We start from the raw sequence: 59,969 nt of genomic DNA on the forward strand, positions 1-59,969 counted from the left end.
GGGCTCTGGAGCTCAGGTTCTGGGGTGCACGGCTGTGGCAGGATCGTTCCCGGGCTCCAGAGCACAGGCTCGGTAGTCATGGTGCACAGTCTTAGTTACTCTGACATACGTGGTATCTTCCTGGACCAGGGATCGAACCCTGGCCCGAAAATGCTAAAGATGATCTTATTTGCAAAGCAGAAATAGAGACACAGAGAACAAATGTATGGATACCAAGGGGGGAAAATGGGGGTGGATGAATTGGGAGGTTGTGACGACATCTATACAATACTATGTATGGAACAGATGACTAGTGAGAACCTACTGTATTTAGCACATAGAACTCTACTCAGTGCTCGCTGGGGACCTAAATGGGAAGGAATTCCAAAAAAGGACACTCCAAAAATGTCTCATGTGTTGTTGTGTTCTTCAGTCGCCAAGTTGTGTCCAACTCTTCCGTGACCCCAAGGACTGCAACACGCCAGGCTTCCCTGTCCCTCACCATCTCCCAGAGTTTGCCCAAGTTCATGTCCATTGAATTGGTGATGCCATCCAACCATCTCATTCTCTCTTGCATTGGGAGGCGGATTCTTTACCAATGAGCCACTAGGGAAGCCCTAGATTGCTTCTTAATACACAATACAGGCTTGTTTCTTGTCTTTGTTCTTATATTTTATACTTTTTAGCTTAAAAAGCCTCCTCTCATTTCCCATAGGCTTCTCACCAGGGACCAATTGTAGGTGAACTGTTTGAAACATCTATTTTCCCCAAGCAGCTGCCGGAGAACTGAGACCCAAATACTAGCGCATCCTGGGCTCAGCAGAACCTCAGCCTCCCCCTGACTTAGTCTGGACTTCAGGCTCCACTCCACAGCACACAGCCACCTCTGGGCAGGTGCCGCCTCTGGGGCCTCAGTCCCACTGGTGAATGGGGCCCCCAGGGCAGGGCTGGAACAGTGAAGCCCCAGAACCCCACAGCTCCAGGTCCTCAGATCTGTGATGCGGGCTACCCAATTCCTTCACAGAACCCCTGGTGCCTTACCCTCTCATCAGATGGTGTCAGGGGTCAGCAGGAATACATTTTGAACAGACATCAGCCCTGTAGTCGTGAAGAATATCTTTCCATTCTGGGGAGGTGGAGGGGTGAGGTGGGGAATGGGCTTTGACCTGGCAGAGCTGGCTGCTAGAAAGCTTCCTTCTTAAGGGCCCAGCTTTGGACATTATGGGAAAGTCTGCTCCTGTTGAAGGTTCTGCCTGTGTGACTCTGGGGTGTACTCTTCCAGTGTGGCCCCGACACGGGAGACCCACCATCTGTATCTTCCCTTGCTGTGTCTACAAGGGCAAAATGGGGCCAGTGTGACTTCCTTGGCAGGAACTATGGATCAGCACTGTAGCCACTTAAAGTAACAAGCAACAATGAAATTAATTTTTATAATATACTTTGGTTAACTCAATTTACCTAACTGATTGCATTTGAACTTGCAATCAACCTAAAACATCATTGTGTGTGTGTGTATGTACCAAGTCACTTCAGTTGTGTCCGAATTTTTGCGACCCTATGAACTAACTGTAGCCCTCCAGGCTCCTCTGTCCATGGGATTCTCCAGGCAAGAATACTGGAGTTGGGTTGCCATGCCCTCCTCCAGGGGATCTTCCCCACTCAGGGATAGAACCTGTGCCTCGTATGTCTCCTATATTGGCAAGCAGGTTCTTTACCACTAGTACCACCCGGGACGCCCAAGATATCCTGTGACAATTTATTTTTTAATTTTTAAAAATATTTATTTATTTATTTATGGCTGCACGAAATCTTCAATGCGGAGAGCGCTTTTCTCCAGTTGCAGCAAGCACGGGCAACTCTGTAGTTGCAGTGTGAGGGCTTCTCATTGCAGCGGCTTCGGTGTTGCAGAGCGCCAGCTCCAGGACATGCAGCCTTCAGTAGTTGCGGCAGGTGGCCTCAGTAGCTGTGGCTCCCGGGCTCTGGAGCACAGGCTCAGTAGCCGTGGCACATGGGCTTAGTTGCTCTGCGGCATGTGGGATCTTCCCAGACCAGGCATCAAAGCCATGTCTCCTGCATTGGCAGGCGGATTCTTTGCCCTGAGACACCAGGGAAGCCCCATTAGTGACTATTTTACAGTCTTTCCTTTGTCTGCCATGTCTTCAGCATGTGTGAGTTAGGAGTGACATTTTTCAGCTCCATAGCCACAAGTGGCCAGCAGCTACTATGCTGGCCGGGGATGGGGGAAGGAGTCACACCGGCCTGGTTCTGCCCTTCTGGACGCACCAGGAGAAGAAGCAGAGTGTCTAACCTGGGGAAGGGGATAGCACAATGAGAAAATCAAGGCCGAAGCCTCAACCAAGCAGGGCTTCCTGGAATGTCCAAAGTTGGGCCCTTTGGCAGGGTGCTTTCTAGCAGCCAGTTCTGCCAGTTCAAAGCCCATTCCCCATCTCCCCCACCCCCAGGAATGGAAAGAGATTCTTCGTGATCACAAGGCAGTCAGCCGTTCAAAATGTATGTCTGCTGATCCCTGACATCGTTACGATGGGGCGGCGGGAGGTGGGGCGGTGGTGGTTAGGCATAACGGGATCCCACGAGGGAAGTCTAGAGACTTCCAGACCCACGGACCTTCTCATCCCTCATGGGAAAAACGTGCTTGGTCCCACTCGCCCTTCTCTAAGGGTCGTTGGCTCGCTGCCTCCTGGCTTCCTCAGGGGCCCCGGCGGACTTGACCTTGTCTCTGCTGCCGCGGCGGGCGTCGGGCACCGCCAGCCTCGGGGCCCCTCCTCGCTGCCCGGCCGGGCCACGTCGGCGGCAGGCCTCCTCTGCGACCCCGCGCCGGGCAGGGCGGGGGCTGCGGGGCGGGGCGGCCGGGGCCCCGCCTCCCTCGCTGCGCCTCCGGGTCGCCGCCTGCGCCCGGGAGCTGCTCCGCCGCCGCCCCGGAACCGGGAACCGGGAACCGGGAACCGGGCCGCAGTCATGCTGAGCCGGCTCGGGGCGCTGCTGCAAGAGGCCGTGGGGGCGGTGAGGCCGGAGGGGGGCCGGAAGGGCGGGCGCGGGGCCGGGAGAGGAGCCGGCGGGCGCGCGGGCGGGCGGAGGGCGCAGGCCGCCTCGGGGAAGGGACCCCTACACGGGCCGCGCGGAGCCCTGTCCCGGGCCTCTTCGCTCCCCCGCCGCGCCCCCTCCCGGAGCCCTCTTCCCGTTTCCTGTGGCTTCTTTCTTGATCGTCCCTCTTCCCAGCTTTTCTCCAGGTCGCTCCAGCCCCTAACCCTTCTGCCCGAATTGCTTCCTGTTTATTTTCCCTGCTCCCGGAGTCTCCAGTTCCCAAACTCCTCCGTGCCGAGTGCTCCCCTGTCACCCAGTCATTTCTTCCCCAGATTCCCCCCAAGTCCCCTCCCCCAGCCTGTGGGCCTTGCTCCTCCCCCGCGCTCCTCCCTTCCTGGTCACCTGGCCTTAAAAAATAGCCGCGGCTTCCTCTGGTTCCTTGCCCTCGGACGCCTCCAAGACCTCACTCGCGCGGTCGGCCCTCTCACCTTCGACTTGGGAAGTGCAGGCCCCAACTGCCCAAGTCCCCAGGAAGGGTACAGATACAGTCCAAGTGTGTGTGGGGGGGGACGCCTAGCCCAGGAAACAGTCTTATCCTGGGTACAAGTGCCGTTTCCAGAAGTTATCTCAATCCCAGGCTACCCCAAGCCCCGTTGACCTTGAGTCCCAAGAGGCCAACTCTGGTGGCGCCTGGGGTGGTCAGGGGGCCAAGGAGTTTGTGTTTCTGCCATTTTCTGTTGGGTTTGAAGGCTGGTCAGAGGCGCCCACAGTTCACTCAGCAAGATAAAGGTGCTGGTTTAGATAGGGTAGGCAGGATGCCTTCCAGTTAAAGTAACCCTGCCAAGAATCTGCCTGTGAAGTTAACAATTCTTTTGTCCATAGTCTAAACTCTCCTAATCCATCAGTTGAGTGTATCAAATGTTCTCGGGAGAAATAGCCTTGGGTTCTGTCCCTTTCCTCCTCAATGCGTGCCTGGGCGCTCAAGCTCCCGGCCCAGTCGTGTCTGACTCTCTGTGACCCCATGGACTGTAGCCTGCCAGGCTCCTCTGTCCATGGCATTTCCCAGGCAAGAATACTGGAGTGGGTTGCCATTTCCTTCTCCAGGGGATCTTCCCGGACCAGGGATCGAACCCACATCTCCTGCATTGGCAGGGGGTTTCTTTACTGATGAGCCGCCAGGGAAGCCCCACCTCCCCAACACACAGCCCAGATCAGGGCTTATGAATGAGAACAGTCTCAGCCTTAAGCAAGCTTGTGAAGAAAGTGAAAAGTTCCTGCTCTCTCAACTCTTTCACCTGCCCCAGCCCTGCCCTTGCAGGCACCTCGGGCTGTCCTGTCTCTGGAGGGGGTTCCAGAATGATCTCTCCTCCCCTCCTCTCTGTCCCCAGGCAAAATAGCTGTCATCTTAGAACATAATCTGACACTCCATACCTGTCTGGGAGAGCTCCAGACACAAGGTGGGTGGACAGGACAGGCAGGACCCTAGCCCTGAGGAGTGAATTTCTAATGCTTCCTCTGTAGAAATGTCAGTGTCTGGCTGAAGGTGAGTTGGTGGTCAAGGGAGATATTTTTAGGCAAGGTGTCCTTAGGCCTCTCAGTATACAACATATAGTTGATGCCCTAGAAATTTGACTGGTCCCATGTGACCACCAGGGGAGATGGGGGTCCCCTCCCCCTCCTCAACTCCAAGCTTGAGCACAGATCTTCCCAGAGCTGGGTCACCAGGTTAAAACCCCCAGCAAGTTGCTTGACTCAACTTGACCCAGCAAGTGTTAAGGAGAAAGAGTGCTCTTTTCTGCCCCCTTCTGACAAAACAGAATAGCAATCTTTACAGTTATTTGTAAAAAAAAAAATATATATATATATTATCTTTAAAAAGAAATTTGGTGCAGTTTCTTTATTCTGGAGTTACAGTAGCTAACAATATATTCAGGTAAAAATTATCTGATGGGTTTTTTTTAGCTCTAATGGTTGTTTTGGCTAACTTTTGTTCTGTTTCTCCTTTTTTTTTTTTTTTCTGGGTTGTTCTTTTTTGGTTTAAGTCCAGCTTAAGGCTTTAGGAGACTATAAGTGAATTTTCAGGTTAGATGAGACCCCATCACAGGCTTGTGAGACGATCACAGTGTGGTTAAGGGTCAGAGGGTTTTCCCAGAAGAAGGAACTGTGGGAAAGGCTTAAGGAGTTGTTTGTTTTTTTTTAATGTATTTCCATGTTATTTATTTATTTTTATTTTGGGCTGCACTGTGTCTTCGTTGCTGCTTGTGGCTTTCTCTAGCTTCGGCATGTGGGCCTGCTCTCTGCTGCGGTGCTCGGGCTCCTCATTGCCGGGGCTTCTCTTGTCATGGAGCACTGGCCCAGGCGCACATGCTTCAGTAGCTGCAGCGCTGGGCTCAGGAGTTGCGGCTTTCAGACTCAAGGTGCATGGGCTCAGTAGTTGTGACGCTGTGGGTTTAGTTGCTTCATGGTATGTGATCTTCTTGGAGTAGGGGGTCGAACCCGTGTCCCCTGCATTGGCAGGCAAATTCTTAACCACTAGGCCACCAGGGAAGTCCAGGTTTAAGGAGTTTGCTGAGATATTTTAGTAAGTATCAATGAGTAGCACTCTGTGCGGAGCCCTTTAGGAACTCTCAAGAGATAGAAACACAGAACCCTGGCCTTCAGGGAGCTCACAGTCTCCTACAGAGATGATTATTCACCCAACAATAATAGCATCATGTAGACCGTGATAGGATTCAGTCACTCCATGTGGTCCGTGTGTTTGGAATGACTGTGGGAGGTGCCACTCCTATAAAGTTCGTGGCCCCCACAGCTAACTCTGAAAGAAGACTGCCCAGGCCGCCAGGGCAAGGGGCAGTATCTCTGATTCAGTGTCATTTCTTCCTCCTCTTGTCATAATGGCCTGCTAAACCTTCGTTCTGCATTTATCTCCTACACACCCACCAGATGACTCTTCCTCAGGAGCTCAGAAGATGTCACTGACCTGCACCCAACTGTCTGCAAAGGAAAAAAAATGGACTTCTTGGTTTTGCCAAGAAGTTCAATGCCCCACACATCCATCCTTGTGCTGGACACACTTTGCAAAGGTCCTTCTGCAGGAAACGTCTCTCCTGTGTCTCTTATTGTTGAAATCAGACCCAGCTCTTCAGGTTTTAGTTCCCGCATGACCTCAGCATAGCCTCTTCATTTCACTTGTTGGAACTGACCCGTCCTCGCCCAAAGGTCACTGTCCACCTCTCCTGTGTTCTCACACTACTACGACTACTTCTTTTCTTTTATTTGACTGCCCTGGGTCTTAGCTGCCACATGCAGGATCTTTGATTTTCATTGTTGCATGTGGTATCTTCTATTTGTGACATGGGGCATCTAGTTCTGGACCAGGGATCAAACCCAGGTCCCATGCATTAGGAACATGGAGTCTTAGCCACTGCACCAGCCACGGCCTCACACTATTTCCTGTAGTTGAGTCATTCAGTGAATTTTATATTCTCTTCTCCTCCATGGCACGTTCCTGGAGGACTGGCTCTTAGACATCCTGGTGTGGCTCATAACATCAGGCGTGGTGTTTCGTGCATGGTAGGCATCAGCAGATACCTGCTGAGGGAGTTATGGAAGGAGGAGACATCCTGTCCTGTGGTGCAGTGAAGCATGAAGTTAGAGAGAGGTGTGTCCAGGGACCCTGGAGACCGCTTTGTGGAGGTGGTAGCTTTGAGTTGGACCTCACTGGGGACCTCTAGGACCTAGACGGGTGTAGGGAGATACACAGGGCAGAGGAGCAGCTGGAGGAAAGATCATAAGGTAGGGATGTGGGTAGGGACTACTGGAATATGCATTTTTCCCCTGGGAACATTTGCTCTGCCAGAAAAGAGAAGAAATGCCCTTTTTGGAGAAGTTTTCAGAGGTAGTGGTTGTTACCAGTTCAAGATTAGTTCCAGCTGGGGCATGGGAATGGAGAGGTTGCTTTAGGAGAAGGGGGAGATTTGAGGGCTGCTCATGGAAGATCAGAATTCGCTGGGGTGACTGAAGGAGCCGGAGGAGGTGTGGACAGGAGTAGAACTGAGAGAAGATAGGGGTGCGAAGCCTGCACTGTGAACCAAAGATGCAACACGTCATAAGTAAGGTGGGCCTCCCACGTGGCACAGTGGTAAAAACCTGCCTGCCAGTGCGGGAGACCCGGGTTCAATCCTGGGTCAGGAAGATCCCCTGGAGAAGGAAATGGCAACCCACTCCAGTATGCTTGCCTGGGAAATACCATGGACAGAGGAGCCTGTCGGGCTATGGTCCATGGGGTCACCAGAGTTGGACATGACTTAGTAACTAAACCACCACTTTTGGTGGGTGCAAGCCACATGGCACGTGGGATCCTAGTTCCGGATCAGGGATCTGACTGGCGCCCCCTGCATTGGAAGCACAGAGTCCTAACCACTGGACCCCCAAGGAAATCCCACTTGCTTCATGTTCTAACATTACCCATCTGGCTGAACTGAGTTGTGGCGGCCTTCAACCCAAATTTTCAGACTCTCAGAGTGACATGGACCTGGATGCTTTGTCTCTGCCACATTTTCCATTTGGATTTTGTTGTTTTGGGGGTGCTCTCCTGTTTCCCTCCGCGCACCTCTGTTGTAGTAGAACCACGTTGTACAGAAATGATCTGTTTCTATGTCTGTTTGCCCCACCAACAATCTTAGCCACTCTGGGACGGGGGACAATCATGACATGTTTCAGGACCACAACATCTCAAGGAGGGAGGGGGTGTCTGGGGAGAAGACACGAGATGATTGGCAGATATGAAGACAATGTGGAGATGTCTTGGAGAAAATGTGTTACTAATTCATTTTGAGAACCCAGGATCCCAAGAGCCTCCTCCAGGGCCCAGCAGCCGTCCAGCAGATGGGGGGATGTCCTAGTGGAAGCACTTAGGTTGTGTCTGCTCTCTCCACAGCGGGAGCCCAGCATTGACCTGCTGGAGGCCTTCGTGGAACACTGGAAGGGCATCACGAACTACTACATCGAAAGCACAGGTGGGGCCTGGACTCCTTCCATGCAGGGATCCCTGGAGGGTGTGGGGAGCGAGGGTGGGTGGGGGTCACCCCACGGCTCAGAGATGCAGGCATCCTGGGGAAGGTGACATCCACTGCCCACTTCAGAGTGGGGGCTGCCCCACCCTGACCTTCCAGGTAGGGACCCGTGTGAGTAGGAGCAGGGACAAGGAGGTGGGGTCTCACCGGCCTGACTCTGCGTCCCAGAGGTTGAACTCCATTCGCCCTTAGCTGGGCAGAGCGTCCAGGCCTTCAGTCCCCAGGTGCCTGTGCCCAGGGCTTACTGACTAAAGAAAAGAAGTGGGATAAATTCCTCTTTTCCTTGAGCCAACTTCGAGGGCATTTCCCTTGTAGAGACCTGGCATAGGATGAGAAGAAACCAAGGCATGTAGCGTGCCTGGTCCTTCTCCCCCAGCTGACACTCTAGCTCTGGTTCATCTGGGCCCATCAGGATCCCTCACTGAGGGGTCAGCGTCTCATTGGCTGCTTGGTAATCGGTATGCTGGGCTTGATTGAGATGCACTGGTTGCTAGGTAACCTTCCCTGCATTCCTAACCTTCTGAACTCCTAGAGTTCAGACTAGGGGTTGACTCCAGTTTTGTTGTTTGTTGTTCAGTCGCTCAGTCCTGTCCTGTCTGACTCAGTCCTGTCTGACTCAGTCCTGTCTGACTTTTTGTGACCCCATGGACTGTAGCCCGCCAGGCTCCTGTAGAGTTTGCTCAAATTCATGTCCACTGAGTTAGTGATGCTGTCCAACCATCTCATCTACTATTGCACCTGCCATCTGCCTACACCTTTCCTAAAGGCTTTACTTCCATCCTGAGTCAGCCCCAAAATTAAAAGTGGCCTTAGGACACTCTGAGGGACCCTCTGAGTGTTCTGTTAGACCCAGGTCCTCAGTCTTGGCACTGGTGACATCTGGACGGGCTTGGTCTTTGTTGTAGGGGGGTGGGGGGGTACGCCGTATATTCAGCAGCAACTCTGACCTCTCCCCGCTAGGTGCCAGTGGCACCCCCTCCATTGTGATGAACATAAATGTCTCTCCAGACACCGCCAGATATCCAGGGGAGCAGGGGCAACACTGCCCCCAGTTAAGAATGATTGCTTTAGGTGGTGCAGTGGTTAAGAGTCCTTGCTTCCATAGCAGGGGGCACAGGTTCAACCCCTGGTCAGGGAGATAAGATCCTTATGCTGCATAGCAGCAAAAAAAAAAATCCTGATCCATACCAATAGGTCATTTTATGGGATTAATATAAATGTAAAATATATAATATTTTATATATTAATATATAATATTTTATATAATCTAAAATAACAAGCAATGTTTTTAAAAAAGAATGCTTTAGACTGACGATCTCTTTTTTTAAATTGAGATATAACTGACATATAACATTATGTTAGTTTCAGGTGTACGACATACTGATTCAATACATGGATATGTTGTGAATTGATCATCACAATAGGTCTAGTTAACATCTGTCACCACCCATAGCTACAATTTTTTTTTTCCTGTGATGAGAAATTTTAAGATCTTCTCTGTTAGCAACTTTCAAATATACAATATTATTAACTGTAGTCTTCATGCTGTACATTACATCCCCAGGACTTATTTTACCTCTTAAATTTTGCACCTTTTAGACTGAAGATCTCTTGTCATGGAGTCACAAGCAGAAAACTAGGAAAAGTTCTAGAACTGCCTCAGGTCCACCTGGGGCTTCACCTGGCCCAGTCCATTAATTGCCAGATGGTCCCTGGACCAGAGGTGCAGGGCTGGGTGAGGTGAGCTGCCTTGCTCAAGAGCCTATGCTTTCAAGAAAAGCTAGGGGGTGCTGCAAGGCCAGTCCCAAAGTACCAGAACTTACTTTATAAAAATCCTCCACCCTCTGAGACTGACTAAGAAAACTCCACTAACCAGCAGGACGTGGGCATCAGGCAGTGAGTTCGAGTCTGAACCCATGGTCATAAATGGATTTTTTTCAGCTTCTTAAAAATAAGAGAAAATACAGTATTGTCTTCCGTGAGTATAAAAGAGACATAAATAGGGCCCTGGAGGTTATCTGTTAGGAAGCTGAAGACAGCTTCTAAGTTATATAACAGAGACCCCTGAGCCCATAACCTCTGACTCAGGCCCAGAGCTGGCCGGCAGCCCACCAACTGTCTTTCCCCAGGATTCAGAGAAAAAACTGCTGCTTGCTTTTCTCTAATAAACTGCTTGGACCTGCGCACATGCCCTGTCAGATAGCTATATCCTGAGCTTCATCTAGAAGGTCTTTAGTCTTTTTAGCTAGTGCGTGCTAAGTCAGTTCAGTCATGTCTGACTCTTGCAACCCCATGGACTGTAACCCACCAGGCTCCTCTGCCCATGGGATTTTTCAGGCAAGAATACTGGAGTGGGTTGCCATGCCCTCCTCCCAGGGATCTTCCCCACCCAGGGATCCAACCCATGTCTCTTAGTCTCCTGCATTGGCAGGCAGGTTCTTTACCACTAGCGCCACCTGGGAAGCCCTTTTTAGGGTTAGCTAGAGAGGCATCCCCCACTCCAGTACTCTTGCCTGGAAAATCCCATGGACGGAGGAGCCTGGTAGGCTGCAGTCCCTGGGGTCGCGAAGAGTCGGGCATGACTGAGCGACTTCACTTTCACTTTTCACTTTCATGCATTGGAGAAGGAAATGGCAACCCACTCCAGTATTCTTGCCTAGAGAATCCCAGGGACAGGGGAGCCTCGTGGGCTGCCGTCTAGGGGGTCGCAGAGTCGGACACGACTGAAGTGACTTAGCAGCAGCAGCAGCGAGGCATCAACTATAAACTTCCCTTTGCTCTGGTCTTTGAAGAAAACTGCTAACCTGGCCCTCTCCAGGTTGTTCGCTGTCTACCGCCCCCCACCCCACCTCCCCTAGACCCTGTGGGTTGACCCTTTAAGCCACAGTATCCCTGGACTTCACCCCATTCACCTTGTTTCCTGGATCTCTGTTAGATGAAAACACCCCGGCCAAGAAGACAGATATTCCCTGGCGGCTGAAGCAGATGCTGGATATCCTGGTCTACGAGGAGAAGCAGCAGGCGGCGGCTGGCGAGGCGGGGCCGTGCCTGGAGTACCTGCTGCAGCACAAGATCCTAGAGACCCTATGCACGCTGGGCAAGGCCGAGGTGGGCCGGCCCTCGGGCGCCTCTGGAACCTTCCGCCCGAGCCGGGGCCCCGGGGATCCAGGTCTTTCTACCTGTGCGCCTCGAGTCCACCCTGGGGCGGGGGGTGGGGGTGGGGCGGGGTGCGGCGTGAGCTCGGCGGGGACCGGGTCACTGGGGATGGCTTAGAACAGCCGCCCCGCTCCCAGGCTTCAGGCCCTCGCTGCTTTGCTGCGGTGGCGCGTTCTCGCTGTCACTGGCTTGAGGACATGCTCCCTTTTGTTCGGTCCCCGTTCGTTCATCAATGATGTACTGAGGACCAACCATGTACCGGCCATGGCCCAGGTGCTGGGGACCCGACAGTGATTGAAACAGGCGAAAATTCTAGTCAGGCGCATCAAAGGAGCCCACGGATAGTATGTTCAATAACGATAAGGTTAGGGACAAAAATTAAGCGAGAAAGGGGCTGGGCAGCAGCAGGAGGCCAGTTTCCTAGGGTGAGAGGAGGCGGCGCTGGTAGAGAAGGCACCAGCCCTCCCGCGCAGTGAGGGGTGGAGCGGTCCAGGGGGGGCGTTGCCTCGCCGCCTGACTGACAGGCGCTCTGTCCCCGCCCCGCAGTACCCACCCGGCATGCGGCAGCAAGTGCTGCAGTTCTTTAGCAAGGTTCTGGCCCAAGTGCAACACCCGCTCCTGCATTATCTCAACGTCCACAGACCCGTGCAGGTGAGGGGCCCGGAAGCTGAGGGGTGTCCGGGGGTGAGGGCTGTGCTTTCAAGCAAAGCTGGTGGGGGTGGGGGTGCTCCAAGACCAGGCTAAAGCACCAAGACTTCCCTGACAAAACACTCCTTTCTGAGACTCGAAAAGAGCGCCCCCCCTCCACCCCAGCTTCTCCATCAGGCCTTGGGCACCGTGCCACAGGACTTGAGTCTGAACCCATGGTCGTGCACAGATTCTGTTCCCTGCTGCCCCATCCCCCTCTTCTCTCTGCTCTGCTCCCCTTCCAGAAACTTCTCCGACTTGGTGGGACAGTTCCTGGATCCCTCACAGAAAAGGAGGAGGTGCAGTTCACCACCGTCCTCTGCTCCAAGATCCAGCAGGACCCAGCCCTGCTCACCTACATCCTAGAAGTGAGCGCCTCTGGGGAGCAAGAGGGGGAGGGCCCAGACCCCGGGGCAAGCCCCCTGTGGCCCTGCTGAGGGGGCAGAAGGATGGAGCAGGTACTGGGGAGGCACTTGGCAGGTTCCCCTCCACCTCTACACTGAGGCGCCCTTTGGACTCCCAAGGGGCTGTCATGGAGAATGGTCTGCACCACGGCCTGGCCTTACCCATCCTCCCTTGCAGGGTAAAAAGACTATTGGTAGGAAGAAGGCATCCAGAGAAGCCACTGCCCCGCTGAGAGAGGCAGCCAGTGTCAGGGACAAGGACCGCCCGCCGAGCAAGGCTCCCGACAGTGGTACCTGCGGGGCCTGGGCCTCAAGCGCCCAACTGCCTGCGGAGACCGAGGAGCCAGATGGACCGATCGGGGAGAGCAGCCTCATTACCTCCCTGATTGGCTTGTGCAAGAGCAAGGTGCCGGCAGCCCCCAAAACGCAGGGGGTGGGGACGGGGTGGGTGGGTTGCTGGGAGGGCACTTGTGGGGATCAGCCACAGGGCCCTGAAGTCCTGCCCTTGCCCCCTAGAAAGGTCGGGTGGCCCTGAAGGCCCAGGAGAACCTGCTGCTCCTGGTACGCGTGGCGTCCCAGGCGGCCGCCACCTGCCTAGTGCAGAGCAGCGCTTGTCCTGCCGTCGTCGAGCGCCTCTGCCAGCTCCACCAGTCCCTGCCCAGCTCCCTGGACCCTGCAGACATCGCCGCTGTAGAGGGCATCAGCTGGAGGTAGGCGTGTAGCCGGGGAGGCCAGGTCTACACTCTCAGCAGCTGGAAGCCCTACCTGCCATCTTCCTGGTAGCCTCTCTTGTTTTCCAAGGGGGATGGGGACCCCTACTGGCCACCCTCCTCCTGAGGTTATAGCCCATGCCAGGGGCCTTCTCACCCTCCAGGAAAGCATCACTCTGGTTTCTGCCCTCAGGGAAAGTGAAAGTGTTAAGTCAATTTAGTTGTGTCCAACTCTTTGCTACCCCATGGACTATAGCCTGCCAGGCTTCTCTGTCCATGGGATTCTCCAGGCAAGAATACTGGAGTGGGTTGCCATTTCCTTCTCCAGGAGGGCTTTCCCACCCAGGGATTGAACCCAGGTGTTCTGCACTGCAGGCAGATTCTTTACCTGCTGGTTTGAGCCACCGGTCTGCCCTCAGGGCCCCCAGTAGAATGGCCCTCCGGCAATGGAGGTTCCAAGGCAAAGGGCAAAAGAGCCCACTTCCTGGCTGTACCTGAAGCAGGCCTCACACACCTCCCTCGCTCCCGCGCAGGTTACCCAGCGCCCCGTCTGATGAGGCTTCCTTCCCGGGCAAGGAGGCCTTGGCTGCCTTTTTGGGCTGGTTCGACTACTGTGACCACCTCATCACAGAGGCACACTCGGTGAGCAGAGCCGGCGCTCCTCCCCACCTCCAGCTTCACGCTGCTCCGTTCTGTCTCTACCTGGAGGACCAGGGTTGGGGGGGGTCTCTTGGGAGCTGGATGGGGCCCAGGATCAGCAGACCCCCTCTGCTTGTTATGTAAGGCTCTGTGCAAGGACACAGCTGTTTCTCTGGAAAATGGTCGGTGGTCGGTAAAACGCGTTTTAAGACGTGCTCTTTGGCACCCAGGTGGTTTCGGATGCCTTGGCAAAGGCTGTGGCTGAGAAGTTATTTGTGGAAATTCTGCAGCCCCAGCTCCTACATGTGTAAGTTCTATCTTCCTACATGCTTCCTACATGCTTCCCCAGCTCCTACATGTGTAAGTTCTACCCTCCAGGTGTGGCTATGCTCCGGGCGAAACGCCTACCCCACCAAACCCCTTCCTGTGCTAGAGGCCAGGGACCTCCTTGGCCAGAGTCATGCAATCATGGGCCGATGATGCCCCTCACACACCTATGGCCCAGAGCCATGTGGGCTAACCATGGCCTCCCACCCTTGGACTCCAGGACCTCCAGTGGAGCAGGGAATGAGCAGAGCAGATGCCAGCGAAGCAGGAAGGGCTCTGTGCCTCCACCCGGCCCTCCCCGGCCTCCTCTGCCGGCCTCTGCCTGTGTGGCTCAGTGGGCTCTCCCCGTAGGTCCGAACAGAGCGTCCTGACATCCACTGCCCTGCTCACGGTCATGCTGCGCCAGCTCCGCGCCCCGGCGCTGCTGCGGGAGGTGGTGGCCTTCCTCCTGGGCATGGACCAGCAGCCTGCAGCCCCCGAGGACAGCCCCCGCACCCTGTGTGCCCACCTCATCAGGCACTGTGACCACCTCTCTGATGAGGTGAGGCAGGCGGCCCTCCTCTCTATTCACCTGCACCCCACCTTGCCCACGGGATTTCCAGAAGCTTCTTCCCATTTTCATTAGCTTTCAAGGCGGTTCTACCCTTGAGGCATTGAAACCCAGCTCCCTCTCCCCTCCAAGCAAAGAAAAAGACAGTGACCCAGTGATTAGTAGCCAAACTCTTTTGTCCCGCAGTATTTTTCTCTGATTACATACTTATGATGACACTTTTTATTTTTACAAAGTACTTTTTTTTTTTTTTCATGAAAATTATAGTAGCTTTATTCATAACCACCCAAATTAGAAGCATTCACGATAGGCTTCAATAAGTGAATGGCTAAAAAGACTGTGGCATGTACATACGACAGAACATTATTCAGCCACAAAATGATATAAGCTAATCAAGCCACAAAACAACACAGAAAGTGAAAGCGAAGTCACTCAGCTGTGTCTGACTCTTTGCAACCCCATGGACTATAGCTGACCAGGCTTCTCCGTCCATGAGATTTTTCCAGGCAAGAATACTGGAGTGGGTTGCCATTTCCTTCTCCAACAAAGTACTTTTTTTATATTCACCTGGCTTGTTGGAGGCTGACAGCCACTCTGTGAGGTAGGCGAGGCCGGTATTCCATTTTTCAGACATGGAAACTTAAGGTGCAGAGGAGCCAATTGGCTTGCCTGATACCACACCTCAAATTAGTTAATAGAACTGAGACCAGCCAGACTTCTGGTTCTCGGGCCCACACCCATTTGCTCCCCTGGAAACCTGCCACCTGAGCCCCTGGCCAGGGGAGGCAAACCCCCCCCCCCCATCCTAGGGGACCTCTTCTCACCCGGGTGAGCAGTTTCCAGGCACCCCCGGAGGCCCGCATGGGGAAGGGGTCTTGCGCTGATTCCTTCTTGCCCCAGATCAGCATCGCCACACTGCGGCTATTTGAGGAGCTACTGCAGAAGCCCCATGAGCAGATTGTCCGGAGCCTGATCCTGTGCCACCTGGAGGGCCGCGCTTACGTGGCCCGTGGCTCGCCCGAGCCCGAGAGCTATGAGGACACCCTGTAAGTGAAACCTGGTGCCTTGGGGAGGCCTTGGGCCACGCGGAACCCCCTCTCCTGGCCCCCTGCTGGTTCCTATGTTCACTGGTCCTGCGCTTTTCTGCCCGGCGCAGAGATCTAGAGGAGGATCCCTACTTCACAGACAGCTTCCTCGACTCTGGCTTTCAGCCCTCCGCGAAGCCTCCCCCGGCCCCTGCCACCAACCCCGACGGCAGGACAGCGGTGACCGAGATTGTCAACAGGTAGGGGCCCATCAGGAAGTCCAAGCCACCTGAGCCCTGATGGGGCGCAGGCTGGGACGGAGTGCTCCCGGGGGCTGGGAATGGAGCAGGGCAGCCCAGGCTGGGCCTCCTCCCCACATCTAGGCTCCTGTCTCTCAGTTTCCTCTGCCTCGTTCCTGAGGAAGCCAAGACGTCGGCCTTCCTGGAGGAGACGGGGTACGACACGTACGTCCACGACGCTTACGGACTGGTGAGTGTGGAGGCCTTTGCCAGTGCCGGGTCCTCGCCACTCAGAGTGTGGGGCCGACACACTCTGCCCCTGTCATCTCCAGCCCAGCGCGCCCAGCTCTGGCCACACGCCCGGCCCCGTCTGCCTGCGTGGCTCTCCCAGTCTGCCGCACCCCTGACCCTGGCGTGTGTTAGTCACTCACTTGTGTCTGACTCTTTCTGACCCCATGGACTGTAGCCTGCCAGGCTCCTCTGTCCATGGGATTCTCCGGGCAAAAATACTGGAGTGTGTTGCCATTTCCTCCTCAGCCCATGTCCTTAACTCTCCTGCCTCTTTTAGTTCCAGGAGTGCAGCTCCCGAGTGACACCCTGGGGCTGGCCACTGGCTCCCCCACCCCTGGACCCCCATGAACCCGAACGGCCTTTCTTTGAGGGTCCCTTCCTCCAAATGCTGTTTGACCGCATGTCCCGGATTTTAGAACAGGTAGACAGCAGGGCTGGGCCCTAGCCATGGGGTGAGGTCTCTGGAGTCCTTCGGGAGAGCAGGGCCCAGCCCTGGGGGTCCAGTCATCTTCCTTTTTCGGGCTCCACGACCCCCCTCAATCCCCACCTCTCTCCAGCCGGGAAGCCCCGTCTCGCCTCTGCTTCACACGCCCTAACACGTCCTGGCCCTCAGCCCCAGGGAACCCATGACACACACATCACGTGCATCTCCAACCCCCGCACACGTTCACACTGGCCAGGCACAGTGCTGGGGTGGAGGGGGCAGGGGGAGAAACGCTCAGCACCCCTGCCAACCCTCGCTCGTCCACTGCGCCCCCCGCAGCCATACAGCCTGAACCTGCAGGTGACCTCAGTGCTGTCCCGGCTCGCGCTTTTCCCCCACCCCCTCATCCACGAGTACCTCCTGGATCCCTACACCAGCCTGGCCCCTGGCTGCCGCAGCCTGTTCTCTGTGCTCGTCAGGGTAAGGGTGCCCGGGCCGGGCCAGAGGAAGCATGCCAGTGCTGGGGGCAGGAAGGGAGGGCAGTGGGACGGGGGCGGGCTGGGGGCTGCAGGTGTGGGCACCCTTGCCAGCGCCAAGGGAGAACACAGGTACCGCCCACCCTCCCATGGTTTGACCAGGCCAGGGACCCCATGGCAGGGTCTCTGGTCTCCTCGTCAGTCCCCTCTTGTTCCCGCTCCAGGTGATCGGGGACTTGATGCAGAGAATTCAGAGGGTGCCCCAGTTCCCAGGCAAACTGCTCCTGGTGCGCAGGCAGCTGATGGGCCAAGTCCCTGGGGAGCAGTAAGTACCCGAGGGAAGCGGGTGCCCAAGGAAAAGCCCTGGGGTGGCATGGCATGGGCTTCCGGACGGGGAGGGCACCAGGGCGGGGGCAGAGGAGGGCCCGTTGCTGAGACCTTTGGTCCCTCACGGATGCTCAGAGGTGGCCATCCCTGGGTAGTGCCTCACAGACACTGGGATGTCCCGCTGGGCACACTCCTCACACTTCCCAGCTCTGACCCCTGTGCTGTCTCCCTCAGGCTGGACCACCAGACCTTCCTCCAGGGCGTGGTCGTCCTGGAGGAGTTCTGCAAGGAACTGGCTGCCATTGCTTTCGTCAAGTTCCCCCCACATGGTCCTCACCTGCACCTCTCCAAACCCCCGGAAGGGCATGTCTGAGTCAGGAGGGGAGACTCCCGTGCACGCCTCTGCCCAGGAGCTGCCCCTGCCTGGCACTGGTGCCGCCACGGCTCCTGGAGGAGGAGGTCCAGGGGCTGCCTTGGCTCCGTCTCTTCATATCCCAGGGGCTTCTACCTGTGGGAGTCTGGCCTTCTGCTCTTGGGTTGACTCAAGACCACCTTGGCCTGTTGGCTGCACCAGACTGGATTTCAAGGAGTGGGTCTCAGGTACCAGGAACCAAGGAGCCAAGGAGGTGGCTTCCTGGGCAGCATGGTGTCCTTGGGGCCCTCTCTGGGGAGCTGGGTGACAGCCAGGTGAGCCCCCAGACCCACATCCTCGTGTATCTGCCTGTCAGCTGCGTCCACGGGTCTTCTGTGGCCGGAGCCAAGACCTGAGACTCAGTGAGGAGTGAGTCAGTGGCTCTGAGGCTGGTCAGGCCCCTGGGCCAGAGAGATGGGGACACGGCCCTGCCTCTGTCCCACTCAGTACCACAGATGCCGCTGACACTTGATGCGTTTTCTCCCGCCTTCTCGGTTTAACCCTTGGGGAAGGGGCTGTGGATGGCAGGGGAAGCCCCTCTTCCAGCTCGCCCTCCTAGAGACTGTTGCAAAATTCCCAACAGCCTCGTGGCAAATGCCCAAAGCATGTTCCGCGCCCAGGCGGGGGCAGCTGCTAATGAGAAGCTTGATGCAACTGCAGCCAGGGCAGGAGAGGGCCTGGGGAGCCGGGGGGCTGGATGCCAGGCTCCGGCTCCAGCTGGTTTCTCGCTGGCGCCTTCTGAACCCGTCTCGGCAGGTCCACAGCACCTGGGCAGAGGGGCTCAGAGACCCGGGGAGGCCAGGCCTCGCCCCAAGCATTCGGCTGGGCTTCTCCACAGAATACTGTTCCCAGCAGAGCCAGAAGGTCCAGGTCCAGGTGAGGCCAGGGTGCCCACCGGACCACGGCCCCTCCCCTGCCCCCCCCGCCCTGACCCCAAGGCCTGGCAGGGTGGGGCTGGGGCACAGGCAGCCCTTTGCGGTGCTGTTCTCCCAGCGTGCCCTCTGCGGCTGGGGCTGCCACCCCACCCGGCCCAAATCTGTCTCGACCTGCAGGAACACACAGGCGGCGCCAGGCATTACCTCACAGCAAACTGCAGTTGCTGGCTTGACTCCTGGGCAAGGAGGAGCAGGCCAGAGCCCCTTTCGCTTCCTTTTCCTGCCCATGCCGCTTCTAGAAGCCGGCCACAGGTTGCCAGGAGGTGACATGAAAGCAGAGGAAACTCAGTGACCTCTACCTCTCCTGCATTCCTCCAAGCTGGGGAGGATTTAACTGCTGTTCCTGAGGGCACCATGCAAGTGCCTGCATGTGTGTGTGCCCACGCATGGATGTCAGCGTGGGACAAGGGGGTGAACTGGGTCTGGACTCTTCGATTCAGAAAGAACGTTAGAGCATCTGGGAGTCAGACCCTCCCCTCCTCGATGCACTTGGGCATTTGCACGGCGTCTCCCCAGACAGCATGGCAATAAATGGTGTGGTTGCGTGGTCACAGCTGCCCCATTCTTCTCTGCCCTCCCCGTGTCTTTCTGCCCAGGGCTCCACTGCTCATCCAGGCACATCTTCCTCCTAAAGAAGATGAATTCAAGTCCTCTCCCAGCACAGGAGCAGAGGGGGGGCAGTGGGTGTGTGGTGGGGGCGAGTGGTAAACAGGGATGGGCTCTGGCAGCACAAATGTGATGCTCCCCCAGCGCCTGCCAGGAACCAGGAAATCAGCCTCTCTTGGGCAGGGAGCTCTATTTCTGCTCGGCCTGACTACAGTTGAGAGCCGCAGCTCCAGAGATACTCTAGGGAATCGGCCACCTGGGGCATCTGTGCACAAGTCTCCCTTGCAGGGTTTGTGTTGCGAAAGGTATGACTGCTTTAGTGGTGAACGGTGGGCCTGATTTTTATTTTCTGCAGCACTGTGCAGTGTGTGGGATCTAGTTTCCTGACCAGGGATGAAACCCATGCCCCCTGCATTGGGAGTGTGGACTGCCAGGGAAGTCCTGGGCCTCATATTTAAAAGAATCTAGTCCCTGAGTGCGTGGAGATCCTCTGGGGAGGAGGGTCACCAAGAGTCCTCCAGGGAAGGCAAGAGGGAGGGCTGATCAGTGGCTTTCACCTCCTGGCATGTTCCACTCACGTGGGTTGCTTTTAAAAATCCCGATGCCCCAGTCCCACCCTCCACCAGTTAATCAGATCTCTGAGGGCGCACCCACAATTGTTCTTTTAAGGCTCTCCAGGTGATTCTAGTGGGCACCCGGGGTTGAAAGTGCAAGAGTTAGGTGCTTAGTCGTGTCTGACTCTTTCTGACCCCATGGACTGTAGCCTGCCAGGCTCCTCTGTCCATGGGATTCTCTGGGCAAGAATACCAGAGTGGGTTGCCATTCCCTTCTCCAAGAGATCTTCCCGACCCAGGGATCAAATCCAGGTTTCCTGCATTGCTGGTGGATTCTGTACTGTCTGAGTCACCAGGGAAGGGTTGAAAACTACTATTGATAATAGGCTAAATAATGGAAGTAAAGGTCACTGTCCAGTGTGCTTACAGAGCAGTGGGTCCCTCAGACACTAAGAGAAGGGATCCAAAATAAAAGGGTTTGACTCCATCTGGAAGATAGTCTTCAGAGGGAACAAGAGGATTCCAAGCACAGCTCCAGAGGTCAGGAAAACAAGATGGCGGCCCAGAGAGGCAGGGCAGGGGCCTCTAGGTTTTCCTGGTCCTTGGGCATCAGAGTGGAGTTACGTCAGAAGGGAAATCCAGCCAAGTATCTTCCCTGCTCAGAACCAAAACTGTACATCAGTGATGCGTGTATAGCAGTCAGTACATATTTCTTCATTTCCTTTGGTTTTCCCTTAAACTTCAGTAAAGTTCTTTTTTAAAAAAAAATAATTCCTACCATGATTCAGCTGAGCTAAGGGGAATGAAGAGAGGGTTTTGGTCTGGCTTTGGGCTGGAGCTGTACCAGGGCAGAGGAAGGAATGAGCCTGGGGGTGGAGCGATGCTGATCCCTCAGAGAAGCTCAAAGAGAAAAGGGAGGGGCAGCTCTCACAGCTCCTCGCCCACCTGAAGCTCCTGGGAGTCTCGCTGCACAGACCTTGGAGGGGACGTGCCCACACCCACCCTGAGGAGGCCTGAGCCAAGCTGTGGCGGACAAAGGAAGCCTGCCAGCCGGTCACTTGCTGTCTGGGAAGGCCTGCGTGGTTTCCATGGGATGAGTGGAGGAGCTTCTCTTGGTAGCAGCTCCCCCTTCCAGCTCACGTCCGACCCACAGAAACACTTAGGTGGGAATGCAAAGTTAGTAACACCTATTTACTCAGCCAGGGACCCCACTCCCTTGGAATGACCTCCCCCACAGCTGTTCCCTGTTCTAAGTGCCTAGCATCTGGCAAGGGCACAGAAAATGAGGAGGAGATGCCACCTCAGGTTCCAAAGGTCCTCACGTCCCCTTAGGGAGTACTGCCCTCATTGTAACTTCAGGGCAACTGGGTCCCCGAGCTCTGGACTCCTTGTTCAGTTAAAGGCATTGTCCCTTTGGGTACTGTGCAGGGACCTGCTCCGTGGTGACAAGAGAGGGCGCAGTCCCCCCGGGAACCAGGAGAACTGCCCAGGTCCCCATGCAAGAAGATCTCTGACTACCACACCCCTGCCCCACTCCGGCCCACTGACGGCCACCTCCTATCTGTTGATTGGGACGACAGACGAGTCCCGAAGCCGCTGTAAAAGCTGGTTTTGCAGGTCTTCCTCCACCACCTTCCACCAAAAGAAGTTCTCACCCCGAACCTTTGGGGGCTCGTTTTGGAGGCCCGGATTCCGAAAAGCCACAGTGACCAGCACATTCATGCAGATGCCATCCGTTAGGTCTTTGCCCAGGTGTTGCAGTCCAAGCAACCCCTTGGTCTCTACTGCCAAGTGGTGCAGGGTCAGACACTCCTGCAGCAACCGCAAGACGGCCATCTTGATGCCGCCCCTCTGCTCCATGGGAGCGAAGCCACAGGCAGTGACGGGCAAGTGAGGCGTCCCCACTGTGCCCGCCAACACCCACACTGTCTGGACGCTGGTGAAGATGGCCACGAGCCGCTGGCAGACTAGACTGCAGGGAAGCTCTTGGGGAAGGAGGAGAGGGTGCCTGGCTCGCTGGCGATACTGGGCAGCGAGGTCGACCAGATGAAGAATGTCCTGGGCCCGCAGTGGGGTAGGCAGTGAGGTTCGTGGGTACCAGCCAGCCTGTAGGGACTCTGCATCTGCTTCCCTGGGAGTCTTGAGAATTCCACCTGGGGGAGATGCAGGGGATGTGCTCAGTTGTGTCTTAACTCTGCAACCCCACCGACTCTAGCCCACCAGGCTCCTCTGTCCATGGGATTTCCCAAACAAGAATACTGGAGTGGGTTGCCATTTCCTTCTCCAGGGGACAGGGAGGGAGAAAAGGTCTATGTTGAATAAAGTGCTGGACCTGGTAGAATACAGGGCCACCCAGGGTTCTGGCTGTGACCTGGGGGGAGGCCTGGGGTCAGGTGTTCAGTCTGGAATCTGGAGATGCCAGGGTTATACTAGCTAGAACAGGGGCTCATCTCTCCTGAGGACCAGCCGGGGGACCGGTGTCTACTGCCCTCAGCCCACAATGCCACCTGCTGGGCCATACCTGTGGGGCAGGTGAGGAACGCGAAGCGGATCCAGGAGGGGCCCCGTTCCTCCACAGACAGCAACGTCAGAGGCTCACACTGCAGCCCGGCCTCCTCCTTCACCTCCCGCTGAAGCGCCTCCACAATGGTCTCCCCAGGTTCCATCCGCCCCGCAGGAAGGTACCACGACCCACGGCACTCCTTCTTGGCCTCCTGGACCAGTAGCACCTCATCCTGAGGGGGAGAGAGAAGGTCCTCGCCCACCACAGCTGGGATGGGAGCTCCAGGGGGGCAGCAGAGCCAGCAGCCTTCACTTGCTCTGGGTCCAGCTCCAATCTCAGATATAGTCGCTCAATACCCACATCCCAGGGACCACCCTGAAATTGCTGAGCTCTCCAGGGGACTGGCCCTGGGTGTGGGGACTGCAGCGGTCTCTACAGTTCATCTTTCTCTGCATTCAGGTTTCCATTTCAGAAAGGGGGTAAGACTCCTGGGAGCTGCTTCGGGGGCTGGAGATTAGGCCTCCAGGGAGGGTTGCCATGCGTCCTGCACTGATTCGTGTCTGTACAAGTCACAACATATCTCTCACCTCCCCTCATGGTTTATAAACTCCTGTGGCCTGTCTAGGCTTTGAAACACACCCCAAACCCGCACCCCAAACAACTCCTACCTATGGCTCTGACCCTTCTATCTGTTGTTACCGCTCCGTGTACAGGGATCGACACCAAACAGAGCGTCAGACAGGGGCTCAGAGGCCTGGGTGTTCGCAAAAGTTGTGCACTCACTGCCCATGGGGCCCAGGGGAGGCCTCTGAAGCACTGAACAGGTTTTTAAGCCCGCTCCGTGGCGAGGACCGCGCTAGCTTCTGGGGAGAATGGAAGAGGAGTAAGGCAGCCTCCCCTCAAGGAACTGAGGCCTGGTGGGATGAAACAGGCTTGTGAGCCTCCGTTCCCTCCCTCGTACGTTGGGAGGATCGCAGGGCGGCACTGCGCAAGGCTCAGATCTAAGTGTGAAAGTGCTTTGCAAAACTGGGAAGAGCCACACACCAGCAGGCTGCGGCTGTTGCCGGTACGTCCTCTGTTCCCTACCGGGGCTGGCTGCGAGCCCCGGAGACCTGGGCGGTGGGCCCGCCGGGCGGACGCTCACCTGCTCGTTGAGGAACACCGCCAGGACCACGTAGCAGACATTCTTCCGCAGCCGCACCGGCGCCGGCGGCTCCCCAGCCGGCCCCGAATCATAGTTCTGCACGAGCAGCCCCCGGCCCCCCAGCACGGCCGTCAGCGCCCCTCTCAGGCCGTCCGAAGCCATAAGGTCCCCCGAGAGGCGGCGGGCCGGGAACCGCAGGTCGGCCGAGCCGGGTGGGATGGACGTGGGTGACGGTGGGGCCCGTCGGCCTCGCCCCCTCCCCCGAGGACTCGGGTCGGGTGCACTGGCGAACACGGAAGCGCCCGGGTGTTCTGGACGCTGATAGGCTGCGCGTCACGACGGCCGGCTCGGATTGGCTGGGCGCAAAGGTCACGGCGGGGGCGGAGCCAGTCCGTAAGGGGTGCTGACGCCCTGACCGTGCGGACGCCACACCGCATCTGCAGTTGCGTCGGTTCCTCCTCTTTCCCGGCAACTCAGGCCGCCAGCGTTGCTAATCCCTCCAGCGCGCACTTGTCTGCCCAGGTTCCGACGGTGACGTCACCTGCCCGCAGGCTGCGGAGCGGCGCGGCAGCCAGCGACGGTGACAACACAAACCCGATGACGTCACCGGGCTAGCGGCGTGGACCCAGTGTCCAGCACTTGTAAACAAACCGCGGCATTGCCCTAAATGACACTTCCCAAATAACCTTATTTCTCTACCGAGAGTGTACTGGCTGTCACGTGGCAGGGAGGACAAGAGCTCCTGCCTTGGAGGAGATTCTGATCTAGTTGGAAAGGTGGACATAGACAGATAATGGAAAGCCAGCTGACTTTTAAGGCGAGTGCTACACGATTGGTTAAAAAAAAAATCGGTTCGGGCAGGAGATGCTGCAGGCGCTCAGAGGAGGGAGGTTGCAGAGCTGGGATGGCAAGGTGTGCCTGGCCATAGGAGGCAGAACTTGGGGCAGAGATCAGTGCGTGTAGCCGTCATCAACCTTGTCCCGGCCCCCGGTCCGCCGCATTTCCCACGCAGGGTCAGGGCCTCTCCACTTCAGGGGATGGGTACTACTCCTTCAACTTTGTTGTTACCGCACCGCCCCCACCCCCACTACCACGTTGGTGGGGTTCTGCTCTATTGAGATCCGGGTGTGCGTTGATTTCAGGAGCTCCTCCTTCTCCCCCAGCCTGACCTTTCCTCCTTCCTTTAACCTCTTCTCAGGACAGGAAGTCAAAATAGAAACCAGAGGAATCTGAGCTTCTCAGTCCCAGTGAGGGCTCCCTTTTCCCTCCTCCTGGCTTTGGTCATGTCCCTTTTGGGGGGACAGTAACTTGGTGGAGCTAAGCTTTGGACTTGGATCTGGATGCCCAGCCATTGCTCCCTGGCTGACTCTGTGCCCTAATAGAGTCAAGGGCTTGTTTGGGGGTCTGTTTTGTGGGCCTGTTTCCTTATCTTTCTTGTTGTCATTCAGTTGCTAAGTCATGTCCAACTCTTTATGAGACACGGTCTGCAGCATGCCAGGCTTCCCTGTCCTTCACCATCTCCCAGAGTTCACTCAAACTCATGTCCATTGAGTTGGTGATGCCATCCAACCATCTCATCCTGTCGTCCCCTCCTTCTGCCCTCAATCTTTCCTAGAATCAGGGTCTTTTCCAGTGAGTTGTCTCTTCACATCGGGTGGCCAAAGTATTGGAGGTTCAGCTTCAGCATCAGTCCTTCCAATAAATGTTCAGGGCTGATTTTCTTTAGGATTGACTGGTTTGATCTCCCTTGCTGTCCAAGGAACTTTCAGAAGTCCTCCAACACCACAATTTGAAAGCATCAGTTCTTTGACGTTCAGCTTTCTTTATGGTCTAACTCTCACATCCACATATGACTACTGGAAAAACCATAGACTGCTGGACCTTTGCTGGCAAAGTGATGTCTCTGCTTTTTTCTACAGTAAGCTGCTAACAGCTCTTCCTTCCCAGGACTGCTGGGAAGCTGAGCCATCATAGAGGAACTCTGGACTGTCCAGCGTGGGTCACCACCATCAAGCGGCCCAGCAACGCTCCAGGCTGGGCTCTCCTGGCTACCGCATTTGTGGTGACCAAACAAAGGCTCACTTTTTTGAAATGTGCTTACAGGGCCACCATGAACTAGACCTTAGTCTAGGGAATTCCAGACACACCAGGTAAGCCTCCTTAGGCCCTTTTCAAATACTAAACTGACTGCAAGGTCCCTGGAGGTAGGGCACTGGATTAAGCTGCGGGTTATCACTGGGAGAGTCGCAATCTTGTGAGGCACTTGTGAACACTGCTGCCCCCACCCCATCCAAGACCTCGAATGTTCCAAACAACTGAATTCACAGGGCCGAAATCAGGCCCCCAGGACTGCAAAGCAACTTTTCCACGTATTTGCCGGGAACACATGCATGTATATATGTGTGTTTAGACCTTTATTTTCACATCTGTGAAATGGGGACAGCATTCATCCCAGACTCCCTTCTGCCTCCCAGGGATGATTTGAGAGAGAGTGAGATCATGTCTGGGCAGGGCTCTGAAAGCCTCAGAGGCGGCCTAAGATAAACACCAGACAGCCTAACTGCCTGGAAGAGCAAAGGCTGTGGCAAACCGCGGCTCCACTCTCCCCATTATCAACTGGGCAAAGCGTTCCTCGCCAGTTGAGTGGACCTAATCACCCCTGTGATGGGAAGCACATAAGAGAAACTTGAAAACCAGCTGTAAACAGTGAAGGGCCCCATGGGTGGAAGGCCCTGGAGGGGGTTGTGCTGTGCCGTGCTAAGCCTCTTTAGTCATGTCTGACTCTTTTTGCGACCCCGTGGACTGTAGCCCGCCAGGCTCCTCTGTCCATGGGATTCTCCAGGCAAGATCACTGGAGTGGGTTGCCATGTCCTCCAGCAGGGGATCTTCCTGACCCAGGGATAGAACCTGCCTCTCTTATGTCTCCTGCATTGGCAGGAGGGTTCTTTACCAGGCCTTCACAGATGCTGAGAAGGACAACAGAAAGCGACTGTCTCCAGGTGTCAGAGGACACACGCCAGATGGAGACAGGAGACAGGAGAGGCCCCAAGGCAGAACTGGAAAAGCTGAGGGAGGGAGAGGGGCTGAGATAGAAACTTCTAGAACCTGAAACCAAGGTAGGGCTCCATCAAGTGTGCTCTGCGTCCTCCATTCCCACAGAGGCTAGAGCACTGGCTCGTGTGGGTGGCCACATGCAGCCCAGTGGACAGAGTGGCTGAACTGGTTGGCCCTGTGGTGCAGCGCTTCTAGCGCCCACAGGAGCCAGGCTTGGGCCAGCCATCTCAGGGCCTGTGGACACGCATGTGCATGTGAGCACATGTGCAGAAAGACAGTGTAGGCAACCTCAAAATTGGGCCAGGCAAGCAAGGTGGGGTAAGGGTGTCGGTGAAGCTAGAGTTCTTTTAAGGAGCAGCAGCCCTGGCCCTGGACAAAGCAGGAAGGGTGAGGAGGGCAGCAGGCCAGGGCACTGGGAGGAGGAGGCCTGACTTCAACCTGTGCCCTGCCACTAGCTTCCCGAGTGACCTCGAGGGAGCCACATCTATCCTCCAGGCCACCTGTAGGGAAGATGGGTGGATCCTCAAACAGAAAATTAGTGAAAGCCCAATAAAGTCTGTTGCTTAGTTAATAGAGTTGTATCAATATCAACTTCTTACATTCTGATCACTGTACCCTGGCTATATGGGCTTCCCAGGTGGCGCTAGTGGTAAAGAACCCACCTGCCAGTGTAGGAGATGTTAAGAGACAAGGGTTCGATCCCCGGGTCGGGAAGATACCCTGGAGGAGGACATGGCAACCCACTCCAGTATCGTGCCTGGAGAGAGGAGGCTGGCGGGCTACCATTCGTAGGGTTGCAAAGAGATGGACACGACTGAAGCGATTTAATACTGCCACGACCATGATTATTTAAGATGTTACCATGAGAGGAAGTTAATGAAGGCTAACTGGGAACTTTCTGTAGTATCTCTGTGACTCAACTGGAAACCTCAAATCATTCCAAAATTAAACATCTAAAAGAAAAAAAAAGAAGAGACTTATCACCTTCACTGCCCAGGGCTTGGCTTTAGTCCTTATTGGGGATCTAAGATCCCACAAGCCACAGAGTACACCCCCCCAAAAGAAAAGCCTAAAAAATGAATCTGATAAGAAAAAAGAAAAAGGCGGAGTTGGATATGTACATTCTGGCATCACTTCCAGCTCTGAGGTTGTGAAATCTGGGCCGGTGAGCAGGACTGGAGCAGGTAGACCATGGGATGCGGGGAGAAACAAAGGCCCAAAGGACAGGGCTGGACTGGGGGTGGCCCATTGAGCCTCCTTGAGGAAGAGGGCCACCAAGGGCCCTAAGTTGTTTCAGGGTCAGTCCCCACCTGAATTGGCTTCACCCCCAGGTGAGTCCTGGAACATTTGGTCCACCTGCTGTTCACTAGGAGCCCGACCCAATATGCCTCAAGGATGTTACAACCCGCCACGAAAAGGGAGGTGGCAGAGAGGTTTGGAGTGGGGAGAGGCCCTGTCACGAGGCCATCCCCGTCTTCCCACAGGAAGGACCCCGTGTAGGGGGTTCTGGGGTGGCATCAGGACACGGCATTACAAGGTGAGATACAGGTAAGGACAGCTCACTCTGTGCCACTTGGAACATGATCAGCTGTGAAGTGCCTGTCTGTACCGGAAGGAAGAGCACAGAGGAGACGGCAGCAAGGCCATCTGCAAAGTCCATTAAGCGTGAAGACTGTAATACAAATGAGGTGGCTCGAGTCAGGAAACTTGGCTCCGGTCCCAATGCTGCCACTAAAATTGCTGTGACCTTGGGTGATGCTGTGTGACCTTGGGTGTGACTTAACTCTTCTCTAAAATAAAATTAAATAATATCGATCCCAAAGTTATGATAAAGGGATTCAATGAGATCAGTTAAAACACTGACACATCAAAGGCAGTAGTTCCTTAATTTTCTCTTTTTTTCCTATTCCAGGAAAAAAAAAAAAAATAGCCTAGCTTTGCATACAAGGAAGAAATCTAATTTTTAAAAAAATGGGCGATGTTTATGTAAATCACTGCCAAGCCTAAGACAATATAAGCGACCATTTAAAATACATTGGCTTCCCCGGTGGCTCAGATGATAAAGAATCTGGAAGCAATGCAGGAGACTGGGGTTCGATCCCTGGGTCAGAAAGATCTGCTGGAGAAGGGAATGGCAACTCAGTCCAGTATTCTTGCCTGGAGAATCCTATGGACAGAGGAGCCCGTGGGCTACAGTCCATAGGGTCTCAAAGAGTCAGACACGACTGGGCGACTAACACTTTCTTAAAATAACGTTTAGAGAGCAACTCAGAAAATGATGATCAGTGTTAAAGAAAGAAACCTAATACAAAACACCCCCAGTTCAACCATGTGTAAAACAGATCCCTGGAGAAAAAAAAAAAACTAAAGGAAATACACCAACATTATAAGAGTGGTTAGATTGAAGGTGAGTGGAGGTAAATAGTATACAGGTTTCTTATTTTCTCAAAGTTCTGAAAGTATTTTAAATTTATAATAAAAAATTTTATTTCATAAAAAAAAATAACATTCCCAGAACCACCGCATGAACAATTATAACAAGAGTCAGAGCGTGTTGGGGGTGAGAAATACACGGAAGGGGGGAGGGGTGGAGCCACACCAGAGGGCCCTGGGGGTGGGGAGGGGCTGCCAACCGTCTCCAGGACCAGCCAGTGGGCATAGGGCTAGCCATGGGCACTGATGGCAAAAGGCTGGTCGAGGGCTCTCTGGGGCCAGGCTCCCAGAGCTCCAGTTCCGACAGGAGAGACGGGGTGGCCTGAAGTTTGCAAGGAGAGTTAGGGCTTCTGGGTCTCTAGTATCACACAGGGAGATGCCATGCTGCTATGGCTGAGACCCCCGCCTTGCCTGCTGTCAGGAGCATCCTCAAGGTCAGCCCCCCTTTGCTCCTCTGTGGGAGGGAGGAACACAGCGTCCCCCCACCCTAAGAGGAGCAGGCAGGGGTGTCTGAGGTCCCGGTCACCACTGCTTCAGCCCCCTCCCACCCTGCTCCAAGTCCAGGTGTCCCCCTCCCTCCCCATCCATGGGGCCTGCAGGAGCGTGGCCAACCACAAGGCAGCATTCACAAAACAACAGCTTTTAATGGAAATCCAAGGATGGAGGCGAGAGGAGGAAGCAGGGATGGGGCCTCGCCCATATCACCCCCTCCAGCCAAGCCTAGATGGTGACCTGAGGCCGGCCCCTCCCCACACTTCACAGCTGTCTGGCAGGACGGCGGGATGTCAGTGACCCCTTGTCCAGCATGCCAGCAGGGTGAAGGGCCTCCGGGAGCCCGGGAGGATGTGGGCGGTGTGAGCAGAGCTCAGGCACAGGAGACAGCAGGAGGTGAAGCAGCAACAGAAGGTGTCGCTTAAGCCAGAATGAGGCCTGAGGTCCCCCAGGGAAGGGCTGTTTGTCTGCTGGGTTGGGGGACAGGGGTTAGAAGGAGACAATCACTCCCCCAGTCTGGGTCTGGTACCTGGGAGAAGGGCTCAGGGCCAGAGCAGGTGCCAGTCTGCAAAGGGCAGGTGTGAGCTTCAGTGGCACTGTGGGTGTTGGCATCAGGGCTCAGGTCAGGGGCAGGGAACGTGGTGCCTGCTTGTGTCCAGAATGCGGAATTGATCCAAAGTCCCCAAGTTCCCCAGTGCCGTTCTCTACTGAAGCTGTGCCTGCGCTGAGCACTGGTCTGCCTGCCCCTGACCTCTACCCCAGACACCTGGGACCTCCCACCCCTATTTAGCCTCTTGCAGTGTTCCCACGGCCACCTTCACTGCTTGGAACACAGCCCAGTCCATCTAGGAGAAAGAGAGAGGACAAGGAGATTAGCCATGCCCCCAGGCTCTCCCTGCCAAGAAGGCCCTCGCTGGACCCAGCTCTGCTTGTTGGGGAAATGGGGCAGCACACCCAGGCTCCTGGCCAGCGTCACACTCACCTGGGCATAAAGCAGGTGGTGGTCAGTGGGCAGGCTGGGCCCCTGGTGGCAGAGCTGAGCAGAGAGGGCAGAGGTCTCGGGGGACAGGAAGTGCTGAGTGACGCTCACTGTGCTTACCAGGCCCTGCACCTGTGCCAGGGAGGAGACAGATGGGGGGGTCAACGGAGACTCAGGGCGACGCATCCTGCCCCTCTGACCCCTGAGCGCTACTTCTCGTTAATGAGCCCCACCCAACCGGCTCTCAGAAAGGGGACACCCTGGATCCAGCAAGGGGCACCACAAAGGACGTGGCCAAAAGCAGGCCAAGGGGATGCCAGAGATGGCGCAGGCAGGGCAGACATCGAGGGACAAGCTTGATGCCCCGTAAGCTTGATGACTTCAAGACCACAGGATTCTCTTCTTCCCTCCAATGGAGGCGTGACTCCCTGTTCTGCCTAGCTCCGCGGGAGGAATTGAGAGGGTCGGAGGGTGTGACAGCCTGGGGACCGCTTCTGATACCCTGAGCGCTCTGCAGAGCCCCCACTGGCACGCGCTAGGGAAGCACCTGGTGGGGAGCCCCCGCGGGCACCAGCACGGCTTCTCCGGGGGCCTGCAGCAGGGTCCAGCAGCTCACACCCCACTCCTCCCGCAGGCGCCGCCGCAGCCCTGCATCCAGGTAGCACCTGCCAGGGGTACCAGGCTCCAAGGTTCCTGCCCCCGTGGGGCACACCTCAAAGAAGAGAAGGAGGGATGAACAAGGGGAGGGGAGAGAGGCCAGGGCAGGGCTGCAGGGAGACGGGGCGTGGGCTTCCCAAAGGCCAGAGGCACAGGTAGGAGCTGTAGAGTCTTGAAGGGCAGGTGGGGGAGGATGCAGGGGTGGGTGGGACAGGAACTGGGTGCTGGGGGCTGGGGCCGCTTAGGCCAGCAAAGCAGAGATCTGGCTGGAAGAAGATTAGAAGGAAGGATTAAGAGTCTGAGGCAGAGGGTCCAAATCTCTGCTTTTCCTGGGGCTAGATGACTTGAATAGCCTCTGTGTCTCTGGCCCTGGGCTCTCTGCTCCCTCCTTCAAAGGTACTCCTTTCTCCAAAACCCAGGAAGACATCCTGCAGAATTGCAACTCATAAACTGTCTACGCCAGGAGCTCTTAATTTGGTGGAGTCCAGGGACATCCTGAACTGCATGCTAAATTGTGGGTGAGTAGGTAGCCGTATGCCCCTAGGGAGACAATTTGAAGCTTTGGTCAGATTTTCCTAAGATCCCAGATCCAGACTCGGAAGTTCCGACTCTCAGTGGATGGACCGGCTAGACTGTCCAGGCTGAGGCCTCTGAAGCAGGCAAAGCTTTGGGAGCCTTTACCACCCCTCTCCTCTCCAGCCAGAATGGGGAGCTCCTTGTGCAGAGGGGGGCTCGTGGAGGCCATGAGCCCGGGGAATGCAGCCTTGTGTTCCAAGTGCCCCCCAGCTCCATCCAAGCCCTTCAGTTAGGACCTCAGCCATTATCCCTGGGCTCAGGGTTCAGGCCTCCCAAGACCAGGCTGATGAGTCAGGCTGGACCGTAGGGTAACCCCAGGCAGGTGCCAAGAAATTCCAACCTGGACTCTGAGCAGTGTTTCCCAGGCCTCTCAGTGAGGTTGTGCCCCTCAGACCCTCACCCTGAATCATCGGCTTTGGCCATGCAGGACTGCCCACACCCGGCCACACCCAGCCCAGACAAGGCCGTGTGTGTGAAGGCCTACTGTGGTCTGCTCCCCTCTGTGTGTTTCAGCCCATGGTGGGGGGTGGGGTGGACAGCTGGGCTGACGCTTGCATGTCTGTGTGCACGTGTGCCTGAGCGGGGTGACCCTTGGTGGTCGTCCCTTCCCTAGGACAGTCAGGGCTCCACTGGACTTTGGAACCACAGGGCCTCTGCCGCCTCCTGCTCAGCCTCTCCTCTTCTTCCCTGCCCCTTCTCTAGGTCACATCTCTCCCTCTGCCTACGATGGCTGCCCCCTCAGCTGCTCCTTGCTAGCACCCCAAAGGGCACCTCCTCATAAAGTGCGGATGCCAGGGAGGGGAGCAGTGGGAAGGGTTCTCAGATGAGCTTCTGCTCCCCTTGGCTGGCTGCCCCCAGGAGAAGCACAGTGTAGTAACCTAAGCTGGGAACAGCCATGAGCGTGGGTCCCAGCCTCAGTGCTCCCATCTGCACAGTGGGAAAGCATCTCCCGGATGGGGTGTGTGTGTGGGTCAGTCGTTCAGTCCTGTCTGACTCTGTGACCCCATGGACTGCAGCCCACCAGGTTCTGCTGTCCAGGTAATTCTCCAGGCAAGAATACTGGAGTGGGTTGCCATTCCCTTCTCCAGGGGATCTTCCTGACCCAGGGATTGAACCCCGAGTTTCCTGCATTGCACGCAAACTCTTTACCATCCTGAGTCACCAGGGAAGCCCTACTGAATGTGGTGTCGGTGACAATTAACAAAGATGACAGACCCAGGGCCCAGCCTGTGGCCGCTCTTGCCTCATTTCACCACTAGGTCCGGCCTCAACCCCCCACTTTCTGTGCACCCCACCACACACCTCTCCTAAGGGCCCAGTCTGCCTTCTCTGCGCCTGTCGAGTCCAGCTCACCTGAGGCGAGGGAGCGAGCACACGGGGTACATACACAGAGGGAGAGCTCCTGGGGCTGGGAGGGGAAGGGGAGGGTTCCCCAGCTCCCTCCTCACCATCTGGAGGAAGCGGCGGATGCGCTGGGCGTCCTGTGCCCGGAACACATGCCACACGGTGCTGACCTGGCTGCCCGGGGACCACAGCCCCTCCCCATCCAGGCCTGAGAGGAAATCTGGGAAAGAAAGACGGCTCAGGAGGACGCCAGGGCCAGCAGGGACACCACTTGGCCTCAGAAGCTCGTGGCCACCCCTGCTTCCAGCTGAGGACGCACCTTTCTGTGTCTGGCGCCAGGCGGGCAGGGGGGCTTCAGCACGTACCAGGACGCTGACCAGGTCGGTCACCTCCACACAGAGGTTCTTGGTCCCCAGGTGCCCACGGTGTGGGCTCACACCTGTACGGAGGTGGAGAAAGGCTAGTTGGGAATGGGCCCCAGGACCTTGGCACAGACTCACGGGTTCTTGGGGAAGACAGGGAGAGGGGTAGGGACTGGGCGGGAGTGGAGTGGACACTCACCATAGGCTGCCCACAGCTGGGGCTCCAGTGGACGCAGGACAGGGCCCGGAGGGAGGTAGGAGGCCAGGTTGAGTTTCCCGTGGCGGGCACAGTACTCTGGGAGTGGCAGGCTGGCAGCCAGGTTCTCTACCCTGTGTGTGTGTGTGCGGGGCGTGGGGGGGGGAGTTGGATAATGTCATGCCCAACAGACTCAACTCAGGCACCAGGGACCCCATCACAGCCCCTGAGACTAGGGTAACCCCCCCAAGGCAAGCACAGAGCACTGAGGATCCCAAGGCCAAACAGGAGATGTGGCGAGGCCCGGGCAGCCCTTGGCACCACATACCTGCTGGTGTCCTCGTCCCCCAGACCTCTGTGCAGCAGGAACACCAAGCTCTCATCTGACTTCGGGCGACCTAGTGGAGAGACAGAACAGATATTGGCCCAGGGAGAAACCTCATTGGCCCAGAGGGCCCTGCCCCTGTGGTGGCGACAGTCTAGTTTCTGCAGGGGGCTCTGCTTCTAGCTGCCACCAGGTCCACTCTGAGACTCCTCAGGTTGCCCACTGCCACGCCCCAGGCTCAGGCTCCCGCCTCCTCCTCCCTGTCTGGGATACTCACTCTCAGGCCGGGAGAATCCCTCCCAGAATGTCGCGCTGCCCAGGCTGGTGGGCTGGGGAGGCCCAAGGGGGGTCAGCGCCTGCACCTGGCCTCCGAGTGCCCCGAGAGCTTCTGACCCCCACAGGTGGCCCTGAAGTGTCCTCTGAATTCCTGACACCAGCACAGGCTGCAGTGGGGAAAGAAAGGGGAACACGGGGAGAATGGAGGGGGTACCCGATGGGGCCAGACTGTAGTGTGTTGTCGGGCACCACAACAGCATGGGGACCAGCCTTGTTCCCTCTGAGTGACTAACCAGGTCTGCCTTGGCCTCAAGATCAAAGGCCTGTGTGTATTGGAAGGGGGTGGTCATGCCCAACAGACTCAACCCAGACACCAGGGACCCCATCACAGCCCCCAAGACTAGGGTAACCCCTCAAGGCAAGCACAGAGCACTGAGGATCGCAGGGCCAAAGAGCAGAGGCAGGGGGGCCCAGGCAACCTCTCTCAGGCCTCTCAGGCAAGGCCGTGAGGGCTGGGAGCCTCACCTGGCCCTGCCTCCAGTGCTCCTGGAAGAGGTGGAAGCCTCGCTGAGGCCTGGGCTCCTGTAGCCACAGCAGAGCTCCAGGGGGAGGCAGCCGGGGCCGAACGGGGGAGAGGGGCAGGCCCAGGCCCTTGCGCAGGCCCGGCCCGGCCCGCAGCCCCGGCCCGGCCCGCAGACCTGGCCCCAAGGCTTTCTCCTGGATCTTCCGCTCCACGACCTGCGCAATGATGCTGTCCAGGATGTTGGTGATGCGGTCGTCCTGCGGGGAGGGAGGGACGGAGGGGAGGGAGTACTCAGGACCCACCTGAGCCTACCGGGGAGGCCAGCCCAGCTTGGGCCCCGGGCCTCCAGCCCTCCCTTCATGCCCTTGCTCACGCTGGGCAGGGCCGGAGTGACAGGGGCAAAGGCCATGTGTATCCGTTCATGCCCCAGGCAGAGTTTGACAGCGGTGGAGGCCAGCAGTTCACACAGAGAGGGACAAGGCAGGGGCCCTCGGCTGGCACGGTCTTCTGCCGGGGTCTCTGTGGAGTCTGGGGTCTCTGTGAAGGAGAAGGGTGCGGGGCTTCACCTTTCTGTTGAGGTTCCATTGCCTGCTTAGCTTTCGCTGGCCTTGCCCATCTCAACCCTGCCCTAGATGCACTCGCCTCCCACCAGCTTTCCTGCAGGGTCTCTAGGACCTCTGCAGAAGAGGGACTCAGATCAGGGGTCTGGGCGGAGAAGAGCTAGAAGTCTTATCCTAGATTTTACTGAGATTGATTTTCTTTAGATGGAGGAGGGCATGGCAACCCACTCCAGTATTCTTGCCTGGAGAAGCCCATGGACAGAGGAGCCTGGTGGGCTACAGTCCCTGGGGTCTCAAAGAGTCAGACACGACTGAAGTGACTTCACACACACAGCACACTTTCTTTAGGATGACTTGAGGAGACAAATGGTGATGGGGGTGGGGATGGCTAAAGCAATTCCAGTCTCTCCTGGGGATTCCAACCTGACTCAGCTTCCCCCACACAGTCTGAGTGAGGGGCAGGGGACTGCTCACCCTCTTTAATGTCCTTGGTCCTGTTGGTATCCCCGTTGCAGGAAGGTTGTGGAGTTGGGGGAGTTTTCTCCATCGGCTCCTTCTGTTAAACCAAGTCACCACCCCCCCACCCCAATCCAATCAGAGATGTAAAAACAGCAAATGCAACTCAATTCAATTCAACCCCCAAGTATTCACAGTGGACCCCTGTAAGTCCTAAAATGGTGTTTACAAGGAGCAAAATGTCATATGATAGAGCGTTAGGTGGAGAAAAGTTGCCCATGGACTCATGCATGCAGCCGGATCTAAAGTCTTTGTAAAAGAGGCTGGAATAAACATGGAGGCAAATGATTGTAGAGAAATATGTCAAAACGACAATGGTGACATTATAAGCTGTTGCTGTTTTCTTATCTATATTTTCCACATTTTCCACAACTGGAATGTATACAGTATCTGACACACAAAAACCATTCTCTAAACTATTTATTGAATATATGACTTTTATAGTAAGTACATGAACTTCATAAAAAACAACAACAACTGTGAAATGCGTATTGAGCACCTGCTCTGTATTAGGCATGGGGAATACTAAGAAGAGGACTTCCCAGGTGGCGCTAGTGGTAAAAAAAAAAAAACCCATCTGTCAATGCAGGAGACATAAGAGACCTGGGTTTGATCCCTGGGTGGGGAAGATCCCCTGGAGGAGGGTGGCAACCCACTCCAGTGATCTTGCCTGGAGAATCCCATGGACAGAGGAGCCTGGCGGGCTACAGTCTACGGAGTTGCAAAGAGTCAGACACGACTGAAACAAGTGAATACGCATGCGCATATTGAGAAGCTGGGGACACTCCGCCTGCGGGGGCGCACTCCCAGGAGCAGAAAGAAGAAACTCAACAGTTATAGCAAGAACACGCACAAAGAAGCGCACAAAGAAGGCGGGAGCTCCGGGCAGGCAGAGAGTGAGGACTTCTGGGGCCTGGGTGGGGGCAGATGCTCGAGCTCATTCCAGGCATCCTGGTCCCCAGGGTAAGAAGAGAAGTGTCCCGACTTCACCCGGCTTCCACGTCCCTCTTCATTCCCACCGAAGTAAAGGACCATACCCTGCCGAGGTCAGGGATTTGAAGACACGCTGCCTTATCCTGGGCCCTGCAGGCTAGCGCCCTGCTTTCTTACCTGCGGGCCCCCATCCCCAGCGGTCCACACTCGGGCATCAGCTTGGCAGGGGCAGTGCCCTCGGATGTCAAACTTCACCCAGACCTGGTGCATTGCAGTGCTTAATTCTGCCAAAGCTGTAAGGGGTAGAGGGGAGATGGAATTTGCCAGTGACGGCAGACAGGGGGCCACTCCCACACTGCTTGGCCTCACTCGCCAGGAGGACATGGGATAGGGCCGAGGGACATCCACACAGGAAGCTGGTCTCCCCCTGGACCCGCCCTCTGTCTCCCCTGCCCCTCCAAGGAGGCTCACCCCGACTGGAGACAAACTGGGTGAGCATCAGGGAACTGGCGCCGTGCCCGACCTCCTGGCCACACTTCTCTGCGGACTGTCCCTGAGAGCCTGTTGGGGTGGGAAAGCAGACGCTGTGGGTCAGGAAATCAAGGTAACCCCAGGTTAAGGTCAGGGAAGAAGGGCAAGGGCGTGATATTTCAATCGGGGACCTTCACAACCTATAAAATACGGGCCTCCTGGGAAACTTGGGTTCCACAGTGACATAAGATTCTGCTTGCAGAACACAGAGCCTTTAATACGCTGAGTGCATTGCAAGATGATCACGTAGAATATGGTGTTCCAAACGGTTTCTGACCCTGGAACTCTTTTTGGCCATGTCTGTTGGAACACTGGGAAACTTCAAGAGTTGAGGTGGCTGAGTTGAGCCAAGGGAGAGAAAGCTGAGAACCACGAAGACAGCAGGACTTGGAGTCAGAAGACCTGACTTTAAATCCTGGACCTAACGCTTACTTGTGTGACCTTGGGCAAGTCACTTAACGTGAGTTTCTCTTACTATCTGGAAAATGGAGGCAATAATACCCACCTCCCAGTGTTGTAAGGTTTAAAAAGGTACAAGCTGAGCAAAGTGAGAGGCAGAGAGTAGGCATGTGATTTCTTTCAAGGGTGGGCTAGAACACAGGCATGGCCCTCTGATCTGTCTGATCCAAGGGGCATTGAGCAGTCTGCGGAGGGAGACTGTCTTGGGGAGACTCAGCCAAGAAATGGCCTTGAACTCTTTTTTTTTTTGGCCCATGCCTTGAGGCATGTAGGATCTTAGTTCCCTGACTGGGGATCGAACCCATGCTCCCTGCAGTGGACGCACAGTCTTAACCACTGGACCACCAGGGAAGTCCCTGACCTTGAACTCTAAAGCAGCCCTTCTGAGCCCCCCAGCTCCTCTCCTACCTGCTTTCTCCCTGGCCCTCCCAGCACCTGCCATGCGACCACAGGCCACACACAGCCGGTGGCTGCAGTGAGGGCATCGCCAGTGGGTATTGAACAGTCCGTGGTGGCAGTGACTGCAGCAGCGTGGAAGGCCCGGGTCGTCCTCGGTCCCCACTGGCGCCTGGCCTGCCAACCACAGGAGAGAACAGGGTCAGAGAGGCCGCAAGCCAGCGGCCTCTTTGAGGACCTCATGCGGGAGGGATGCATAGACGGGGGCAGTTTCCACTGAGGGGCTACCCCGAAAGGGAGACAGGCCTCTTGCAGTCACCCTGGATTACTCAACAGCCCCTCCACCGCACCACCATCTGCAACCAACCCACCCAGGACAGCTCAGTCAGTGTGCCCCTCCAACGCCTGTCCCAGGGCTTCCAGATCCACCCAACACAACCCTTCATCCCCTCATCCTCCAGAGCAGTGGGGTCTTCTCAGGGGCGTGCGTGCTAAGTCACTCAGTCATGTCTGACTCTGCGACCTCATGGACTGTAGCCCACCAGGCTCCTCTGTCCATGGGATTCTGGAGTGGGCTGGCAAGGATACTGGAGTGGGTTGCCATGCCCTCCTCCAGGGGATCTTCCCAACCCAGGGATGGAACCTGCGTCTACTCCATCTCCTGCATTGGCAGGTAGGTTCTTTAGCACTAGTGCCACCTGGGAAGCCCATTTCCTCAGGGACCCCTCTGTATCTCAGAAGAGGAAACCTTACTCCCTCTCTCACCCAGAGTTTCAGACTAAGCACTTGCTGGCAGGTGGGAGGTCGCTGGTGAGCAGACGTTCATTTACTCATTAGACACACGCTTGTCCGATCTCGGACTGGGTGCTGGTAGCTCAAAGCTGGTCAGAACCTGGTGCTTGCCCTCCCAGCACACACATCACAAGGCAAGAGATGAGCCCACAAACACGGCAGTGATCATGGCATCACGGGGTGGCTGCTAGATTATGAGCGGGACGGAAGGATGAGGGTGGGGACAGCTGCCCAAACGGGCCCCGAGTGATGAGTAAGTTTTCATTCACCAGGTAGGAAGGGAGGAGAAGGGCATTCCAGACAGAGGGAACTGAGGGTGCCAAGGCCCGAGGGAGCAGACAAGCTCGAGTGAGCCGGGCAGACAGTGATGCGGTGTGCTGGGAATCCAGGCGGAGGGAGTGGTAGGGTGGACAGGAGCTGGCTGTGAGAGGGGAAGGGGCTGGACTTTCTAGGACAGGAGGGAGCCACCAATGCCTGGATGGGAGGGAGGTTTGGGGGAGAGTGGACACATGTATGTGTATGGCTGAGTCCCTTTGCTGTCCAACTGAAACTATCACAACATTGTTACTTGGCTGCACCCCAGTACAAAATTAAAAAAAGAGGGAGCCACCTGTGGGCCCCATCCAGGAAGTGACAAGACCGAGGGTGTGTGTTTTCCAGGATCCCACGGAAGGGAGCCTGGAAAAGACCCTGATGCTGGGAAAGATTGAGGGCAGGAGAAGGGGCGACAGAGATGGTTGGATGGCGTCACTGACTCAATGGACATGAGTTTGAGCAAACTGGGAGATGGTGAAGGACAGGGAAGCCTGGTGTGCTGCAGTCCCTGGGGTCACAAAGAGTCAGACTCGATTTGGTGACTGAACAACAACAAACGGGAGGGAGAGGCTGGAGCCAGAGCACTAGCCGAACACCCTGCACTCTGCTCACCTCTAACCTTGGCCCCAGTCCTACCAGCCTCCCAGGGCCTGACAGCTGGCCACCCCCCTCCCGTGCAAAGCCACAGGGAGCTCCCCCACCACCTCCCGGAGCCCGGAGCTCTTACAGACACTTGGCATTCAATCTTGTTTCCCTAGCAAGCCCAAAGCTCTAGGAGGGTTGGGCCAGACCAGGTTTTACACCTTCCCAACATCCCCCGCCCAGGCCAGAAACTTCAGAATACAAGTTGACTCAGAGCCTGAGCTGGAAATATGGGCACAGCAAGGCAGGAGCTCCTGAGCTGAGCTGGAGGCGGGACAGGCAGGCAGTACTGGAGGGGAAGCACTGACCACAGGATCAGGCCCTCGCAGGGTGAATGCCCCATGGGCGCACTCACCTTCCTGCTGTGCCAAGGCCAGGGCCTCCCGCTCCCTCCTCAGGACGCGGCACAGCCGGTCCCCCAGTGCGCTGAGCAGGTGCTTGGCGAGGCCCACGCTGAGCCCAGCCTCCGGGCCAGACCCTCCTCCCTCCTTGGAGCTGGCTGCCGAGTCTTCCTCCTGTGGCTGCTCCCCTCCCAGCGGCAATCTGGAGACAGGGTGGAGGCAGGTGAGCGGGGAGCCCCCACTGGGAGGATGCTGGGGGCAGCCAGGGGCAACAGGCTCACCTGGACACTGGCTGGGAGGAGCGGGCCGGCCCTCCTGTCTCGCCAGCTGCCTGGGCACAGCCTTGGCACTGAGTGATGCCTGCCACAGGAGCCACGCAAGGTGTATCCTGAAGCCCCAGGGCCTGCATGCTGGCCCCATCGTCCCGGGGTCCTGGGGAGACAATGCAGCAAGTCAGGCATCCGGGCCTCCTGGGCTTTGGTGAGTTCCAGGCCCTGCCTTAGCACCCAGCCTGCCCCTATTCGGAACAAGGGAAGCAGGCCTCCAAAAACTTCAAAAGAGCGAGCCCTGACATGGACTGATGAGCCAAGAGGTGGGCTCTATGATACTAGGGCAGCTGGGGCCCTGGATGCAGTCGGTGTAGATTTGGGATGGCTCTGCCGCAGGCTCAGTGATGCCACTGGCTGTGTGACAGCGTGAAGAGGCAATCCCAATGTGGACAGAGGGCGCTGGAAGGTGAGAAGGCTGCAGAGTTTCATCAGAGGCCACAGGTGCAGTAACCCAAGAAGGCGGTGGAGGGGCCGAGCGCTTCCCGCCCTAGGCAGAGGCCTGGGAGGGCGCAGACAGACCCGTGCTGGGTGCAGGGGTGCAAGGCCGGCGAAAGAGTCGGGATCCAGGCCCAGCTCCCAGGAGGCCAAGGAACTGAGGTGATCCCGAGGAACCGAGGCTGGGTCGGCGGTGCCAGACGCCTCTGTGAAGGGCGTGACCCCTGAGAGACACAGGGGTCCAAGACGTGCCCAAGTCCTAACACCAGCAATGTCCAAACTGACTCTCCATGATCCAACTGGCCTAGAGAGTTGTCATTTGTTCCTGGAGCAGGACAAGGGGTCCTTCAGGAGAGGCAATTCCTCCAGTGGGGTTTGTGGCCCAGATAATCACAGAGATGCCTGTTCATGGTATGCTTACTCAGTACCCTTCATGTGAATGATATGGTTTCATCTTTGCAGCAATCTTTACGAGGTAGGTGTTGTCTTTATTCCCATTTTATAGATGAAGAAACTGAGGTCCAGAGAGGTGAAGTAACTAGCCCAAGGTCACACAGCACCAATCAGTCAAGTCAGGACCCAGTCCTTTGACTCCACGCTCTGAACCCTGTCATTATATTCTACTAGTATGCCATGACTTGGGAGGAGGCACATGAAAATAGGAGCCACTTGCTGGAAGGCTCTGGCCTGTAGATACTAAGGGATTCCCAGCGAGCTATCCCATCAAGGCGGGCAATGGGGCAGTTGGGCGTAACCCACTGATAAAGGACTACGGACCCCACCTCCCTGGAAGGCCCTGTCCTGGTGGCGCCCTCCCAAGTGGGGCCCCCTGCAACACCCCCTTCCACCCCACCTCGGTCCCCTTACCTCTGTGGCCATCACGCTGTTCTGTCTCCGCCTTGTTCCCAAATAATGAGTCCAGCACTTCCTGCTGGCCTCTGGCCCCCTGCCCCGCACTGCCCGGGAAAGGACCAGTCGGGCGCTTGGCAGCTGGGCTGCTCGCTGTTCCCTGGACCTCAGGGTTGCTTGACCTCTTGAGGGCTCGCAGCTGGGCTGCCGGGCTCTCCTCCTCCGCAGGGCAGCTGTCTGGGCACCCGAACTGCTCAGAGTGTCGAGTGAGCCATGTCTTCTTCAGCTTGGTGTGATGGCTGGGCGGGCAGGCCCTGGGACCAGGGGTCTTGTAGGCTTCCTGGCTGGATTCACTGGGCTCACTGGTGGCCCCCTCCAGGTCCTCCGGGCACTGCCCGCAAGGGTCATCTCTAGCTGGTGGGTGAGATGAGCAATAGCCTGCCTGGGTGGAAGGAGGCCCAGGAGACGGGCACCTTGTTGTGGCTGATGACCCGAGCTGGTACCCAAGGCTCCCACCTCTGGGGACAGCCCAGACATTGCCAAGAGTATGAACCAGGCCTGGGGAACAAGTGGGCCACGGGGCCCGGGGCACAGTGTCTGGATGTCCCAGGAGAAGGGGGCAAAGGTTCGGATGCCTGCCAACTCCTATCTCTCCATCCCTCTGGTGGAGAGAAGGGCGTTCCACCTCCCCAGTTCTCTGGAGATGCCCACCAGGGGCTGAGCCCAGCAACCCGGGTTCCACAGTTGCCAGTGGGTCCTTTGCCAGCCTGAGTATGCTTGGATCCTTGTGGTAAAAGCCCTAAAGAGAGGAGAAGGGATTAAGCTAGTACTGACTTTGCTTCCCAGTGTGTAAAAGGACAAGAACAGGTGTGTGCCTGTGTGGCTTTAAGAGTTGTGAAAATATGGAAGAATATACTGGTTAATAGGCACTGGACCTCTAAATGCCTGCTCCACAGCCTCATAGCCTTGGACATCCCAGATCTTTCCCTAGGATTTCTCAGGTCTCCCCATAATCCAGTAACTAAAGGGTTAATGCCATGCACAGTCAAAGGGCCTCCAGGATCTGTTCAGATGGTGTGATGCCCTGTACCATACTGGATTCAAAATATTTTACATCTCATCCCCAAGATGACCCTGGAGGCCACTTGGAGGAGAGGTGCCATAGGTACAGCCCATAGGACCACCAGCACATCCCAGAGGGCCTTGTCTGTCCCTCCTCCTAGGCCCCAGTTCCCAGGGTCTCCTTCTGGGTGGACAATGGGTGAGTCAATTCCTGAAATGGCCCAGAGGCCACAGGGTCGCTCTTGGGATGGCCACCCTTATGCTCAGGGATCGGGGGGCTGTAGTGAGGCGGGCAGAATGCCAGCAGATGGGTAAACATCACCTAATGAGAAGGCTATGCCCAGAAAAGGAATTGCTTGGGGCTGACTCTGTCTGAGCTGAGAGCCTCCTCCCCCACCTGGGTACCACCTCATCTCTTCATCAGAATGGATTGGCAGAGTGGTTTGGCCCTGCCGGTGCTGTCCCCGGGGCCTGCTGAGCCCCCTTGTGTGGCCTGAGCCCCAGGTACCCTTTCTGCTCCAACACTCACCTTGCTGCCTAAGCTGAAGGCAGAGGGCACTTTGGGCTGGCCCCCGGAGTACACCCAAGGGTGCGGGGCCAGGGGCCAGTCACATGGATGCTCTGGGGGCAGGCTGGACACTAGGTAGGGTGGCAAGCAGGTGGGCATCCAGAAAGGAGCTCGCTCCAGGATCTTGGTCTCCAGAAGGAAGGGGCAGTGCAAGGGCCGGAAGGCCACAGGGTCACTCTTGGGGTGGCCACCATTATGCTCAGGAACCAGGGGGCCATAGCGAGGCGGGCACGGTGACCCACAGAATGCCAGCGGATGGGTAAGCATCGCCTCCTTCCAGCGCAGCCCGTCCTTGCTGCCTGGCCAGCCAGCCTTCCTCTCTCCGTTCCGGGGACCTTCACCCTCCACCAGTGGGAGCGTGTCCTTGGGGCTCTGCGGGAAGCCAGGGGGCAGCCAGGAGCCTGGGGTGCTCAGGACGCCCCTCCAGAAGGGAGCGGGCTCTCCCAGGCACAGTGCGGCAGGGCGCAGGCCATCTCGTGGCGGGGTGTCTAGCTCCGGTCCTGTGATGCCGTTCTCAGGGGCTGTCTTCTCCCAGGCTGGGCTGTCCTTCAGGAAGCTGGGCGTACCCTCCATCACTCTCCTGCCCTCATGGGGCTCTCCCAGAGGGGGTCCCTGGAGCAGAACCATGAAGGCATGAGCTGATTAGAAATATGCTTCAAGCACGCTAGTCCTGGCACCGCCCTGGCAGCACCAAGGCATCCCAAACCAGTAAGGCAAGTGCCAACCTACAGCTAGGTTCCATGCTACCTGCCCACATGAGACTCGAAGGACCTGCCTGGGTGGGATGCCCAGTAGGGGGGAGGTTACCCTGTCCCCCAAGGGCCTGGAACGTGACAGCCCACCTGGGCCAGAGCCCCTCGTCAGAGACTGCCACTTCTAGAATGACAGGTCCTGGCCTCGTTGAGCCTGGAACCGGTCACGAGCCATGGGGAAGGACAGAGGGTGAGAACCCAAAAGACGAGCTCTGTACAAGGCGCTGCCCTGGGAGACAAGGAGGTTGGATCCTGGCCCTGGTCCAGTCGCCTGCTGTGTGACCTCGGGCAAGTCAGTTCACTCCTCTGGGCCTCCGTGTGCCCTTGTGTCAAACAGGGTGGGGAGACGCACAGTTTCGGAAGCCTCTTCCTGCGCTGCATCTGCGGTTCCTGGGGTGCTGCCAGGCCACCCCCAGCCCGACCTGGGCTTGTTTGGGTGGGCAGTGCAGGCAGGGCAGGCTGGAGGCACGGGGAAGAACAGGGCTGCTGGCCCGAATGTGTCTCTACGGAGGAGCAGCCCCTTAGCGGTGCTTTACAGTTTCTTGGCTCCAGGACAACTGCTAGGGGCTGGGGTCCCCGCTGCTCCCCCAAGGGAAGGAGTGAGTCAGTCTGGGAGAGGGGGATTAGAGGCCTCAGACCAGATGGGTCTAGATACCCCAGTCTAGCCCGCAGTGCGAAGGCCGCTGTGGACGCTGGTAACTGCAGCCTGGCCGGGGGGAGGGAAGGAGGCGGGGAAAGCAGGCTGGGCCCCAGAGAGAGGCAAAGGAGGGAAAATTGAACGTGCGTGCAAAGGACCAGGATGACAGGTGGCACCGGAGCCGCTGCACTCTCCCAGCAAGGCGGCATGGCCCACTGGGGTAAGCCCCAGGAAGGAGGCGAGGGAACCCAGGCGAGCCGTGACATGTGGCGCTTGGGTTTTCTGGGGCCACTGCTCCGACACGGTCCAGCCCTATCGGGCATCCTAACTTTCAGAGGTGTGTGGCCCAGCCTAGAGGAGCAAGCAGAGCTCCCTCCCTGCTTGTGGCCCAGGCTCGGTTCGGAGATGCCCGGCTACGGGCGTCCCCAGAAGGCGCGGGTCTGGCGTCCGTCTCTGCGCTTACCTGGGCTTCACGGGCCCGGCGCGGCGCGGGCGGCGGCGGTCGTGGTGGCCGACGCCGGGCGTCCTCTCCCCATGGGCCGGCTCCGGGGCCTCCTGGCCGACGGGCGAGGACTCTTTCTCCCGCTCTCTGCTCAGCGCGCTCGCGCTCTCTTTCCCCCGGGGCGGCGGGGGCGCTCTAGGGCCGCAGGTTGGAGGGGTCGGACTCCGGGATCTGCAGGATGCGGCACACGGCGCGGATCGGCCGCACCAGCTTCTGGGCCGAGGCCGTGGGTTGCGCCATGGGACGCCGAGACTCCGTGCTGCGCCGCGGGGAGGGCCGGGCCGGGGCTAGGGAGCGGGTGCCCCCGGAGGGAGAGAGGGAGCCGGGCCGGGGGGAACGCGCGCCCCGGGTCGGAGATGGCGGAGCTGGGGGGAAAGGCCGGGGGGCCGGGGGGAGGGGGTCGTGCCTGGAAGGGGGGCCGATCCCGCGACCCGGGAGAGAGGCACCAGCGAGGGCGCAGCGCGGAGCGGCGCGGCTAATGGAGGGAGAGCCCAGCGGAGAGGGCAGCAGGACCTCTGATCGCCATCGCCAGACGCGCAACTGAGAGTGGGGAAGCTGCTCCGCCGGTTTCCTCCTCCAGCACCCTGCGGGAAACGGGAGCCCGTGATTCGGCGGCCCCGCCTGGGCCTGCCCCCTCCCGGGCCCCGGGGGCTTCCGCCAACGCCCCGGCGATGCCACCGGCTGCGCACGGGGAGAATGAGCCCTTTGTTCCCCCCTCCCCCCCGCGGCACCCGGGCGCCTGCCGAGAGAGGCTCCCCCGGGGCAGCGTGCCAGCTTCCCAGCCGCCCCACCCTCCCGTGGGCCCGGCCCCGGAGCCTGGCAGGCGGGCAGCACCCCCACTATAGGTGCCAAGCCCGGGAACTGGAGCAAAGGGCGGGAGGGGCCGGACCAGGCCACTGATGGGGCGGGGTGCCCCCAGGGGTGCCAGGGCAGGGCGGCTGGGAGGGATCAGTGCCAGAGCTGGCAGGGGCAGTCGAGTTCTCACGGGTCAGTGATGGGCGCTCTGACCCGTGCCTGCTGGACCACTGGCTCCTGGTCGTCTCCAGCTCTGGCACACGGGCACACTCGCTGGCCCCACTCTGCCCAGCCTGGTCCTCATCTGGCCAAGCTGCTGTCCACCATTCCAGACCCAAGACCCCTTCCAAGGGGCGGCGCGGTGTCCCGCACTAGCCATGCTAGAAGGGTCTAGACTCTATTCTGTTCTTGGTCTAAGGGTCCCGGTTTCACCAACTGCCCAGAGAAGAAGTGGGACCAGATGCCCTCCCACCCTCTGTCCTGGGGGTCAGCCCCTGGCCTGGGATCCCAGTGTCTCCAGGCCCAGAACTGGAGAGGAGCCCATGGGAGTGGCTCCTGGGAGGGAGCAGAGAGGAGGAGAGGAAATGGGAACGCAAGGCACCCTCCACCCGAGGAAGCATCCCAGCTCCTCTGCGGGGGTGGTTCCAGAGCACAGACACAAACAGACAGATTCAAACACACACAGACAGATTCAGACACACACAGAAACCCACACGCCCAATGGGCGCTTCCCTTCCCCTGGGGCACCCACCACCCACCCCGCACAACTCCCCTGCCTCCTTGTGGAAGCCATCCTCAGCCTGCCCTTACCCAGCCTGGGACATGGGCAGTGCCACCCCACCCACCCCCGTTCCATCGAAGGGATGAGTTCACAGATGTGCCCAGCCTTGTCCTGGGTCACTGCACCATTCCTGGAGAAGGGCGCCCTGAAAGGCCTGGAGGGAGCTTCCTCTAGAGGCCAGAGGGGAGGCAGGGATCCTTGGACTGGCTGAGAAGAGGAGGGGTCCCGAGAAGAGGAGGCTTGAAGGGGTCAGCACCGGGCACAACTTAGGTCATGTTCGCATAGGTTCTCCGGCCTTTTGCCTCCCCCCAGAGGCTGGCTCTGTGGCAGGGCAGGCTGGTAGGGGTTGTTTACATGACTGAGTTATTAACACTCCCTTCCTCCCCTGGCTCCCCTGAGGGGTGGCCTGGACCTGCGTGTGCCCGGGGAATTGATCACAGAGGGTCTAACCCAGAGTGCAGTCCCAAGGCCCCAGGCCCCATCCTCCTGTTCCTAGGCTGGTTCCGGGATGCGGACAGGGGCCAGGGTGTGCCCGTGGTCCCCCATCTGTGTCCTCTGGCAGCCGAAGCTTGTGGGAGAGTCCAGGGGGAGATCCCTGCGGCTCGAGGCCTAGAAGAGGCTGAGCAGGCCAGGGTGGGGGTCTGGGCTGTCGGGGCCCCAAGGGCCGGCCACTGTCCTGCCCCAAGGGGATGGGGACAGTCCCAGGGGAGTGGAACGGACACCCATCCCACCCCATTTGCCAGCCTCTCAGGTCCCTGGACTAGACCAGGACTCTCAGGACAGGCTCCTAAGAATGCCCAGGGGGTCGTGGGGTGGGGGGGGCGGGGTGGGGAGAAGGAGCCCCATTCCACCCTCACCCACTTTCCATCCTGCTCCACAGCCCAGAGCCCTTGTAGCCGGCTGTTCTGCGCCCGAGGACAGAGCAGGTCTGGGGAGACACACAAAGACACAAACAGAAGAGAGCCACGCACCGCGGGGACACAACAGCAGCTGCACTCCGGGGCCAAGGCGAGCTGACCAACGCCCCCCACGCACGCAGGCCCCGCGGCCTGCCGACCCCTGGAGAGCACTCACACTCACACACACACACACACACACACACACACACGCACGTTCCCGCTGACACGCGCGGCGGCACTCACACGCCGGCTGACCTCACGCTGTCCCCAGAGCCCCTTACCTGGGCAAGCACGAGTGCCCCTCGGGCGGAGCAGCCCCCTGCCCAGGGGCAGGCAGCGGGCGGGGGCGGGGGAAGGAGCCCCGGAGAGTCAGGCCAAGCTGCCACTAATCCGGGCGGGGAGAGGGGGGGCACCCACGTCAGAGCGGGGACTGCCGGGTGGAGGGCATCTCAGGACATCCCCTCCCACACACGCGGCCGTCTGGGCACCTAGCCCTGCTTCCCCAGCCCCTCCATCCTTCAGACAGCTGAGGCCGGCCTCCCCCCCCCAACCCCCCACCCTTGTGGCAGCGCCCGGGGCGGGGGCAGGGGGGAGGGGGAATACCGGGGAGATTTCTCCCAGGACGTTGGGGGAGGGGCGGAGGAAGGGAAGTGTGGAGATGCTTTGGGAGCCAGGAGGAAGCTCTGCGGCCGATGCCCCCTTCCCTCTGACCCACCCACCCACCCACATCTCTACCTATTTCCTCTTCTATCTCCCCAGTGCCCCTCCCCCCCCCGAACCTTCCCTCCCCTGCAGTCCAGCCACCTCACGTTGCCCCAGACTCACTCAGGACCTTCTGTCTAGCAACCCAGCTCTGGTCCCCCACCCTGGAATTTCCCCAGCAGGGCATCATCCTCTTGCCCAGGCTTCTGCCTCTACCCAGCTATGGGGCATCCCTGATACTGTGTGGGGGGCGGGGGACAAGGGATGAGCGCCTGAGAGTTGTCTGCTCAACCCTCTCAAGGGTGGGGTCTTGCCAGCCAGGACTCCCCAACTCAGCCTGGGCCTGGGCTGTGTTGGAACAAGAGGCTAACCACGCTGCCGCCGCCCGGAGTAACACTGAAAAATGCAATAGTGAGGCCAATGCACCTGGAGGCCAGAGGTGGGGAAGGGGGACCAGGATCCAGAGGGGCCAAAGAGGCCGGGAGAGAGAGGACCTGCCTGAAAGGTCCAAGGGACTGAGGGGGAGGGGGTGGCGGTAGGGAGGAGGGAGAAGGGAGACCTGAGAATGAAGATCCGCCTGCACCCGGGAACTTGGAAGCATTGGGGGGCATCCCTCAGGAGCAGGCAAGGTGGATGGGGAGGCCGGAGTGAGCATAAACCAAGCAGGACTAGTACCCGGGCCAAGCAGAGGTGTGTGCTTCCAAGGGGACTGGCCTAGGCTCTTCACCTCCCCACCGATACCCATGGCAGCAGAACCTGGCCCATCTGTGCTCCAGGCTAGTTGGAACTCTGGTCAGCTCTGATTCTGCCTGGAGAGGCAGTGGGCACGCTGGTGGGTAATGGGGATGGGGGTGTGGGCAGGCCAGGGCACAGCCCAACCTGCCCCTAGGGGCCAGGCCAGAGAGGTGGTGGGTTGGGCCAGGAACCCCGTGCAGAGGGAGAGGGTGCCAGGCAGGTGTCTCAGTGATTCCCAGAGGGAAGCCCAGTCTGCATCCAGTGCTGCAGTCACAGCATCACGTGTGCTGGTCCAGAACTTGGATTTCTCCTTGCCCCTTCCCCTCTGGCCCCAGGAGGTCTTGGAACCCATACAACTGCAGCAGACACTCACCAAACATGTATTACAGAGACTCGGGCATTTTCAAGGCTCTGTGATGGGCACCCAGAGATTCACGATACAAAAATGAACATACAAGGTCATCCCCAGCCTCAAGGAGCTTCTGCTCCCTTGATGCATGTTCTTTTACCAGCAAACATTCGCTGAAGCCTCTTAGGTGTCAGGCCCTATGCTGGGTGAAGATTGGGGTCAGGCATGTTAACAGACTAATAAGGTGCTTCTGGTCCCAGGCTAGGAAAGTCAGGGGAATGTCACAGAGTGGGTGATGCTGAGCTCAGAAATGAGAGAACAAGTACTTCACCATGAACCACGTGATATGTCACCTGCTTTAACCACTATTTGCTCCAGGCCAGGATACAAAAGTAAGATGCAGATCTGTTCATTATGAAGCCACAGTGCAGTGTGGGAGGTGGTCTGGATGAGCAATCAACCCCAAGGGGTCATGGGGAAGGCTTACAGAGGGCTTCCTGGAGGAGGTGATGTTTGAGTAAAGTTCAAAGGGTAGATAGGAATAGGACAGAGCATGGGGGAGGGGTGAGAGGGGGACAGGAAAAGAGCCTGGAGTCATGAGTCTAGATTGATAAGGTGGGGAAGAAGAAGCTATCGGCATCTATATGGGCAGGAAGCAGAGGGGGTGATGAGCATGCAAGCACAGCCCAGAACAGGGTGAGCTGGCCAGAGATCAGGAGCTTCACAAGGGGCTAGAGTCAAGGGAGGCTTTTAGGTGACATCTGATCATGAAGAAATGCTGTGACAGCCTGGAAGGAAGAACAGGAGATTCATACAGCGGAGCAAAGGCCTGGAGGCTGATGCTGGAATGAAAGAGATGCTTCCGGAGACAGAAATAGGAGCAGCAGGGGCAGCCAGGCTAATGGGAAGGTTGGGGCTAAGGTGGCCATCGGGACCATCTCTAACTCAGCCCCGGGGCCCTAGTGACTCTGCCACTCACTGTAAGGTACCATCCGAGGAATGCGGGCAGGTGAAGCCCCTTGGTTCCCAGGAAAGCTCCCTTACCGGCGCACACTGTCAGCCTCCTGAAGCTGCTCCCTGCCTCGAGTTTTTATTTCATTTTGCCATTTATCACATGCTCCTCTGTTCTGTTCTCTCAGTACAGGGTGTAGATCGTGCCATTCCACCCCTACCGAAGCAACCTCTGGGCAGACTTGCCTCGGGAGACAATGCTCTGACCCAGGCAGGGGCAGCACAATTGTGGAAAATTGCTTCATTTCTCCAAGTCTCAGTCTTTCCATCTGTAAAATGGCTATAACTCCCACCTGACAGTCTTGTCAGGAGGATTTAAGGAAATCACCTCTTTAAAATGCACAAGGTCAAGGACACAATCAATGTTTCATCTCTGCTCATTTCCTTCTCCTTTTCTCCCTGGCAAGAAACTTTCTCATTTACTCTAGTTCTGCACAGTGGTTAAGTATTCTGACTCTGGAGTCAGACTACCTGGTTTCCAAGCCCAACTCTGCCACTTACTAGCTGTGTGACCTCAGGCAAATAACTTGCCCTCTAGGTCCCTGTTTTCCCTTTAGTGAAATGGAGATTATAATAATAACAAGTGCTTTGTAAAGATTGTTGTGAGGAATAAATTAATACATGTTGAGGGCTCAGGGCAGCCCCTGCTGGGGCAGCCACAGTCTAGATGCTAGCTATCACTAGACTTTGCACCCCAAGTTTCTTGAAACATGCCTGGTACCGGGTGGATGCTCAATAAAGATTTTTTGAATGAATAAATGAAGAGATAGGGCAACCCCATGATGCAAGGGAACACCAAGATAGGAAATCACTGAACACCAATCTGTGAGGAGCTAAGCCACCCAGCAGATTAAGTACCTCTCCCGAATAAACCCGGATAATCCCCACACCAAGAGTTAATCCACACTCCTCAGGTCACTCTGGGTGACTACCCCATATCCCCTCTTCCCACCTGACACTCTGCCCCATCTCTCGACTTAATCAGAGGTGGGAAAGGACAGCAGGCCTGTGGGTGGGAGAGGGGAGCAGCCCTGGGACACGACGGTAAGACCAGGGCAGGAGCGGGCAGGGCTGGGCACTGGCTGCCCGGGGATTAAGGGATGAAGTGGGGCCAGCAGGCAGCCTGGGTCTCAGGAGAGATTCGAGGATGGGGCAGGCTGAGGACCAATGATCACAAGCAGCAGGGAGGGCCTCTGGAGGCCGGGCCAGGGTTCTTGTATCATCCCTCCAGCCAGCCAGCGGCCAGGCCCCTGCTGGGGCAAGGCTCTGCTCAGCCTCCAAGCCCCGCCCTCCTTGACCTGGAAGCTGAGGGCAAACCAGACTCTGGCAGCTGCTGCCCTCTCGTGGCCACTCCATGGCGGTGCAATGCTCCGACTGACCCTGAGGGTTTACAGACCTTGCCACCCCTGGAGGTGCCCAGAGGCCTGGCAGGCCCTTGGAGGAAATTGGCCTCCCCAGGCCTAATTTGCGCATATCTCAAGCTAATCCCCTGTGAGATTATCGTGCTGCCTGAGGTCCCCCCACACCTTCACTGCCACTGGTTTCTACTTCCCATGAAGGCCCGCTTCCGTCTCCTCCTGACTGCTTTCTTAGACTCTGTCCCCTCCCAGGGCTGTCCCCCAGCTCTCCCATCTCTGAGGTCCTCAGGAGCTTTCCATGACAATACTTGCCACATCACAGCTATCTGTCAATGGCTATCTGGCCCTCCTGTAGTCTCAGGCCTTTCAGCACTGGTCCTAGACCCTGACTAGCCTGTGGCGGGCTGTTTAATAACATGTGCTGTGAGGACAAGGACTACAAACCAGAAGAGATGGAGCACTTTTATGAAGTTATTTATCAAAACTTCCACAAACCCAGCCTCATTCACCAACACAAACCGTACAATCGTCACCGCCCCCCAGCCCCCCACACACACACAGGCCTTGGAGAAGGCTGTCAAGTACTTTGAAGGACAGGAAGGAAGGAATGCAGCTGGGTGACCTTTGGGTTTCGTTTTCCAGGGGCCTGGGGAGGGCTCTGGTCCCACACCTGGGAAGGTAGGGGGTGAGGAAGGCAATAAATAGAACCGTAAGCCCAGCCTGCTTTGGTACATCGTGGGTGCGGCCCTGCACGTGGCCAGGAACCGTCAGCAAGAGCCAGGAGGGCCAGGAGGGCTGCGGGCACAGCCAGAAGCCCCTCGGAAGGGCCCCAGCGCCCCGCAGAGCAGGAGGTAAGACCCAGCCTGGCTCTGCAGACCCTAGCTGTCCATGTCTGAGGGTGCGGTCTTTTTCCTTGTCCGAACCTTCAGGGAGCGCGAGGTGCCCTGTTGGGGGAGAAAAGGCAGGCACGTCGTCGTGAAAGGTCGGGGCTGCGGCAGCGGTAAGGACAGCCCCCCTCCCTCCTGCCTGCCTCACTACTGACCTCCCGGGCCAGAGGCTTCCTCTTGACCACACGCAGGCTCTGGCTACGGCCCAGCGGCTTCTCTCGGGGCCGGGCTGGTGGCTGGGGGACCACTTCTGTGTCAGACCAACACTCATTATCGGTGTCACTGTCTCGCAGGCCCCCTGCCCCGTACCCTGTGTGGAGGAGAAGGAGCCGGGAGGCAAAGCTAGGCATTGACACAGTCTGAGGGCCGGCTGACCCAGCTTTCCCCCGGCCCTGGGGGAAGACGCCATCCCTCTCTCTGGGGGGCACAGTTCCGGGTCCCTCTGCCCACTCACCGATGGGTGGCCTGCGGCGGGGTACCTGGTCCTCCAGGTAGAGGGGATCCTGGTAGGTGGGGGCGGGGCCATCCGGGATGGTTCGCAGGTCCTGCATGGAGAAGCTCCGCAGCCTCCCGGCCAGTGCACCCTGACTCTGCAAGGGAGCAGGAGCCGCTGCACCGCCTGACGGAGGGGGCAGGGCTTCCGGCAGAAGGGGCCTCAGGCAGGGGGAGCGGCCCAGGGAGATCAAGGCTGACCTGAGAGCAATCCCTGGGGCACAGGCCCAAAGGCAACACGGCAACCCTTCTAGCCCTGCACCCTGGGGCGCCAACAGCAAGCTTGGGCCCAGAGACAAGGAGCAGCGGCTCATGGTCAACGTCAGAGCCAGGCAAGTCTGAACGTCAGCTCCATGCTCCCGCCAACTCCCCCACCTGTCACCTCTCACCCCGGCTCCCCCGGGATGGACAGCTGCTATCCCTTGGCTCCCCGACTGAGGGCTGGACCGCCCCAAGGGCCCCGGGGGGCGGGCTGCTGGAAGGCTGGGGCCCAGGGCACCTTAGCGGCGGCCTGCACAGCAGCAGAGGCAGCAATGTTGAGGCCCCGCTTCCCGAAGCTGAGCACCGTCTCGTAGCTGCGCTCCTTGGCCTGCACTATGTAGGTGTCGATTTCCTGCAGGCGACATCGGGGAGGAGAGCTCAGGCGGACAGCCTGGGTCACTCCTGTACGGACCCAGAGAAACCAGTGGGAGTCATGCCTCCTGGGCCACCCCATCCACAGAGCAAAGGGCTGCCCACCCACTCCCCCACGCCTCCACCTCAACGATCCGCCACGCTCCAGGCTCCCCACACCAACCCCAAACCAGCTTCCAGCCGGTGTGTTACACCCTCCAAAGATCATTCACCTGTGCACCCATCTGATTAGTCCAGAAGAGGAAGAAGACAAGGCTCTGGCAAGGTCCCACAGTTCAACAGCAGCAGGACTGGGATTAGAGCCCCGATGTCCCCCCGTGTCTCAAGCCCCAAATCCAGGGCTCCTTCCCTCACACCCCCCCCTACGCTGCCCACCCTGCCTCCCCCTGGGGTACCTTCTCATGGCGAGACAAGGATGGGTGGACAAACTTTCGGTAAAGCATGCTGGCCCCCCTGGTGTAGGGAGAAAGCAGCCACAGCACAAACGCCATCTTGATCTCGTAGTAGAAAGGGAACCTGTGTGAGCAGAGGGGCAAGGTCCACCGGGGAGCCAGGCCAGGGAGGGCCAGCCCCTCCCCGCAGCCCACAGAGCCCCGGCGCCCATACCAGGAAATAAAGATGTCCGTGAAGGTCTCCACCGCCATGAAGAGTGCAAAGACGATCCAGTACATCATCCATCGGACCTGGATAGGGTGGGGTGGGGGGAGAGGTCAGAAGCCAGAAGCTGAACCGGTGGTACCAACTCCCCTGTCCCGGGCTGACCCAGTCCAGAGATTCCAGAAAGCCCTTCCCACTGCATTCCCCTGGCACTTGGCTGGCCTTACAGAATTGCCTCTGAGAAACTGCCACTCATTCCTGTACCCACCCTCAATCAGCTTCACCCACAAGATCTTACAAAGAACCCCAATAGCCCACCCTCCATCCACGCCCATGCTGCTTCAGGATATACCACCAGATTATACCCCTGAAAAAGAGGGAGGCCAGCTTGGACACCACACACCTCACCAAATCCTACCACACCCCCCACCTGAGCTGAGCCCTCCTGCCCACCCCCACACTCACATATTCACGAATGTTCTTGGTCTTCACAGCCTTGTAGGAAGCATAAGCTGGGTACAGCATCCCAAACACCAGCCTGAAGAGCAGCCCCCAAAGCAGAGAAGTGTGAGGGGCACCATTCCCCACCCCCCAGCCAGGTGGCCGCCTCCTCCCACCCAGGTTCAAGGTGGTGGTGCCTGCCCTGTTCTTCCCGCTTGGCTTGCACAACCTGCACCTGAGTCAGAGCCCTGGAGGCCACCTCCCTACCCTGCTGTTTACAAACACCCCAAGCCTGCTCAGGCCTGCAAAAGTGGCCCTTGGGTGCATGAGGCAGGGAGAGCACAAGGTGGGTGGGAAGCAGGCTTCGGAGCCGTGAGGGCACAGGGCTGATTCTTCCCCTGGACGTGCCATCAGGCGCAGGGTCACCAGATCCGGCAGTGCCAGGTTGCAGACAGATATTTCAGCCAGGTGCTGGAGTACCAAAAGGTGACGAGTAGGACTGAGTAGGGAGGCTGAGGCCAGGATGGTGAGTCACGTGAATGACTGCTCAGTTGGGAAGCGCCCACAACGTGCCACATCTTGTGTCTGCCACGGGGCTGCTGGCCGGCCTGTGGTCCTCTCTCCCACGCCCCTGCCTGCAGTGGGTGTCTGAGTGCAAGGGGTTTCGTCTGGCGGTCGGCCAAGTAGGCTTGAGGGTGGGGGTACCAGCACGCGCCCCCCCCCCTCCCCCGGCCCCCATGTCTTGTGCAGGTCCACAAATCCGTTAACCCTTGCAGTGAATGTTGGAAGGAGGGGAAAGGTGTGAGGGAGCTCAGAAAGCCCCCCTTTCCACCTGACATCCTCAGTTTCCACCCCAGGGGCAGGTTGAAACCCAGGGACAGAGGGAGAATTAGAAGGGCCATACTCACACCACCAGGCGACAGATCATCCAGGACACCATTCTGCAGCCTTGGGAGCGAAGGGAGATCCCTCCAGGAAGACGACCAGAGGGACGCTCACGCCACGGTGGGGGTGTAGGAACCACAGGGGCGCTAGGATTGCCCCTTGTGGAGGCGGAGCCAGCACTAACTCCGCGGCGCGGAGAGCCTGAAGAAAGGGGAGATGAGCGGGCCGGGGCAGGCAGGACCGACTCGGGAGCCGGTACCCGCCAGCGCGCTCTTCCGCCCCACCGCGCCGCTTTGGCAGTTACAGCTCTGACCCGCACTTCCTGCTCCGGAGAACGAAGCGTTCGGCCCTTGCCAGGGGCGCTGTGGGTCCCGGGCCAGAGGTGGCTGGTTGCAGCCTGCGCTTCGTGCGGGTCCCCGGGACCTCAGTGCACCGGGCCACCGGCACCGGCTTCGGGGCGGAGTTTGCAACTCACTTGAAAGTTGCACGGAACTGGGCGCTGCCCAACCCCAGGTCTCCGGCGCGGGGCGCAGGCGCAGAGCGGCCCCCGAGGGGGCGGGGCGAGGTCAGGGAGGCGAGAGGCCTGCCCCTTAAAGTGGCGATGCTCAGCCGTCTCGCGGCTGGGGCCCACAGGTTGGAGGAGCCCTCGGAATGGGAAATCTGGAGGTGGGAAGCGGAAACAAAAAGGTGGGTCTGGGCGGGAAGAAACGAAGGGAATTCGGAGTCTTGACTTTATGGAGCTTTTTACTGGCTCCCCTCTTTTACCTCGTCTTTCCGCCCTCTGTAAGATGGGAATGGGCGTGAGATGGGTGGAGGTCCCGAGTTAGAGGCTCAGTTGAGAACCAAAGGTTTGGCTGAGCGCCAGCAAATCTGGCTCTTACAAGCACTAGGTCAGTAGATGGATAAGCGCTTCAAAGATGCTGAGGTGACCTAGACGGAAAGCGGAGAGGACTTGGAGGAGAGGGGATCTGAGGGACTCATCACCCCCATCCCAAGTCACCCTGAAGGGTGGGCTGCAGGAGTTGACTTCTCCCGCGTCCCTGTGCAGGCAGATTTGAGAGATTCTGGGTGAAGTCCTCAATCCATCTTCCCCCAAAGTTTGAAATTCCACATATTTTTGTGAGTCAAGAGAGCTTTAGTATCAAGAATCGCCACTTTGTGGTACATTTTTGAGTGCAAGGCTTGAACTTTACAAGACCCCTTTTTACCATTTAGGAAGTAGCCTCAGTGGTGGAAAGTAACTTGTCCAAGGGCACCTGATGGTGTTTGATGCTGGATGATAAACAAAGGTTTGGCTCAGTCTTCTTTTGAGGGCAGCTCTAAGAAGGAAAGCTCCTCTAGGAGGAAGGTATGTATGTGGAAGAAGGTGGGAGGCTAAAAGCGAAGACTTGCACATTGTAACATATATATTAGTATATATGTCACTCCACTCAGTGATATATATATATATATATATATATATACATACACACATATATATATATGAAAGCGGTAGTCACTCAGTCATGTCCTCTCTTTGTGACCCCATGGACTATAGCCACCAGGCTCCTCTGTCCATGGAATTCTCCAGGCAAGAACACTGGAGTGGGTAGCCATTCCCTCCTCCAGGGGATCTTTCGGATCGAGGGATTGAACCCGGGTCTCCCTCACCGCCGGCAGACTCTTTACCATCTGAGCCACCAGGGAAGCCATATATCTATTTCAATAAAAATTATTTTTGAAAAAACAAAAGAAGGCAATCTTTGCTGCTTCTACAGCTTTGCAGGTGGCATTACATTCTTTGTATCCCTTCTGCTAGGTGCCCCATTCCTCCTTCTGCTCATGGGGAGCACATCACCCACCCCCGACCCAGCACAGCCTCTTCACTGCCTCAGAGAGCTAAAGTGAGGGCCGCAGAGCTGCCCAGAGCTGCGGGGGCAGGAAACTTGGGCAGTTATTACTTTTTATTACAGCCATAGTTAACCCTCACCATCTATCAAAAGAACGGAGTAAGTAGTGATGGAGGCCAGGGAAAGGAGGCTTCTTGGGAATAAACACTCAGTGATTATACAGTCATAATTATGATCATCAGTTTTATTGGTACTGCTGAGTGGGAGAGCTTGCAGTGAAACCGGCCCACAGGAGAAACTCCCCCGAGGCCCTGACGCCTCCTTCTCTCTGCCCCCACCTGCTCACACTGGTTGGAGCTCCTACCTAGACTGGAGGAACAAGAACCATCCAGGGCTAAGGTGCAGGCAGGAAGGTCCTGACCACCATGCAACATTGTAACAAAGGTGAAAAATACCCTTGTCTTCTTGGGGTAGAAGGATGTGATTGATCCTCTGGACAGCTCAGGAGGAGCTGGGTGAAGTGCAGAAAAGGGAAGGGACATCGATTCTTTTGGAAGTAAGGCTGCCTGGGCTGACTGTGTGCATGTGAACCTCCAGCAGCCTTTGGTACTTGCTGCAGATCTGCCTCTCCTCCCCGACCCTCGATGCCTTCCAGAGTCACCTGACCTCAGCATCACAGGCCTCGCTTTACCCGCATTCACTGGAGAGGAGCTCCCCTGTGCCCACTCTAAGCCAAGCCAACTGGGACCATCTCTCAAAGGGAGACTCTTGGTCCCAATGACTGTGCTTGGAAAATATAAGAGACAATATGTCAGAGGTCTGTGGCTGAAAGCAGAGATCAGCAGGGAGGGGTTTGAGGCCGACAGCTGAGGGGGGTCACCCTCCTGGGCTTTGGCAGAGTGAGTGGACTCTGCCTCTCACGCCCTTTGGTCCTGAGCTGTTGACACAGTCACCTGGTTACACTGGGTTGCTAAGCAGCTCTCTGGACATACAGATGACCTGCCCCTGGCAGGTGACCATGCAGACACACGGTGGGTTCCATCCCCGCCCTGTGCGGAAAGCTGGGCATTCAGGAGGGGGGGGCTGTCTCCCGCCCTCAGAAGATTCCCTGGTGGGGGGTGGGGAGTGACAGTGATGTTTATCTTTCTACTGGGTGACAAAATGCCAACATGTCTAGAAGACTCAACCCACTTTCCCTGGCAACCTCTCCCCTGGCACAGGATGAGACCCCATTTGAAAAAGTAGGACAGGCATTCCCAGGACAGTGTGGCTGGGGGACCCGAGAGGTACCTGCTAAGCCAAGAGTGCGTGAATGCAGTTTCAGAAGGTGGAAACCCAGACATATCACCTGTGAGGTTCCCTGTTGTGAGAAGTGGGCATCTGAGGCTAAAGGTAAGATGTAGGGTACAGGGGCTCTGTGAGGATAGTGAAGGACAGGGAAGCCTGGAGTGCTGCAGTCCATGTGGTCGCAACGAGTCGGACACGACCTAGTGAATGAACAACAACAGGGCCTCTGAGACTGAAGATGGGCAGGAACCCTAATCCATAGAAAGCAGGTCTCCTCAGAGATCAGCCTTCTCCCTGCCATTAAAGTCTTCTGTGAGACACTTGGGTACCTCAAAGAGTCCTACAACCAAAGAAGTCTTAGCTTTGTGCCAGACACATGATTCTAAGGGTCACACATATATTGTTGTTCAGTCGCTCAATTGTGTCTGACTCTTTGGGACCCCATGGACTGCAGCATGCCAGGCTTCTCTGTTTTTCACCATCTCCCAGAGTTTGCCCAAACTCGTGTCCATTAAGTCACTGATGCCATCCAACCATCTCATCCCCCTTCGCCCCCTTCTCCTTTTGCCTTTGATCTTTCCCAGCATCAGGGTCTTTTCCAATGAGTTGGCTCTTCACATCAGGTGGCCAAAGTATTGGAGCTTCAGCTTCAGCATCAGTCCTTTCAGTGAATATTCAGGGTTGATTTCCTTTGAGATTGACTGGTTTGATCTCCTTGCTGTCCAAGGGACTCTCAAGAGTCTTCTCCAGCACCATAATTCGAAAGCATCAATTCTTCGTCGCTTAACTTTCTTTATGGTCCAACTCTCACATCGGTACAAGACTACTGGAAAAACCATCATTTTCGCTATATGGACCTTTGTCGGCAAAGTGATGGCTCTGCTTTTTAATATGCTGTCTAGGTTTGTCATAGCTTTCCTTCCAAGGAACAAGCATCTTTTAATTTC

General features: G+C 57.3%; 6 protein-coding genes across 12 annotated transcripts; 1 reads left to right on the plus strand and 5 right to left on the minus strand.

Moving 5' to 3' along the window:
• Positions 1 to 1,772: 1,772 nt before the first annotated feature.
• LOC122431617 (translation initiation factor IF-2-like) lies at positions 1,773 to 2,957 on the minus strand. The gene is made up of 2 exons (XM_043452860.1): positions 2,710 to 2,957; positions 1,773 to 2,287 (listed from the first exon to the last, which is right to left on the minus strand). The coding sequence occupies exons 1-2, from the start codon at positions 2,955 to 2,957 to the stop codon at positions 2,110 to 2,112; spliced, it is 426 nt and encodes a 141-aa protein (XP_043308795.1). The 3' UTR covers positions 1,773 to 2,109.
• On the plus strand, positions 2,869 to 19,249 carry FHIP2B (FHF complex subunit HOOK interacting protein 2B). 4 transcript variants are annotated; one of them, XR_006266637.1, is made up of 18 exons: positions 2,869 to 3,000; positions 7,961 to 8,039; positions 11,032 to 11,204; positions 11,799 to 11,903; positions 12,185 to 12,307; positions 12,522 to 12,749; positions 12,860 to 13,053; positions 13,587 to 13,695; positions 13,923 to 13,999; positions 14,371 to 14,560; positions 15,470 to 15,615; positions 15,726 to 15,854; positions 15,993 to 16,083; positions 16,402 to 16,545; positions 16,888 to 17,028; positions 17,249 to 17,349; positions 17,586 to 18,639; positions 18,816 to 19,249. XR_006266637.1 is itself a non-coding variant. In XM_043453354.1 (17 exons), exons 1-17 carry the CDS (start codon positions 2,956 to 2,958, stop codon positions 17,722 to 17,724), a joined length of 2,214 nt encoding a protein of 737 aa, XP_043309289.1. In that variant the 5' UTR covers positions 2,869 to 2,955; the 3' UTR covers positions 17,725 to 19,249. The 4 variants fall into 4 exon arrangements, 3 of the variants coding, with proteins under 3 accessions (XP_043309289.1, XP_043309290.1, XP_043309291.1); XM_043453354.1 differs by having other exon boundaries at positions 17,586 to 19,249; XM_043453355.1 differs by lacking the exon at positions 16,888 to 17,028 and having other exon boundaries at positions 17,586 to 19,249.
• A 1,786-nt stretch (positions 19,250 to 21,035) lies between these two features.
• Positions 21,036 to 23,813, minus strand: NUDT18 (nudix hydrolase 18). Its single transcript, XM_043453357.1, has 3 exons — positions 23,506 to 23,813; positions 22,380 to 22,593; positions 21,036 to 22,011 (listed from the first exon to the last, which is right to left on the minus strand). Exons 1-3 carry the CDS (start codon positions 23,665 to 23,667, stop codon positions 21,416 to 21,418), a joined length of 972 nt encoding a protein of 323 aa, XP_043309292.1. The 5' UTR covers positions 23,668 to 23,813; the 3' UTR covers positions 21,036 to 21,415.
• A 5,803-nt stretch (positions 23,814 to 29,616) lies between these two features.
• Positions 29,617 to 45,459, minus strand: HR (HR lysine demethylase and nuclear receptor corepressor). 2 transcript variants are annotated; one of them, XM_043453538.1, is made up of 19 exons: positions 45,303 to 45,459; positions 43,412 to 44,062; positions 41,839 to 42,619; positions 40,489 to 40,639; positions 40,222 to 40,409; positions 38,130 to 38,294; positions 37,203 to 37,292; positions 36,909 to 37,024; positions 35,757 to 35,838; positions 35,096 to 35,259; positions 34,725 to 34,979; positions 34,201 to 34,366; positions 33,927 to 33,996; positions 33,602 to 33,732; positions 33,360 to 33,479; positions 33,145 to 33,260; positions 31,011 to 31,175; positions 30,467 to 30,595; positions 29,617 to 30,329 (listed from the first exon to the last, which is right to left on the minus strand). In XM_043453538.1, exons 2-19 carry the CDS (start codon positions 44,021 to 44,023, stop codon positions 30,267 to 30,269), a joined length of 3,564 nt encoding a protein of 1,187 aa, XP_043309473.1. In that variant the 5' UTR covers positions 44,024 to 44,062; positions 45,303 to 45,459; the 3' UTR covers positions 29,617 to 30,266. The 2 variants fall into 2 exon arrangements, with proteins under 2 accessions (XP_043309473.1, XP_043309472.1); XM_043453537.1 differs by lacking the exons at positions 29,617 to 30,329; positions 30,467 to 30,595; positions 31,011 to 31,175 and adding an exon at positions 31,298 to 31,386 and having other exon boundaries at positions 33,050 to 33,260; positions 45,303 to 45,458.
• Positions 45,460 to 45,473: 14 nt separating this feature from the next.
• Positions 45,474 to 48,334, minus strand: HRURF (HR upstream open reading frame). 2 transcript variants are annotated; one of them, XM_043453540.1, is made up of 2 exons: positions 48,098 to 48,334; positions 45,474 to 45,925 (listed from the first exon to the last, which is right to left on the minus strand). In XM_043453540.1, the coding sequence occupies exon 2, from the start codon at positions 45,579 to 45,581 to the stop codon at positions 45,477 to 45,479; it is 105 nt and encodes a 34-aa protein (XP_043309475.1). In that variant the 5' UTR covers positions 45,582 to 45,925; positions 48,098 to 48,334; the 3' UTR covers positions 45,474 to 45,476. The 2 variants fall into 2 exon arrangements, with proteins under 2 accessions (XP_043309475.1, XP_043309474.1); XM_043453539.1 differs by lacking the exon at positions 48,098 to 48,334 and having other exon boundaries at positions 45,474 to 46,133.
• A 4,095-nt stretch (positions 48,335 to 52,429) lies between these two features.
• On the minus strand, positions 52,430 to 56,444 carry REEP4 (receptor accessory protein 4). Of its 2 annotated transcripts, XM_043452879.1 has the most exons (8): positions 55,930 to 56,442; positions 55,046 to 55,118; positions 54,590 to 54,666; positions 54,379 to 54,499; positions 53,850 to 53,963; positions 53,313 to 53,448; positions 53,014 to 53,168; positions 52,430 to 52,915 (listed from the first exon to the last, which is right to left on the minus strand). In XM_043452879.1, exons 1-8 carry the CDS (start codon positions 55,959 to 55,961, stop codon positions 52,850 to 52,852), a joined length of 774 nt encoding a protein of 257 aa, XP_043308814.1. In that variant the 5' UTR covers positions 55,962 to 56,442; the 3' UTR covers positions 52,430 to 52,849. The 2 variants fall into 2 exon arrangements, with proteins under 2 accessions (XP_043308814.1, XP_043308813.1); XM_043452878.1 differs by having other exon boundaries at positions 53,014 to 53,448; positions 55,930 to 56,444.
• Between the last annotated feature and the right edge of the window lie 3,525 nt (positions 56,445 to 59,969).

Source organism: Cervus canadensis, chromosome 30 (genome assembly GCF_019320065.1).
Source record: "Cervus canadensis isolate Bull #8, Minnesota chromosome 30, ASM1932006v1, whole genome shotgun sequence".
In the NCBI taxonomy this organism is placed as follows: Eukaryota; Metazoa; Chordata; class Mammalia; order Artiodactyla; family Cervidae; genus Cervus; species Cervus canadensis.

Bases quoted from the DNA above. Each gene is read 5' to 3' on its own strand.
- FHIP2B (XM_043453354.1), top strand. From the start codon at position 2,956: ATGCTGAGCCGGCTCGGGGCGCTGCTGCAAGAGGCCGTGGGGGCG. The intron at 13,054-13,586 runs GTAGGCGTGTAG...GCTCCCGCGCAG, and splicing joins GTAGAGGGCATCAGCTGGAG to GTTACCCAGCGCCCCGTCTG. The intron at 14,561-15,469 runs GTGAGGCAGGCG...TTCTTGCCCCAG, and splicing joins GTGACCACCTCTCTGATGAG to ATCAGCATCGCCACACTGCG.
- LOC122431617 (XM_043452860.1), bottom strand. From the start codon at position 2,957: ATGACTGCGGCCCGGTTCCCGGTTCCCGGTTCCCGGTTCCGGGGCGGC. The intron at 2,288-2,709 runs GTCAAGTCCGCC...CCCCTTCCCCAG, and splicing joins GCCGCGGCAGCAGAGACAAG to GTTAGACACTCTGCTTCTTC.
- NUDT18 (XM_043453357.1), bottom strand. From the start codon at position 23,667: ATGGCTTCGGACGGCCTGAGAGGGGCGCTGACGGCCGTGCTGGGGGGC. The intron at 22,594-23,505 runs GTGAGCGTCCGC...TCTCCCCCTCAG, and splicing joins CGGTGTTCCTCAACGAGCAG to GATGAGGTGCTACTGGTCCA. The intron at 22,012-22,379 runs GTATGGCCCAGC...CATCTCCCCCAG, and splicing joins GTTCCTCACCTGCCCCACAG to GTGGAATTCTCAAGACTCCC.
- HR (XM_043453538.1), bottom strand. From the start codon at position 44,023: ATGGAGGGTACGCCCAGCTTCCTGAAGGACAGCCCAGCCTGGGAGAAG. The intron at 33,997-34,200 runs GTGAGTATCCCA...TCTCTCCACTAG, and splicing joins GGGATTCTCCCGGCCTGAGA to GTCGCCCGAAGTCAGATGAG. The intron at 33,480-33,601 runs GTGAGTGTCCAC...ACCTCCGTACAG, and splicing joins CCAGCTGTGGGCAGCCTATG to GTGTGAGCCCACACCGTGGG.
- HRURF (XM_043453540.1), bottom strand. From the start codon at position 45,581: ATGGCGCAACCCACGGCCTCGGCCCAGAAGCTGGTGCGGCCGATCCGC.
- REEP4 (XM_043452878.1), bottom strand. From the start codon at position 55,961: ATGGTGTCCTGGATGATCTGTCGCCTGGTGGT. The intron at 54,667-55,045 runs GTGAGTGTGGGG...CACCCTATCCAG, and splicing joins CCAAGAACATTCGTGAATAT to GTCCGATGGATGATGTACTG. The intron at 52,916-53,013 runs GTCAGTAGTGAG...CTCCCCCAACAG, and splicing joins GGAAGCCTCTGGCCCGGGAG to GGCACCTCGCGCTCCCTGAA.